We start from the raw sequence: 72089 nt of genomic DNA, 5'->3' as shown, positions 1-72089 counted from the left end.
TAGCTGTCGCCCATGCGCTACCAACGTAGCGTTGAAGCCTCACTGATGCTGAAATACGTAAAATTTTTGTGTCATTTCGCTGCGTATGGCGTATAGGCTGCTCTTGTGAAGGCGCAGTAAAAAACAGTTAATGAAGGGCATCTTCATAGTGTGTTTGTCTTTCCTTATTGTTTCGCGCGACTTTTGTTTCTTTTTGTCCGACCCACTGCTCACATGATGGCACTGAGTTCAATAGCAAATACAGAACGTCGACACAAGAAGGTAAGCATAGAGGTCGAGCGTCCGTCCTATTTGCTTTATGTCGTGTATCGTATCTTCTTCTGCGCTGCACTGCCCGCGTGAAATGAAATATCTTGACCATTTCTCTTTTTTTTTCAGTTTATAGGTTCCAAGAAGTTGATACAAGTACCTGTGTCTTAAGTTCGTACGTGAATAATGGTGCGCACCGCCTGTTTCACGCCTCTTTCATAGCGATGGCAGCAACCGCAGCAATATGCCGCGTTCCACGGTAGCCAGCGGCTTCCAGCGGTAGCACCACAGGGCAGGCCGAATCATAGAAGCACGGTTGCTTCGCCGACCAGCCGGGGCCTGTCGAGCAGCGACGTCAAGCCCTGCCGTCTCCGTTCAATTCGCTGATGCTGCTGCCCTCGGACGATAGGGTGAGCACCGTCACTCCGTGCAACCAGCGCTTTCAACACACACAGCCGCGGGAGCTTGAAGTTGTCGACATTTAAAGTTATTTCATTTGGGACAGTCTTCAGAATCACTCATCTTCGTTCACTGTGGAGGAACATTCTCCCTAAATGCGTGCTAAAACAGCGTCCTCAGTAGGCCTTCACATTTCACAGAAGTGCACTGCGCAGTGAAATAAAAGGCGAAATGCACCTTTAGCAGTATACGAGCGCCAACTATGATTGTACAGCGTTAGTAGATCAACAGTCAACGAAAATACACTTCTTCTCGCATCACAAGTATTGCGTGCTTTTCAATCAGAAAAATTGTTCGTTCAAATGAAGGGAAACGTAGTATTACCAGTTCATTCTTCGCTAAGGCAACGTTGTACAAAAGGACGCAGCCTCATAAATTGTTTTACCCATCTTGTATAACAATAATCTTCGGTCGACAGGACAATTATGGCTTCGCCTGCAAGCTGCAGGCCAACGTTACTAGAACAAACTAGTAACGTTGCTGCAGGCCGCAGTAGGCGGCGTTATCTCAAGTACTCACAGAGAGATGCACGTTTCGAATCTATGCGATCGGTATATCGCTCTTATGATGCCACGAAAGATAACTCCCAGGAAAGCTTATGAACAATACTTCTTTGAATCCTTTTAAAGAACAATTCAATGAACATTGATGACGCATACGGAAGGAGGGAACCGCAGCCATTGCTGTGACCTCTCACTCTTTCCACGGGACATGCGTCGTAGACACCGTGATCTGCGCGCGTTGCTGGGAGGTCTTCCCGAACACCAGATACCGCTGTGCGTTTGGCTGCAACATCGACGGCGCAACGTGGACATAACATCATGGTACCCCAGATACATTCTAAAGCAGAATGCCGGTGGTACTCTGACTTCCACAGATGGAGTGAGTGTTGTGCCTTTGTACAGCCTGGCGCAACATCGTGCATGTAATTACATCTCAAGCGATTATCTTTATTAGAGCTAAGATACATCAAGCATTTCATGGCTTCTTTTTCATTTGCGTACACATACCACACTTACTAAACATCGACAGCATCGTTTCAGCAGAATTTTGTTTTTGCTACGTAGGAACACTCTGCTCACTATCAAGACTCATGGAAGTGTTACAAGATGTTTAGATTCGGTTACTTCTCCGATCGAGACGTACAGTACGTGTGAGGTGGAGCAGGCAGTCGAACAGAAAACGTTCCTACGCTACCTTCAGGCATCAGCGTTGCACGGTACTTGACGTTTGTCCGCATTCACTCTCGAAATCGCACAAGACATTGCCAATACCCTGGTGACGTGAGATCGGTACTTAGCGAGCGAGAGAGATGTAAGAGAGGAAGTGTTGGGACAATAAACAATAGCACAGTTCTGTTTGATACCTCGTAGTGTATATCTCTAAATATTTCAATAGTAGCTGGAGAAGCACTCATCAGCGTAGCACAATAACTAAATCATTTCAGTCAGAATCTGTAACTTGTGGCTACCGCCGGCGGCGAGCGCTTGATGCCTTTAGTTCAGGTTGATTCGGTACACGATGTGAACCGCAGGGTTATCCAGCCCATAATTACGCCCGCTATGGCTAAAAAATGCTTACTTCAACCTCCTTCCCAGCTAACTTCATCTCCTAGCACTCGTGAGTATAGCCGTGTAGGGAAGAATAAAGGTACAATGCACCACAAGCGCATCGGCGTCAGCGCATTTTTACTGGGAATGCCACAGCCACGCGATATAACGCCTGACACACTCTGGGATTTCTGGCAGTGAAAAAGCGCTTTCAAAACTTTCATTGCTGCGAACGAACCAAGTTCTGCCCACAAGCAGCCGATAGTGAGGATGTTAAAGAATGTATTAGGCAGAGTTTGAGGCCATTTACTATGGTGTGCGCGCTGTTCATTTCCGTCTTCCTGTCACAGCGCTTGGCAGTCTGCAATGCTAAGCTCCAGTGGATGGTACGAATCGCATCTGGTAGCATTCGTTTAAGGTGAAGGGAGAAGCACACGCCAATGTAATATAGAAACATTGATAATAACAAACCCGCTCCACGATGTTTTATACGTACTTTCGCTTTTCACTGTGCAGTTAATTACGCCGCGAGTGGGAAGGGATGTAGTGCATTTCTGTGAATGTATTCAGCAATGTTTCGAGAGTAAAGCCTCGTAGACTGGGATCGTTTATGAGTTGATCGGAAGCATTCATGTCGCCCTCATCGGAGCGTTTTCTTTCAGCAATGACTTCACTTGTAGCGTTGAGATGTGCGGGCTGCGGAGCATATTTCCGAAATTAGGCAAGCAGCAGATGCGCATTACCTTGATAAACAGTTCGGTACTGCCGATCAAGCAACCGAAGCAGTCGGCAGGCATCTGTCCCTGTGTTATGCAGATGATGCAGCTATCAGAATTAGTACTGAACACTTTGTGATAGTTCCGACTCCCGAGCTAAACTTTATATTTGTTCTTATGTTACAAAACATTTCTTTGGAGTTCGAGCCACGCTACCTTTAAGAATATCTACACACTACAACTTATGAAATTCCACGATCCCCTCCCGTGTCATTAATGAAAGTGTTAATCTTAATTTCGAGAAAACCACCGCAATGTTTGTAATTGCGTGTGCAATAGATACGCTAAATGAGAGAATTGAATTAGTCACACGACGTGCAAACTTCGTGGACTAACTGATTACTTCTTCTATCGATGTATGCAGCTTGAGGCCCTTCCCGGTGACATTCGACCCGTTTCGCACTGGTCCCTGCCGCAAGCTCTGCATCAGCCTGTGCGCCATGGTAGCCCTTCTGTTGGCAATCTTCTTCGCCAGCACTCTGGCTGTGCGCACCCTGCAGCGCTACGACTTTCTGCGCCCCGATGCGGCCGGCAGGATGAAAGGCCCACTACCCGCACAAGCTACGAGTGCACACTCGGCGACGGAAGATGCAGAGTGTGTTGCAGGCCTGAACGTCAGCGATGTGGCTGCTTACGCGCCGGCCTTCCGCTAGGCGTCGTGTGGGCTCTATCTGGATTGGTTGAACGGTGCAGTAAACGGGCGCATGTTTTATTTCAAATATATTACACTAATGCTTCGTCTGGCTGCTCAAAGCGAAACGAATAAAGACTTTTTAAGGCGAAAGCCTTAGATGCCTCATCAACCGCGAAATTTGACCATCCGCATCGGCGTCCCGCGGCGTGGGGGACGAGTGATGCTACAAATCACGTGATGACGTCAATGAGACGTAACGTGCCTTACCGTGACGTAACATCACAAGATCACGTCATCACATGACAACGTAGCCTGGTCAAAGGTGGTCCAAGCACGGGATCAATGCAAAACCAGGTAAGGTGCCTCCGATCTTGGAGGCAGTGCAAATCCACGTTAGGGTGCAGAAACCTTTCGGATGGCGGCGCGGCAGGATAAATACATCGACTAAGAAAAAAGACGATGAATTTGCCTTCGACTCGTCTTAAGTGAATGGATAAGGGACCCTGCGAGTTTTTATTAGCGCGTCGATATTTACGAGGCGTATGTGTCTGTTGCAACATTAAGTTTTAACTTATACAGCCCACTACTACAGCACTCGTACTTGCCACTGAACCTATAAAGCATGTTATGCGGACCCCTGACTGCGTCATGAATCTACCTAATGATGGGAATGTGCGGGCAATCTGAGAATATACATAGTCTCCGAATGCAACAGCCCGATTCTGTGGTGTGCTTTATGTAAAATGAAACCGTATTTTACTAGTTTCAAAGGTCAAGAGGATACTTGCATGTAAAGTAAGCAATACGCCTGACATAGCCCCTTCAGGCACGAATAATGATGCACTGTCTGTGATTGTGTCAAATTCACATATCAGAATTCCGAGGCACTCAATATTACATTCCAATAAGGAAAATGAAGCAATGTGTTGTTTTGTGCGAGCGTCATTATTAAATGCGAAGCATTTGTTAGCGAACCTTTGGCATTTTGAGCGTTTCTATCTATCTATCTATCTATCTATCTATCTATCTATCTATCTATCTATCTATCTATCTATCTATCTATCTATCTATCTATCTATCTATCTATCTATCTATCTGTCTCGCCTATATCTGGGTGTTCTCATGACCACCCCCTTAGCTTGGTGTAGACCGAAATTGGCATGGGACGGTAAGAGGATTTGACGAATGACTGTCGTGTCATGACATGAATAACATGAAACTCCTGTCGCGTACGACGTCAAACCCTTTTCACCGGACACGTGTGGCACATACCCGTTTACCACGGGCCGCGGTGTACGGGTATGCGCCACAGGTGATTGACAGTTTATATCTAGCCAGAAACGGCGAGAACAGACATTGGTAATTTAAATGCGAGAGCGTTAAGAAAACCGACATCGGCAGCGTTGACCCGACAAACGGAAAGAATTAAAATTATTTCCTGCCCTGGTCCGTTCCGGGCCAGTTCCGGGCCCGGGCCCGGAACTCGGCTCACTGGCGCCTAGCGAAGAGAAAGAATAATGCACCCTCTCCCACACCCCACAGGAAGAGAAACGTTTATTGTTAGAAGAATGAGTTATCTCCCACGCAGGATGGAGCCCTTAGTTCTGGGCCCCATTGGCTCGCGCCTCTCCACGTGCCCGTTAGAGCACACGCGTTTACGGTAAAGTTGTGCGTTCGTTCACAAAACGAACAAGCGCCACCTCTCGACAACGTGCTGCAACTACGAAGCAGCAAGTCTTCTTTCACCGCTTTGCTGGATTTACCACCGTCTTCTGTTGCTCCAGCTCTCCTCTGCTTATTGTTGTTTTTTTTTTTGTTGCCATGAAAGCGCGACAGCGAACCCATATACGCGCTTTGGGGAAACAAAACTAACCTTCAATTGTAGAATGAAAATAAGCGTAGGTGCTGCGTGGTGACGTGCGACTGGGCAAAATGGCGTTGCAAGTGCTATCAACGTCATTAAGTCTTTCGTGGTCGTGGGAAATTGGGCACATTTTGTATGTTTTAATAATTATTTGTTGTTATGAGTAGTATGATAGATACAGTGTAGTATTATATATCAATATGAAGCTCAGTGATTGTACATTTTAATGGTTTTGCTTCTAAAAATTCATATTAAAGTATAAAATGCAAGAATATTATGAAAAACTAAAATTATTTTACATTGCATAGAACATTTTTAGTGTTATGCCCCCAACATGAAAAAAAGTAATCGAAGATATCGAAAATATTTGCTCAACAGCTTTCTATAAAAGAGGAAAGTTAGAATAATCTAGCTAAATAAATGTATGAGTTACAATTTTTTTGTCTGCCCAGTATTCCATCAGCTTACACGGTTATACATTTTCATTCAACATTTTCTTGAAACACCGCAATACAATCAACGTAGTTAAGAAGAGGAATAAATTTGCTGTTAAGCCATAGGAATTTTAGCAAATTATGCTAAATAGCAGCGCAGGGAATAATATCAGATATCAAAAGGTAGCACTGAACACGGCACCAAAACATCCTGAATCATGGCTTAACTGCACACAATAAAAATATTCTGAACTTGTAAGCTACAAAAAAGTCTCCACATTTCAATGTCTGATATTATTTAAATTGCTGGAAGCATGTCTGAAAGCTCTAAGGTGTAAAAAAATGTTTTTCTAAGACTGGTGTGCCACTGGGCAAAACAGGCGTCACAAGTGGCATTTGTCCTAATTGTCCAGTTTCATGTCTTCCTAGCAATTTTGTATTTTCTCCACTTCGTCAAGGGGTAGGACTTGGTCTGAATGTACTTGTTTTGGGGAGGCGTAGTCGTGGAAGCTCGGCGATGCCCGAATGAAATTCACCATCTCTGCCGCCGTGTCCATTTCGCAAGAACCATCATCTTTGGAATAAGACTGCTTCTACATGATTTGCAACCACGCACACTCATTTTTGCTAACACAAATCCTGTTTATTACCTCTGCTGTGAAAAAGATGCCCAAAACGACGATTTCTCTTTTGACATATCGCTCCACTGCGCAGCACTACTATGAGGTCACGACCGGGTAGCCTACTTGGGCTGAACATTACTCTATGCTGGTTGAAGGTTATGTCACCAAATTTTTAGCATAAACTGTTGAGACACTACAAATAAAAGATACAATAACGCGAACGTCCTCACGACACTTCAGCAGGAGTAAAAAATCAATGTGCCAGAAGGCGTTACTTACTGATCAACAGCTGACTACGATCCGGGCTCGTTCTATGTTTTTTATTTTGCATCATCCCCGGCGTCACTTGTGCTAGAAACAGCAGAAAAGTTGCTTGCGGAGGGAGCAGAATTGTCCAAGGAGCAACATTTCTGAGAGGGTCTCGCTACCGTTTCGCCTGCCATTTCGCAAGCAAACGATGCGGCGCATCTTTGAGTCGCTGGTAAAAATCGCTGCCGCTCGGAAAAGAAAGATAACTAGGCAAGAAACAAAACATTAGTGCTTGCAGAATATGCTAGATGGTGCAGCTAGCTCATGAGAGCGTTCGGGCCAGAGGTGACCCACGTTCTATAGGCGCGGTCACGAAAGAGTTAAGCAAACCACGTTTTGCTGATTCGCGTGGGTTGCACTATTCGCTCATTGTAGTGTTTTGCTTATTCTCCTTGGTAAATTGGCTAAAGCACTGTTAGGCATGACTTAGCAATTCGAATATAAAAAAAGGAATTTGAAGCCCTTCCACTATGTGAAAATGAAAGATTAGCGAAGCTGTTTGCTTTGCTCAATTAAATTGAGAACTTTCTTAGCCATTTCTCTAGCAACGTTATCAGTTATCGCTTACATAAAAAGAAGAATCCCTCAAGGTTGTGCTTAGTTTGCAATGCACACGGCAAGAAGGCCGAGAGTCGGTAGGAGTGCGAAAGATGTGAAGTTGGACTTCACATCTTCACATCACAGTTTTCAATAAACGAAAATCGCACTGACACAGTTGATGCAGTTAAGCATCGCCTTGCGCGATCGTGCGCTTCTGCCAGGTAACATTAAATGCGTTATGGAAACTACTTCCACTATATGGCATTTATGTACTGTTTTTATCCGAAGCAGTTGCAAGTAACATCGTGGCTTTGTGATGGGACACCTGCTTGTCACGCAAACGACCCGAGTTCGATCCTCAATGGGAACGAAGATTCCTATTGTTCATTTTATTTGAATCTTTCTCGATTTTTCCGTCAAGGACGATTTTTCGCTCACAACCAACGGCGGCGTCACCGACGCCGACACCGGAATTTCTGCGAAACGAGCTCTCTAACGCTATCGCGTTAATACTGGCCACTGCATTGGGTTAAGCGAGGTATACACACGAAAGGAGAGCGTGGTAACACGAGCCTTTCTTCGAGAATGCTTATTTTTGGGAAGTGCTGCGGTCAGGAGGGAGGGGGGAGGGAGGGGGGGGGGGCGTACAAGTAAATCTTGGTAGTAGAGAACCGGGGCAAACTTCCCTTGAGCGAGTGGTCGCGACAGGTCCCACACACCGGCACTTGCTCGGGGCAGTCAGATGACACGCACTGCCGGATCATCACCGCCGCACAGTCACGCTGCGGTCGGTCACGAACGCCGGAGATGAGGAAACCTGGCGAACCGCAGACGCCGCACGGGTGCCCAACCGTACTTCCGACCAACTCCCGTCGAAACTCTGCCGAGACTCCCACTACCGTAGCCTGGAGAGGTGGGCGAGGGAGGTTGGGGCGGAGAAGGAGCAGAATAGAAAAATTTCGGGGAACAAGGATCTGGGGTTCAGAGGCCCTCTTAAAATTTCAGTTTTGCAAGTGTATATATATATATATATATATATATATATATATATATATATATATATATATATATATATATATATATATATATATATATATATATATATATATATATATATATATATATAAATAAAAGAAGACACACGTCGAAAAACAGAATGGTTTCTTTACGTTTCGGCCGTGGTACCGGCCTTCGTCAGAATAACAGAAGTTCTTTTTATTCATACTATTTAGTGGCGTCCAAGAAGTTATTCCCTGCAATATATATATATATATAGAGTGTCTACGTTCTTCCTCCCGGGCTGCGCTGGTCTGGGTTGTAACCAACTCGCCCACGGGAATTTCCAGCTTAAAGATACTGAGCATCCTGGCGGGCGATAAGTTTGCGAAAAGCGTCGTTCGCCTGATCTTCGTCAGTCATTTTAGCCCGGTGGCGCCGATTGCACTCAAGTTGCTGTTGCCGCTGGCGCTTTAGACGGGCGCGCGTCATCGTCACGTGATCTCTCAGCGGCGGCGACAAACCCGCCCGCAGACGATGCGGCGCACGTCTCGCGCCGCCTCTGACAGATGCCATGACTAGGCCGCGAGTTTTTGTCAACATCTCGGACAAATTTTTGATGGAGCTTACCAATAGGCCGCTTCGCTGCAGTACTAGAGTGAGCTAGCGCGCATTGTGTACACTTTTCGTACAGAATTGCTGTAGCTTACTAAGGCAGGTGAAGCGCCATTGACGCGGATGGCGAAGAGACTGAGTCCGACAAAGTGCTCATTCAAACTGGCTTTACTGCGCAATAAAACACGTATTATGGGCGCTGACGTTTGAAGCCTCTGCGCACGTGTTAAAAAAAGTAAGCACCATTGATTGCTAAGACCACGTTTACGTCAGGTGACGCCGAGAACATACTCAAGACACGAAGACGCCCACAAATACAGCAAAAATAATGACATCGATGTAAAGCAGCACGTAATTACTAAATCTAAGCACAAAAGAACAAATGGAATTATATATTAAAAAAAAAGAGATCGTGAAACGATAAAATAACAGTGCGAAAATTGCGCGAAAACAATAACATTTGGGAACCGCTAAAAGCACTTATTCCTGAAGGCAGCGCTTGTATAAACACCACAGGACCAGGAAAGAAACAGGAGAAAATGGGAGAAGCAGGTGCACTGCATCACTTAGTCTAGCAGAAAATCGAGATCTTTCCTCGAGAGTGACATCGAAGGCGCGCTAACAAAACTATTGACACGTTAAATGCTGTGAATACTAATATAAGAGTTTTCTAGCGCAATAAATCCAGTTGGAAGGATCGCTTTGGCTCTGCCACTCTCTTCACCGTCCGTGTCCTCTGCGCTTCACCTATCTTAGTATGTCAGCGCACCAACTAGCTGGGATCCAGGACCTAGAACTGTAGCTCTGGTTAACCACCACGCCTTCTCGCTTTCGTTTTCCTCCTTCCCTCCAGTTCACCAAACAGGCCTGGACTATTGACCTCTGCGAGCGCAGGTCGGTGGAAAAGCTTCGATTCTAAGAAAGCGGGCACAGCCCCACAACCGCAAACGCAAGACAATTTGGCGAAGCTTGCACTAAGCCGCGCAAGGCTGCAAACAGCGAAACTGGACAATTCTGAAGACTCATCTGGTTGCATCTATGTTGTTCCTAGGCCTTAGCTAGGCGATCCAGGCTGTTTCTATGTCGTATGTTGCTTCTAAGTCGTAGGAAGGCTTTAGCTAGGTGATGCTAGGTTGTTTCTACGTTGATTCACAGCGCAGAGAGGTTCGGGTTAAACCACAGGCAGTGACAGACACGACACGGATGTCCAAACCCCAGAGACAGAACCTTGCGCTGAAACCAAGCGTTCGCTCTTCTCATAGATATACGGGCACGTCGTCTTTGGCGTAGGCTTTTCATCGCTTCGGGGTCTTCTCGCAACCACCGTTGTCCTTCCCGTTCCTTCGTATTCTCTCGTTCTACGTACTCCGGGTGTTCGGCTCGCCGCTGTCGCTTCGCAGCCATTCCTTGGCCTAGCTGTTGCCTTCTTCATTTTTAGCGGACCAGTGGAGAGTAGCGGGAGTTACCCAATTTCTGTGGCACATACCCGTTTGTGATAATGATAGCTTTCTGACAGGCCGCACAGTGGCACATACCAGTTTGTTGACGACAGTTTTCTTCATTTTTAGTGGACCAGTGGTGAGAAGCGGAATTTAACAAATTTCTGTAGCACGTACCCATTTACGATGATGGTAGCTTTCGCGTAGGCTGCTTGGCACATAGCCGTATGCCGCACAAATTACGGCTAGCATAAACTAATTGTGTTGCACAGCTGGAAATGAGGTCCGCCAGATGTGGTCGCACAGAGCTTGTGAATTACCTCAACTGTCCACTTGGTTCGGGCCTTTTAATGCGAGAAACGCTGTGATGGGGTCACCGGTTGGTGCCCTCATGATGCAAAGGGAAATCGTTTTTCTCGTTCTTTACATACATGTCACAGGTCATTGGGATCTCACTCTTTACGGCGAAGCTGTATACAACTAGGCGATTCGCAGCTCCGCGAACAGTCACCTTCTCAACAATTGCCAGAAAACGCCAAGCAGGTATGCGCCACACAAATGGGTCACACCCCACCACTCACTATTGGTCCTCCAAAAGTAAAGAGAAAAGACTTAATAAATGAGGAAATAAATAAATATATACAGAAATGTATATATAAAATAAGCTTATAAATTAACAGATGAATAAGGAAACGCTCGTGTAAATAAACAATTAAATAAATAAGTAGCCTGCGCTGAACTTCGGGCCCACGCAATTCGAGGTGTAAGTGTTCAAAGGAGCACAAGCTAAATTCAAAAATTCTGTGCGCTTCTGTACGATTCGTCCAAAATATTTGTCACCTCTGTGCCATGTCCTTCACAGCTTCACTGGTCATAGACTTTCTCGGAGTGGAATGGCTCACGATTTCTTTGTGTAAGCTAACAATTATGCTTTGACCAATACGCTTTCACTCTATTTCCGAATACGCTATCTGTATTCTATCTAAAGTAAGCGAGAACAATATGAACAGAAATATTTGGAATGTGGTATAGTGTCACAAATAAAGCTATTAAAATAACCTAACAAAAAGGAGCTCCTTCTGTCCCTTCCTTCTCATATCCGTACAGTTTTATTTGCGCCGCTGCCATACTTCAAGTACAAACCAGCTATCCAAGTATCGTGTTCCACTGAAAATTAGATGTCATCATGCAAAAAATATATATATAGATGGAACCACAGATGGTTTACCCTTTCAGGTGCCACTTTTGAAGAACTGTCAGTAGATTCGTCAAATCGATGCAATGCTATTTCAAGGCACTCGATATTATATTGCAGCAAAACTAATGTCGCAATACGTTAATTTGTGCGTGTTATAGTGATTGTTCCTAATTAAATTAAACTTAAATACCAATTTATTCTGACGCTATTCATGCTCTCTTTTTGCGTAAACAGAATGAAATCTCAGGCTAGAAATATAGTGCAAATTCGTTTTCGGTTAAGTCCATGGTTAGCGAAGAAAAATATTTTTCACATGGGTCGGGGGAAGCGCCACGTCGAACAATACGTGGAATTTCGTAGTGCCTTCAGCAAAGCGATCATATGGAGCAGTACGCTGCAAAAGGAAGTTAAATGAAGACAAATTTATTATGCAGGAGGTTTAATTCATCTGAAGTTCAATGTACCTTGCTGTTTCTCAGCCCCTAGTCGATGCAATTATCAAATACAACTGCTGTACACAATTGTGTACATAGCGTCTCGAAGGGTTAGAAGGTTACGTGAAACGTTTACGCAGCGCAGACACAGAACTCCAACAGATCTCGTATATCCAAAGTTGTTTTGCAAGCGCCACGAGAGAGGCTATTTTTCGCAACGTTCCATTTTCAGCAGCTGTGAAACATCCGCTCGACCCAGCAGCGTGCAGTCATCCCTCTGTGCTGTTTATCCCTCTGCGCTGCGCTGTTACGCTGCCAAGTCGCGATGAAGCATGTCCTGCGGCACCGCCAGCGGAGGATGCCATGAATGCACGCAAAGGCTGGCGCGAACCATATGCGATGCGGTATTGTTTTTCTGCGGACGACACGCACGCTTGTGGCGGGCGCGCGAGCGCATGTGACACTCATTGTTTTATTAAACTAAACAAGGTAAAAAAAAGTACAGACTTGCTTTGTAGCGCATATTGGTTGGCCGCGTACATGTCTCATACGGGCTACGGGAACACACCAGCTTTTACTACTACTTCGCGCTCCACCTTTTTAATAAAGCGAGATACAAAAAAAATATCGCCGATGATTAGAATACTGCCTAATGCGAATTCTGAGCGCAGCTTCGTGTTAGGGCAAGGCCAACTGTGCTTAAAGTTTTGGCTTTCCGCAAGGTATTGACTACGCCATAAATCATAATATTTGTGAAGTAGGAGAGCACACACTACGCCATTATTCGTCTTTCTGCGGATAAGCGAGGTACTCGCTACACATCTGTAAGGCGTTATGTGCACTTTGTTGATGCTGCATGTGGCTGATGATGATGAGGAATTATGGCTGAGTAGACTTGAACCATATGCTATGTGGTTGTGTATCGAGTAACACTTACGCGAAGAAAAAGGAAAAGTGGGACAAAGTGCTGATAAGTGCTTCACTAGAAGATCAACTTCGGGCTGTCCAGGAGGCCCGTGAGGCGGCGGAGAGCTTCGGGCTCTCTGTCCCGACGTTGGAGATGCCCTCTGCACCTGACACCTAACCAAGTGTCCTTCAGGACCCCTTTTTGGGCAATAACGTTTTGCCAAAACGGCTGCTTGGGCGAGTTGGTTCATGATTAAGATAGATTTACTAGCGCAAGGAAGACAGGACATTTAGGAAGCACACACACATAGCGCTGCACTCACGTGTCACGTGCTTCTCACCGTTTCTTTTCTTGATGTTATCTTTCTGTTGCTTCGACGCGTGCCTACAAAAAGGCCCTGCGTTCGAAGTAATAAATAAGTTGTGAGTGCAGCGCTACGTGTGTGTCCTTCCTAAATGTCCTGTCTTTTCTGCGCTGGTAAATCTATCTTAAAGTTTTGCCACCACCACCACCACTTTGCAGTGTGTGGAAAGCATTAAAACACGCACTCGTTGCGCAAGTACGATTGTGTGGCGACTGGTTGTTATTGTACTATTTTGCCACGCTATATTACATAGGTTAACATGATTCCTTGCCCGACATTACGCTTGTGGTGTTTTTGCATATGAGTTCCGGGCACCAGCGAAGCTCTGTTGTAGAATATTCGACTGTCAAAACCAATTCGATCCTGGGTATTTTTTTTCTGATTTCATTTTTTCGTGTGTTTCGGTTACTTTTCCACGTCTATCGGTTACGCCGCCGACGGCGACGCTGCTGAACGCCGGAACGGGCGCCTAAGAGCTGCGCTCTAAAGATTGCAGTTTGTTAGTGCGTATTGGGGCAGTGTGCACGTGTCGTTGCAGATTTGTTTTATTTACCAGCTGTAGCGCCACTGAATCAGCAGTCGTCACCAATCAAACTTATCACGCCATTTGGCTCCTGACGTCACATTGCTTCCATTTATATGCGACTTGCAAACAGGTAATAAACGTTATTGTTAGCTTAACTGCCCACATTGTGCAGCAACTAATTTTCGCAACGCCCCACAAACTGTAAAATAGTGTCGTTACAGCCTAAACGCTGAAGTATGCATACATGGTTCGGCACCATCAAATCTGTTATTCGTGAATGTTGAACGCAGCCAAATCCTCGCCGCCAGCCTTTTTCTGAAATTCACTTCCTCAGCAGTGTTAACATCAATTAAAGAAAACATTTATTGGAAACTACTAGCTAGGAGACACCCGCACAACTGCAGTCGTACAACTCCTGTTCAGGACTTGCCGTGCTCTTATGGGAATGAACCACAGCTCTGCAAGTTCCTTTTTTTTTCTGTTCTTTGCTATACGGCTGTGGCCAGGACAATAAAGGGACACTAAAGAGAAATTATGAATCGATTAAGATCGATAAAATGTGCTCTGAGAACTCTAATGGTGTTAATTGCATCATCATACTTTTATTAAGAGAGGGAGAAAATCAAGTTCAAAGTCTAATTTTTAAATTTCCCGCCGGAATCTCCACGGGTGACGTCACGGATTTCAAAGTGTACTTATCGTATTTTGGCGCCATTGGCTCTACAAAATTACCCCAAACATGGTATATTTGGTCTATGGCCCCCTCAGAGAACAATGTACTTAATTTTTACCGATTAGGAACTACGTAGACCCTAGTAGGCGCCGTCCAAACATGTGATGTCACGGCGAGTGGTGCAGAAACTTCAAGCTGGCGTCGCCACCCACATTTTGTTTCTGCGCGTTTTCTTGCTTATTAAGCGTCTTCTCGCCGCAGGCGTGGTGTTTTTGGTATCGTGAAAGAGTAGTTTAGTAATATGAGAAAATTCGTTTTGCTCTTTAGTGTCCCTTTAAAGGTTTAGGCACGGTCTGCTGTACTCATGTGTTCTGCAGCTGATTTATTCCCGCATACAAATCACACATGTTAGGCTACGTAAGACGTTTGCTCCATGTGGTGCTTCGTGGGACATGTCACCATTTATTTTTCTGACAAATGAATACGCCTATAAGAACTTACAGTTGGTGATGACGCTGTGAAACTCCCATTTCTGTCGATCTGATGTACGCATTTTCTCTTGATACTTGCTCATTTTATCCATAAGTATCTTTTTGTACATCCGACCTGTTACCACGCCTTTGTGGCACTGCAGGTAAAGTACACAAAATAATAAATAGATAATTAATAAAACGATGCGCGAATGGTGGTCATCAATTGAGAAAGGGAGCAATTTATTTGTACAAACACTTGTCCATTTCTAAGTTGAGCAGTACTTGAATTTTGAGATTACAATGCAGTGTTTCGTATGTCTTCAGAAGGGTATGAAGACATCGGCGGCTCTTCAAGCTGCCAAAGCAGTAGTGCAATGACAGGATGCTGTGTGCATCCGAATACTCGCGACATTCAACAGAAAGAGGCCAGCAGAGAAGAATGAAACAACAGTGACCTGCCAAAGATGTCAAAGAAGGTAATGGCTATAGCAACATTCGAAATTTATCATAAACTTCTTAGCACGTTTTTTTTTTATTCACTTACGCGGCTACAGTTCTCCGGCTGTTAGTTCGAAACTGTCGCACTCTTTACCGTTGTTTTTCATTGTTGCTCCTATTGTAAATTTGCCTGAGTGTAGCTCCTCACTGGAAACTGAAAAGCAATTCTCAGTATGTAGGCATCTGTATCCTGAATTTTCACGCAAGCAATGTAATCGGTGTGTTTGTGGCAGTGACAGATAATGAGGCCTAGATGGAGAACTGTTCGGCTTATATGAATACTGATTAAGCCTGGATGAGGCGACGTGTTTTCTGTTCAGGTGCATATGAAATCAATGGAGGCAGTGACTTTGAGTAACGATTGCAACTAGAGCCCTGCACAGGCCCGGGCTAAGCGAAAGCCCAGTTCCAGCTCTGAAGCCATATGCCCGCTCTGGTCCGCCTATGAGGGGGCCTAAGCCGGACCTTCGAGTACGCGCGAACGTTATGTAATGCATTGTATGGTCCAAGGCATTACGTGCTAAGTTGAAATTACACGGGCACAAAGCCTATTATTGCAAATTGTAAAGACATATAAATGAAGGTGAAGTCTTATTTCTATTCCTTAAAAAGAGAAAGAAAACGTCCGTTGTTTCCGCGTTAGATAAAATACAGTATTCGCAAACGGCTCTTCAGATCACGTTCCCGTTCTTAACATAACATCCATGAGCGCCGGTACAAACCGAACGCAATTTTAGTGCATCTGGGCATGCACTCCGAGAAGGTAGGGCCTGCTTACCTGAAGTCTAATGGCCTAGACAATCTCCTGTCTTTGCAAAAAAAAAATGCACATTTTGCCTTTTATTCCCCTTTGCAAAGTACTCTTCTTATGACATCGTTTACGGGTGTAGCGTTTGTATGACTGCGCCATGTTTTAAGCGTAGTATCTGCCTTTATAGTGCATGGGTATGGATGTCGCGTTCGGGGTAGCTTCGGTTTTAGTGTCGCAGTTGAACATCCAGTTTCACCTCTCCTCAAAAATTGCCAGATGACGCTTTTTGAAAATCGAAATGTGGCAATGGGTTCATCGCAGGAAAGACTTAGACACTGCCATTTGACCCTACCACCGGTTTCCTCTAACAAAACGAATTATAATAATTGATATAATACGATGCTAGCCGTACGTTTTTCGGTATGCGCTTGACCTCAAATGACGTCAGCAGGTCTGGGACCGTGCGTTTCCGGCCGTCGAAAAAGTCACGTCATGTCTCCCCCGCGCAGCTCGTGTAGGGAGCCAGTAGAGTTTCCTAAAATTAACTAGAGGGGACTCTGACGCTGCAATCGTCCAGCTACCATGGCAATGACGGGTAGCACACAAATTTGCCTAGTCTTCGTGCTTGCGGCTTCAAACGTACTTGTGGCTTTGTTTATTGCTGTATTTTGGTTTTCTTTCGGATAAAAGAATGGACGTTGTGACCTTCGTGACCAGATTTGAATTGCTGAGCCTAAAGAAGTTAAAGTGGCGAAGTGAAACTGCTGACTTTTGCTGAACTTCGTTTTTCGACAAAGCGGATACAGCCGACGCGGAGCCAAACGGAGCCGAAAAGTACGAAGTTTAGACAAATTTGTGTACTACCCATCATTCCCATGCTGACTGAAGCGTCACGCGTTGCAGCTCCCATAGACACTAGCGCCAGAGTTCCCTCTAGTAAGTATTCTAGGAAACTCTATGTAGGGAGCAATGCTGCTCGGCGGGCGAAAGGTGGAGAGGGAGAAGAAATCTAATGCTGCGCTTGGTGACACCCCAAAGTACACTGTGACTGCTACACGGGGTACGTACGTAGCTTTCACCTCTTACAACCACTTGGCCGACATCCCAGGTGCACCGCCGACAGAGTGGGGAGGGAAGATCTGTACGCCTCGCGTAATGACACTACGGTTACAGAAAGACAATTGACCTTTAAACGCTCCGACTTTCTCTTCGCGTTTGCTCGTGATGTCGATGAAAACCGACCAGCTTATGATAGGTAGCGATTTTCTCCACTACGAAGAGCTGTGTGAGTATTGTACAGTGCGCAATGCAAAAATAGTGTGTAATCCTAAAAAGGTGTCAGTCACCGCAAAAAGTGTCTGTGTGTGTGTAACCAAAACAAACATATTGCGTTGCATAAAATCGCCTAAAGTGTACTTATACAACGCATATTAAGGAAGGCTAGAGACGTAACGCCCGTTAAACAATAGTTAGAGATACCTACAATTTTTTATGATATAATGATGCCTCGGGTGGTATTACGATATGTCTGCCACCACAGAAAAAAAATCGGAGAGCTTCGCACTGATGGTGCTAAGCCTGAAGGAACAGCGGAGCTCCGTGGCCTTCATAAGCATAACAGCCAAGCCTAGCCTAGATATAGCCACATGAGCATAGAGAGTGTTAAGCCCAGGCATGCCAAGGTGGGACGCTTTCTCTCTCTCCATTTCTTTGTCTATCTTCCTCTCTCGCTATCTGTTTGTTTTTCTGTCTCTTCCTTTCTCTCTTTCTTTCTCTCTCTCTTTTTCTTTCCCTGCATCTTTTTCGTGTTCTCTCGCCCATAGCAACGCAATCGTAGGGCTCCCATAAATGCTTGTTCTGCAAGCGTGCCTGATTGGCGAGTTGTTACGACGCTCGCCTCGGGACCCTGGGCAGCCGGGATCGAATCCCGCCTCGACGCAAAATTTTATTTGTTTTTATTTTATGTCTTCTTCTCCTCTCCTCCTCATTTGCTTTTCCCAATGCGTTGCTAGTCGACGCATGGTGGTGTCATAGCCTCGACGAGGTTTGTCTGCGCACACCGAAAAGGCTCCAGCTTCAACAGCTGTGCTGTAAAAAGTAATCATGAACCAGTGCTGGGCAGTATCGAAGATACATGTATCTTAGATACTATCTTAGATACTTTTTGGGTATCTTGTATCTGTATCGCGATACGTCTCGAAAGACGAGTATCTGTATCTGTATTTTCGATACATTCGAAAATGTATCGTGTATCTTAAGATACAAGATACTTCTATCGCAACACAACCATGCGACACAATAATCACTGGCAGAGCTCCGCTTCTCAAGCTGGTACTGGTGCCACTAAGCCATCTGAATAAGTCTAAGGGCAGTGACGTTATTTTATTTACGCCAGAGTCATCCAGTGAGGGTAGAAGATCAGAAGACAAGCGCGCGAACGTCTACGCCCAGCCCACCTACCTTTCGTTTTCTCGATTTATTTTCTTTTTAGTTGCGCCAATGCCGCGACACTTGCTCTTAGCCACTGTCCTGCGCCACGTACTCCACTGCGTGCGGCGTCTGTCGCGCAAATTCTGATGTTGTTACAGTGTCGTCATTGAAGATTCTCTTGAGTCTTGCTCCGTAATGAAATGTGATGCGTGCGAGAATGGGGTTGCTTTGCGTCGCATGGATTTTACATATCAGCGATTAGAAGGGTCTCGTGCATGTAAGTTTGACTTGCATGCAATGAATTAACATATATGCAAATAAGATTCCAACAACTTTAGCACCACTGGTACTGATGCTAGATCTAATAGAGCAAGCGTTTACCTAACAGAAAATAACTTGGCGTACCATATTTTTCACTTCCACCTACATTTATTCAAAAATTTATGACATCATAATTTGATTATTAGCACAAGTGCTTCCTTAGCTGTTATTTTGCATCACATAGATTACCTAGGTCTCTGCACTGTTTTTCCGGTCTGGTCACTGCAGTATATGTCGTTTGTAACGCGCTCCCAAAATAAGATTTCTGCTTTATTCTTCTGTCTGCTTTATTTCTACTACTGTTTACACATTTACGCGTTGCCAAGGCGATCTTGTAAGCAATTATATAATTATGTAGGCGTGCCTTGTGTTTAGAGTACAAAATATTCTGCTTACCGCTTGAGAAAATAGCGAAATTGAGTTTGCATTATAATAATGGAAATCATTAGGAGCCATCTTAAAGATGTTAGGGGATTCGAGAAACGTTGTTTTACTGAATGCTCCGTTTTGCTCATCAGCGTCTCAACGAGCCGTTTCAGGCAATGTTCCATAGGCAATGAGTTTTCTACGGTCTCAACAGGTAAGCTGACAATACTTCATGCTCATAGCTATTAAGGGCGCCGTCTGTACTCATTCAATGTGAATGTTTGATACACAGCCACCTCTATATTTTACTTAAATTTATTTTCCTGTTTTAGGCCATAAATATTTTTCTTATTACTAATCGCCACGTAATGGGAGCTGTAAGTGGCAATAGCGCGAATAGCGGCGGTTTCCTGCGACGCTTTGTGCAACTATACAATACGTCTGAGACATTTCTGTGTTGCACATGTTCTCTCGTTGAAGAAAAATTGCTAAAAGATTGCACGTGAGTGAGTGTATAAACAAAGAATCCCTTACGCTAGCAGCTAAGTAGAACATGAAAATTCATTGCTGTTTTACGTCATCTACGTATACACCAGGCGTCTCAAACTCAGCCTATAGCCGGTGGGCCGCAGTCACGAAATTTATCTCCAAGGGCTGGGACAGTGAAGATGGTGGGGTCGGAGAGAGTTTGAACAAAATGACGTTGCCATTTGAAAGGAAGCCTCTCCCGTATCTCATATAAAGGTCATTTCTGAAGGGGATTTGGAGTCGGGATTCGAGAAACATCGATGCCGATGTATACAACGAGTGAAATCTGGACGCGGATGGAAACATAGAGCTTTTGCTTCATGGTTATGTTTCAGCACATGGTGAACACATGTTCCTCATTAAAGAAATCCTTATGTGTAGCTCACGGACATACTTATTTAGAAAATAAAAAAGTCAGTTTCGCCGCAAGGCCGAAGCAATGAATGCGATAGCAAGAAACTAATGCTATATGAAGTGAGGCTCGCCAATGGATACTCTCAGTTTGAACAGCGCTCCTGTTGCAAAGGCGGCCGAAGCAGCGAAGGAAACTAGCGTGCTTCAAGTGTCGAGCTGTGACGCTTGATAGTTCGCGCTCATCTTCTGTTTGTTCGTTTAGCGGCGTCCCTTGAGCTCGAGTGGCTTTCGTACGCTCCGTAACATGAGCGCGGACATCACGGTGAAAGCGTGAAACATCCCTCTTCCCCTCAGCACAAGAAAACCGCGCGAGCAGACAGCGGAAGGGCAAGGTTCTCCCTGCGCAAGTATAAGAAGCGAGCGAGCTCGCCGACGACTTTTAAATGCGCCTGTCGCGCTCCTAACGCCATCTCGCTGGTAATGAAGAAACGCTCATAAGCGCAGCCGTCTCTGAGTCCGTCCAGCGGTAAAGGGTGTGTATATAACGCTCGCCGTTACCTACGTGGAGGATCTGCGTTTCGTGGCGTAGTGGCTAGCGCCACTCGCTGCGGGGGAAGAGGTCCCTGGTTCGATTCCGCGCTTCGGAAGCATTTTTCTGAATTATTTTTTTTGGGGCTTTTATATATATATACATACTTATACATATACGGTGCATGACGGCGGCGACGGCGACGGCAAAATCCAGCCGAGACTGTCCATATAATTGCTATCGCAATAAAAAAATGGGACGGAGACGGTCATGTGTGCCGGCCGGGCCCCTAGCGTATGGTCTTAATCCCCGTATACGCCATGCGCCCCCCCCCCCCCAAAAAAAGTCTACCAGCGTTGTTGCTGCTGTACACCTGTCCGAATATACGGTATTGTGCAAACAAGGTAAAAGTCCACACCGGTATTTGCGCCGTCGTGCGAAGGCTTCTTATTGACGTTATTGTGATTATATGGCAACCCGCTAGCTGGGCGGCAAGTTGAGCAGCGACTTCCATCAATTGCAAAAATGATAAGCAAGAACCGCTAACAGCGAAGTGTATGAAAGAGTTGTGCTGAGAAGAAGCTAAAACAAGCCCCAATAAGTTGTTTTGGAAGGCAACTAATGCACTTCGAGCAAGAAGGGCAAAAGTTTTGAGATACTAACAGACATTTCATTCATGTGAAACAAAATAGGTCACAGTCAAGAAATTTACAACAAGACATTTTCGTGTATAGGCGTTTGCTGATACATTATATGGATCTATAATAACAAATTTGAGAATGTATCGAAGTATCTTAAGATACAATTGCCAAGTATCGTATCGGATACAATTATTGTGGCAGTATCTTGTATCTGTATCTCCAATACTTCTCGCCTGAGTATCTTGTATCGTATCGCGATACAATTTCAAAGTATCTTTGCCCAGCCCTGTCATGAACGAAGCGAACAAACAGGACATTTTGCTGATTTTCGAGAATTTTCCTATACATTCATTGAAACACGCTGTACGTAGATACATCTTATAATAGGTTATGCCCCCCTCCCCCCGTGCGTCACAGTGCCTGCATGCCGCAGCGGATTTTTTTACTGAACAACAGTACACAAGTCCAGTACATGAATCATTGCGCCATGAACGCATCCAGCCGATAACACAGCATACGGATGCCTGTCACATGGGATATGGTGCGCTCGTGCGATGACCCGTGCATCTGAACATGTGCGATGAAAAAAAAAAGCTCAAAATGACAGGCAGCCACATTTGCGGCCTCAATCGAAGGTAGGTATGTGAAGTTGTTTTGATGCTGAGAGTGTATTTTTGCATGCATTGTCAAGCGCAATAATAAGTTAGATAGGTCAGCTCCGAAAGTATTCGCGATTTTTAATTTTCAATCAGGCTAAGTATACTCGTTCATGCACCGTAGTATCGAAAGAATACTGATGCGCACACACATAAAAAATACGGACTCAGGAGACTCGGACGAGCGCAAATTTTTTTTTTTCGTCGTCAACAATGTGTGTGTCGTCAACAATGCTTGTTTATGTGTGTGCGCATCAGTATTATTTCCTTGCAAGTATGAACCAACTCGCCCAGCAGCAAGTTTTATTGCACCGTAGTATCACTTAAGACAGGTGTAAGTCTCATAATATGTTAGCAGTTCACAAGAAAGCGGAACAATGAAGCATTGCGGCGGATGTAATTGAATGCATGATTGGATGATTTCGAAGCATATTCTTTTGTTTCTACCAGGTACCGTACTGAGTGAGAGGTTCGGACACCTAAAAAATTATGGTGAGTCGTTAGTATTGTAGCTCAATCATTAATGGAACGGCCAGGCTCAAACTGGTATCGGCGGCGGTAGAAAGACATAGCTCATTCATTGTTCATACTGAATGACATCAGCGAGGGGCTGGAGCAGTTTCGTATTTTCAGGAGCACATCTTCCATACCTTTGTCATCGGGTAAATTAAAGAGGGTGCGATGAAAAACACGATCACCGGAAAAAGGCTTGAGCACAAGAAACAGTTGGGGAAGCATGATCGATGTACATGATAGATATTATACTTAAATTACCAGCGCGAGAACGTCGGAAACACACAGAAAAAGAAAAACCCATAAGCGCTGTCTAAGAAGTGATATTCACTGAACAGTAAGTCAAAAAGAAATGGGATAACAGGGCTTCTTGCGGTGTGCCTATAGTCCATGCATCGGTGAATATCGTAACGTTTTACCGAGCAGTTAAATAGGAATTTTTGCTGGAATTTGCCGTGAAGATGAAGTTTTGACTGAAAACCAGCGATGCGAACATGCGTCTGTATGGGAACAAATTTTGTGCAGGTGCACTCAACGTGAAAGCTGTAGGGAGTGCGGAGCAGCGATTCGCCTGCCCTTCGGCGACGCTGGCGTTCTAAAAATGCAGACTGTTCGGCGTCCATAGCGAGAAAAGAAACCTCCATTTGTGATGATGCGGCACCCTCTCCCCTCTTCCTTTGCCCTTCCTCTGTTCCTTCCTCCTCACCCTTATTTCCTTTACCCGCCACCTTGCTACACAACACTATACAGAGCTATGCTATGCCTTACCCACACCTTCGTTCTCACCCTCACATTCACTTCCCTTTGCCACCCCCTTTTCTATATATATATATATATATATATATATATATATATATATATATATATATATATATATATATATATATATATATATATATATATATATATATATATATATACATATATATATATATATTTATATATAGGTATAATACAACGGAGGCGTTGTCAACAGTGATATAAATATTTAATTCCCAACAGTTTCGGGAGGGGTCCTCCCTTCTTCGGGGGATGAGTTAAAACTGATGTCGAAGTTCGGTCTTGCTTCTTGCCGCGTCGCTCTCTCGCCTTCAAGGACATTTGAGAGAGTGGGGGAGATAGATTACGAGAAAAAGAAAGAAAAGGGAAAAAAAGAAAAAAACGAAAAAAGGAGAGAGAAGAACACCGACGAAGTCAGAAAACGGGACGAGGGAAAAAAAAACGCTAACTGCGTATGGCATGAAGTCGTGGAAGGTGTTTCTCGGTTCGCGTCGGGCGCAGGCCCACCCAAAATTGTTGTCGCGGAGGGCAGAATGAGGCTCCTGAGGGAAGCGTCCCCTTAATGGGTCGGCATACCGCCTTTCATCTTCGCCCTCTCCCTGTGAATAGGCTCCAAGTGGTGGAGGAGCGTAAGCACTTTACATTGTACAAGTAGTGAAAAAATGAACAAAAAATAAACAAAAAAAAACAAAGAAGGGGAGAAAAGAAAAGCAAGAAAGTAAACGACACTGCACTCGTACGAGCCAGTCAAGAAACAGGCATGGTCCCAATTATGATTCCGTGTTGCCAAATTCATTTTGGCTTATCTCTCGGAGGCAGGAGAGTCTTCCAGGGCCCTCATTGATGCCGGCTGTTAATGTTCTAAATTTAAAGATAAAATATGCCTCACGTTGTTCGCGCGCGCGCGTGTTTTGGAAACCGGACTGTAAAAGAGTTACGCTGATATTTTCAAAGCTGTGGTTTGGTAAGCGCAGATGTCTGGATAAGGGTAGCTTCGGCAGTGAAGTGGCGTGGTACCGGTGATTATTAAACCGCAGCCGAAATGGCGTGTCCGTTTGGCCGATGTATTCTTACCCGCAGACGTTACAATGTAACATGTATATCACATTGCTGGAGTCACAATTTAGGTTTTGGGTGATGTTGAATTTGAAATCTGAGAAGCTTGCCTTTGATTCACGCGTTGTGACCATGTGTGGGCATACCTTGCAACGAGCTTTTCCGCAGGGGCGGCACCCTGGCTCAATGTTGGCGGGGTTTGTTTTTGCTCTGACAAGAATGTCCTTCAGGTTTTTATCCCTGCGGTACACCACGCGAGGTGGCTCCGCGAAGATGGAAGTCAGTCGTTTGCTTTGCCTAATTATGTTGAAGTGGCGGGAAAGTATGTTGTTAACTCGTGGCACCGATGAGGAGTAAGTTAGTACAAGATTTGTTTGGGAAGTTGTTTTGGATACTGTTTTTCGCTCCTTAATTATGTCATTCCGGTTCACGTTGCGAGCACGTAGTATGGCATCGTCAATAATGTCTTCGGGATAATTTTGTTGTGATAGGGAATTCTTTAGGCGTTTTGCGTGTTTGTCAAATTCCTGTATATCGGCGCATATTCTTCGATACCGGTAGGCCTACCGGTATCGAAGAATATGCACCGATATACAGGCACAGTTGTATGACTTCCGCTACCGTTTGCGGGTCCTTAGCGATGAGCATCTGAAAGGCATCGTCAGAGACACCTTTCAAGATATGCTTGATCTTCTCCGCCTCCGCCATTGATTGGTTGATGCGCCTGCAAAGGGCGACCACATCTTCAATATAGCTGGTGTAACTTTCACCGCTTCGCTGAGCTCGACCTCGCAGACGCTGTTCAGCACGCAACTTGCGAAGTTCCGGGCGGCCGAAAAGTTCAACGAAGGCCGTTCTGAAGGCCGACCAGGTAGTAAGGTCAGGGCTGTGGTTACGGAACCACAGCCTGGCGACGTCAGTTAGGTAGAATATGACGTTGGTAAGCTTGTGCGCATCGTCCCATTTGTTGTGCTTGCTTACCAAGTCGTACTCATCAAGCCAGTCTTCCGCGTCCTTGTCGTCAGTACCACTGAAGAAAGGAGGGTCGCGTTGCCGAAGGGGGCCGGAGCAAACAACAGTTGGAGGGGTCGTTGCCGAGGGGTCAGGCTGTTGGTCGTCGTCCGTGGCCATGAAGTCAACTGGAGGCAATGTTCTGCTCCGAAGTTCCAGGACGGTACAATACCCAGCACCTCCACCAGTTAAAACAGGGCGTTTCGGCGCAGCACTTCTTTAATAAATAGTAGGAGCCGTCACGGCAGGCCAAGTAGCAACAGCCGAGCAGACGTGAGTGTCCCGATGCACCAAGCCGAACGTCGTCTTCTCTCTGCCTGAGAGTGGTACCCTCTACCTTTCGGAACAGCGCTGATCTTCTTCATTACACCGTCGAAGTCAGATTTCTCTTCGTTGGCCAGCAATAGGAGTGCCAACTGCGACGACCTGGCGTTGTTTGGGCGTTATCAGCAGTTCTCGTTGCGTAGCGAGGTGCTTTACGAAAACGTATGTGAGCAACAGCGTTAAGTGAAAAGGCCGACGGCTAGACTAGAGCTCCTCGGTCCCCCTGCTTCATGAGATCGTAGTGTTCATGAGTGGCCGACACTGTGATCGTCTTATTCAAAGTCAACGCGTCTCTGCATTTCACGCAATTCAATTTTTCAGGGTTCCGTACACTGCATATCATGCAACGTAGACCAGGACGGGAAGGAAGTCCTGCATCTGCGACAGTCTCGCTTCTTACAAGAACGTTGGAGCTGGGTTGGAGTGCCTCTCTCTGCTTGCGCACAGATTACCAGTGCTGGTCAGTGGAAGTAGTCGAAAAGATGCTCTTCAAGCTTACCCTCAAATTCCCTCATTTCCCTCTATTCCATTACCCTCCTTACCCTCTGTTCCCTTTCCCGTCCCCTTGCTATGTTCTACTATTCATGGCTATGCTACCTGCATATGCTGCCTTTTCACCCTCTTCTTGCACTCGCAATTGTTCCTTTATATCCGCCTAGGTAACTCACGAACAGGTCTTTAAATTAAAATAAATAAACAAATAAATAAAATACATAGCTATGCTTTACACCATTTTGCCTGTATAACGCCATGCGTGGCTACTCTGTGCTTTACTATCTCTCGTACTCCTTTCCATCCTCCTCACTGTCATTTCTCTTTCCCGCCCCTTTGCTGCATTATATGACTTATGCTATACATGCTTGTGCTGTACATGGCTATACTATACTTGGTTCTGCTAGCGTGACAAGCGGCGACATGAGACGACAGCTTAGAACAGCCGGGGCCCCTGAAGTGCTCCGCGCACAAAACACCTACTCGGAATATGCGAAAGGTGTCACGTCACACAAATGAGCAAATGCAATTGGTTTTTCCACCGGTGCAAACTTGCTTGGGTTGTGGGCGGAGGTTACATTTATTCTGAAGTTGCAACCGACTAAAGTTCCAGTTGAGTATTTCCAGAGTGTTCGGGCAGTGCTTGTGCGGACAACAATCAGAATTAGTGGAATAACTGAAATATCAATGTCTAAACATACAAATAAACTCATCACAAATGCCCGAATAGCTCGGGCGTTAGTGGCACAGCTGCTGCTCTTTCCTCCGTGTCGCCCTCGCTCCAAGTACAGGTAGCGGCTATTTCGGCCGCCCTCACGTCGCGCTCTTCCGTGCTACAACGCGAGAGAGTGCGAAGACGTGGGGAACGCTCCTGGCACATTATGTGGTGGAGTGCAGCTGCAAAGTAACGTGCATCTTCGCTGCCAGTCCACCTTCATAGAGTAAAATGGCTCATGATTTTTAGGGGCGTAGCTCCTCTTATTCTAACCTTGTCCCATGTCAGGCGTAACCGGCAGTATCTCCCGAACAGTATAATAGATGGCGCTGTCCCATAGAAGTGCATACAAACTGCAGTTGACTGATGATATTCTAGATGGCGCTGTACACTATCTCTGTTGGTCCAATAGAAGTGTCTGCAATAGTGCGCTTGTGTGAATCGCCACTAGATGGCGGTGGAAGTGCCGCTACTCTCCGATCGGCTGCTGCGCGGGCTGTGCCCGGGTTGCGGGGAATGAGTGCCTCTCTCAGTCTCCTGGATCGTCGCCGTACGTGTCGGATCGTTGGTGGGGCATGGACGAAGCGGAGCGGCGAGGGCCGCGGCGGCTCGTACTCGTCGCCAGGATCCCGCGGTGCGAGCCCCAGAAGCGGCGGCGAAGCGAGCGCGGCGCCTGGCAGACCTTGATGGTGCTCGTGCGCGGGAAGCGGCGCCAGCGGTATCACATTCAAGGAGCCGACGGGCGGTCGGAGCGGGAATTTCTCGCTCATTCGTTTGGCCACAGTTGCGACGTGTGTTATCGACTTTGGTTCGATAATAACCTCACCGCGGTGTTTCACACTCTTTATATGATGTACTGGGCGAATTTCACGGAAGAGTTTCACAGTTTACTGATGATTCCCTCCGGAGCTTCGCCGGACTCATCATCATTCACCCCGTGGATATGCTGTGAATTTTTTTTAACGGCGGAGTTTTTTAAGCCGGCCGTAAAAGCCGGCCGCAGAAAAGCACAGGCGGGTATACGCCACAGGAATCGGGCAAGCCCCACTGTATACCGACTGCAGCAGGAGGGAGCGTTAAAGAAAAACTCTGTTCGGCGAAGTGGAGAACAGGAAACGCGTGAGAGACCGTGAGAGAAAAAAAAAATGAGATAGAAACAAAGAGAAAATAGAGAGACAGAGGGGGAATAAAGACATAAAAAGATAGAGAGAGAGATACTCTTTATTAGAAAAACGGCGATTTTTACCGGCGTCTGTATACCGCTGGCATGCTACTCTGTGTAGGGATGGGTAACGGGATTGACAGATTAAAGAAGAGAGGGGAGAAATTAATAATAAAAAGAAAGAATATATAAAAGATGAAATGAGCAAGTGAACCTGATAGAAATATTTACAACGGGGGTGTGAGCTAAGTTAAGACTTCGGTATTGTAAAATATCCGACCATTAAAGCTTTCCGACTCGTTAGAAAGACAGCGAAATGCATAGAAAAAGAAACAGACACGAAAAGAGATAGAAAAAAAGGAAAAAATAAAGAGAAACAAAGAAAGAGAAAGAAGGAAAAATAGAAACACATAAAAAGAGAAAGAGGGAGAAAGAAAGAGGCACGAGAAAGAGATAGAAAAAATAGAGGGCAAGAGAGAAACAGAGAGAGAGAAATAAATAGGTACAAAGAAGAGGGACAAGAAGCAGAGAGAGAGAGGGGGAGAAAGAAAGGGAAGAAAGAGAAATAAAGATAGAAAGAGCGCAAGAAAAAATAACACACAGAAACAAGGAAGGCCACCCGGCTCTTCTCTTCCTTCAGGATTGAAACCACTAGTGGGAAGCCTGCATAATTTTTTTTATATGTTCGCGCCCCTTCCACATCGAGACCACTCATTGGTCATCGGCGTAAGTACCTTTTTGACACGCTTACTACAACTATACAGCCACGCTATGTACTTGCGTTTGTAACTAGTAGAATTAAAGAAAGAGTAGTGGTCATGGGAGCAGAATTGCTATACAGCTTTACCAATATGCACATCACGACAAAATGCAGCGGACGCCAACGGGAGAGAATAGAAAGCGTTATTCATTTTTTTAGCAACCAGCAGAAAATTCACGCGTTCCGAGTGGTATCATATTTAGAGTGCTTTTGGCTGCCCATGTTTTGCCCACCATGCACGGCAAGACTAATAGGTTATGTTAGGTTAGGTTAGCTTGGATTAGGAGAGAAAACATTTTTTTCTCGTAAATATATTTTACGATGGCAAATCGCGCACTAAAGTTATTGGCCGCATTTGTTTAGCAAAGAACCAGTGACAACTGAGCGCAGTATCTTGGACAGCTGGCGTGGGATGATCACTGTATGTAGGGTAAGTATTTTTTTTTTCCGCATACATACCACGTGACTTGGCATGCGCATATTTTTGTGGAATGTTTGAGTTCCACAGCTGCTTTAGGCCCGCAGGAAATTTAGACAATTTGCTAGGACTGCGAATCACTCATTTTATAATAAATAACTACCACATAAACAACCTAATTATGATTGTTCCGTCAGCAACGAATTAGTTTAAATATAAGAAAGTTTTAAATTACACGAACGTTGAGCTTTTTACTTTCAATAACAGGTGGCGATATAGCAAGCGAAGTCCTTCCTGTATAAAAACAGCTCACAACTATCGCAGCTGCTCACAACTGAACTGTTCATCGCGGAGAGACTGATCTAGTTCCCAGCAAACCGTCGCTTTTCTAGCACCTAACTGAACTCTGCCGCAATGCCGAATCTGCAAGGAAAGGTTGCATTCATCACTGGTATGTGGCTTTAGAAATGTATCTTCAGTATGAACTCCTGCTGTTTTATGATGGAATCCTCCCTGCTTGTGCTTGCGCGTGTACATTGCTAAGCAATATTCATAAAGGTTGCGAAAAAATTCATTCGTCGAGTGAACCCTGCTTTAAAATCTTAATAAGCGTAATTAGACAATGTACAAGGCTATCTGCACTCATAGCCCCGCCACGGTGGTCTAGTGGTTATGGCGCTCGACTGCTGACCCCCAGGTCGCGGGATCGAATCCCGGCCGCGGCGGCTGCATTTTCGATGGAGGCGAAAATGTTCGAGGCCCGTGTACTTAGATTTAGGTGCACGTTAAAGAACCCCAGGTAGTCGAAATTTCCGGAGCCCTCCACTACCGCGTCTCTCAATCATATCGTGGTTTTGGGACGTTAAACCCCAGATATTATTATATTATCTGCACTCATAGAAAACGATTTCATTACAAAATGCATTTTGTCTTTTTGCGTTTATCTACAGCTGCGTGTTAGCTGCACACACTACGTCACACACTGCGCCAAGGTCATGTAAAAGGTTGATTGTGTGGCTGTGTCCTGAAGCGCAATGCTTGCGAAATCTGACAATTTTTATTTTGTTGCACTCAAAAAAAAAAAGAAAGAGCATGTGTGACTCTTTTCGGTGAGTACTGACTTGCCACGTATACGAATCTCTACGAAGAGGCGCGGTGACTCTCTTGGTGGCTGAGAGTCGGCTCCAGGAGTGTACCTTGACTAGCTTTTGCCATGAGTGAGAGGACTCTTATCTGAAGAATCGCATAACCACTGCTGAGGGAGTAAGATGACACTTTCGAGTAACGCTCCTAAGTGGGTCAAATAGCATACACCGAAGTGTCAAGCGACTCTATAACTGCCTTATATAGTCAATTAACTCATGTTGTAGTGTCGCGCGAGTAATGTTCCAAACAGTGAAGTATACATTTAAAACAAGTCCAATAATACTCGCGCCCATTGCTGCGGAGAAAAAAAGAATGGTTCAATTTCAGCATTATTTTCATAAAACTCATCAAAATGACTCACACAGCTTTTCTAGCAGAGTAATGTAGGAAGCGCGCAAAGATGGTCTGTGATTTTCAATTAAGCAGTTGCGGTAGACCTCGTTTACATGCTTGTGTGAGTACAGCCAACTAAAATGTGCGACTGCGATGTGCATAGGGTTCATATGCTGCAAAAAGACACTGCAGAAATCGGCATCATATTTCCACATTTATTCCTTATGATTATGGATAAATCAAAAAGTAGTGATGGCTGGAGACATCAGACTTGTGACTTGCTATGTTGTCGTTCCTCTTCAGCGTGAGCAGCCATGAAAAGTGGTATCTGAAGAAAGTCATAGTTTCACCGCAAATGCGAAGCAATGAATGCGATACCAACAAATTGTAGTGTTACACGAAGTGAGGCTGGCAGCTAACTTTCTTGTATCCGATCTCGCGTAACTACAGAACGCTGGTGTAAGAGAATACGGGCGATCCAGGAAGACGCTCTCCTTATAGTCACTCCACGTTGAGAGCGCAGCACGTAGAAGGGTATACAAGCCGCCCGCTGTGATGGCTTTGGAGATACGAACGCAACAGCGATCGCGACCACGCCCTTAGATCCAAAGTTCAAAGTAGTGGCTGCTCGCGCGACAACACCCCCCCCCTCCCCGTCACCACCTCGCGTCTGTTTAGATGCGAAGTATCTTATGGCGGAGTTCAATCCGGTGGTGGTGGTGGTGTTTGTGCGCGGCGTGATCGCCCTTACTGCGCATGCGCATACCCTCTCCACTCACCTTCTCCCCTTCCCCTCTCCACAGCCCCTCTACACTTTCCCTCTTCCCTCCCCCTCTCCCATATCCCTCTCTCCACTTCTCCACTTCCCTCCCCCTTTCCTCTCTTCCTCTGAAACGCGGGCTAGACATGTCGAAATTCTCTCCTGCGCAACGCCGCGATGAGCACCAGCGCATGCGCGTCCCCTCCCCTCTCTCTCCTCTCCTACGCTGCCCCCCTCTCGCGCCCCTGCCGACTGCATTCCCCGCTCGCCCTGTGAGAATTAGCAGCCAGGCTAAGGGAAGACAAGACGCGCGTAGCGTTCCTCTTCGCGTTCCACGACGCGAGGTCGGTAGCATGCCCAAAGAAGGCCAAAGGAACGCGATCGTGCAAGTGCTCCGGCTTCGCATCGCCTCAAGGTCCCCTTTAGCGGGAAATGGTGTAATTTTTTTCATGGTCAAAGACGGCGTGGCGTTTCCTGTCTGCTTTGAAGGCAGGCCTCCCGAGCAGGGTGATGCTATCGCATGCACTGTCCGAGCGACGGAAACGGGTCGGCTCGTTTGATCTCTGCTTTCTTTCGTCGCCCCCGCTCGCGCGCTTTTACCCGCGGTAGAACAACAATGCGCGGGCGGATCTTATCAATTTGGACTTCATACCGGAAGTACATGACGGCTGCGGCAACGGCAAATGCAACGGCGGCGCCGAAACCCGTCGAGACTGTCCTTATAATTGCTATCGCAATAAAACAGGACGGGAAGGTACGAACACACTAGCGGCGCGGCACTCTCCCGCGCGCCGCACAGTGCTCGCTCGACGCCGCTTTTCTCTCTTTCTCCTGCTCAGTGGCAGACATTCTCTCCCGCCGAACCAATCGCTCCGGAACCTATTTTCGCCGGTGCCGCCGGCTGCCGCGCAAGCCAGACTCCAATCAGCGCCTGCCTTTTATCCTCTTCCTTCTAAGACGGGCTGTCGTCATAACAACCAGATACGGTTGTGTGACAAGAAAGCCAAGGAAAGTATAGGGGATGTTATTTGTAGCAATCATAATGTAAATTTGTAGTAATGATGATGTAAATGCGAATGAATAAAGTGGACGAATAGGTAACTTGCCGCCGGCGGGGACCAAACCTGCGACCTTCCAATAAAGTTTCCGATGCTCTACCGCTAATCTACGGCGGTGGTTATCCTCCCGTCTACTTTATGGAGTATATATGTGCATATTAAACCTAGGAATATTAGTCAGCCCCGCTAGCAGCCGTGACGGCGAGTATGGAACACTCTTTTTTTGCGCCTGCTGGCGTCACGAAGCACATGATCTTTTTACGGGCTGGCCAACTGCCAGCTCGTTCGAACATCTGCCTCAGTGATGATGCACATGCTATCCTGGTAATGTCTAGCTAAAATCTGTGTTGCCGAATGCTGCAGCGCATACGCATTGACGCCCATCATCATTAACAGGCGCAACGTCGATCATTGAGGCTGCGGCAATCGCTAAATGCAATTGCATCAGTAAACCTTCCGTCGCTCTAATTGATAAAGATTTAGATTAGCTGAGTTCTTCTGCGCTTGGTAGGCTAGAGATCAGTCCGGTTGGATTTTTAGGGGCGAAGCTCCTTAGGGTGTGGGTCGTTCCCTCCTCTGTAGTATGTATGTATGTAGCCAGCTCTCGTTTAATGAAGTACACACTAGGTGAGCAATTCACTAGATATCATAATTTACAAGACATCGTAGTGTTCCTTGATTTAATCACACTAAATGATATACTTTGCTGGCGATATACTCTAGTGAGCTTTCAACGTTTCGTCTTAATATACATGATAAAAAAATTATTTCTACGAAAAAGGCAAAGCACACCTTGAGCAAGATGTTTGGTTTTGGGACGCTCTATGTGCAGTAAACGCGGTGCATTGTTTGCGAAGCCGGAGCACTTGCACGATCACGTTCCGTTGGTTTTCCTGGGGCATGCTACCAACCTCGCGTCGTGGAACGCGAAGAGGAACGCTACGCGCGTCGTGTCTTCCCTCTGGCCTTGCCGTTAATTCTCACAGGGCGAGCGGGGAACGCGGTCGCTCTTGGCACGCTTCACTTTCCCTGCATTTCACCGATCACAAAGCGGTGATAATGAAGAGACTACGTAAACCAACAGTACAATAAACGCTTGATGTTTAATATATACACGGTGTTTTACACTCTTTACGTGATGTACTGGGCGAATTTCACGGAAGAGCTCCGCGGTTTACCGATGATTTCCTCCGGAGCTTCGCCCCACTCATCATCATTCACCCCGTGGATATGCTGTGATTATTTAGATGTGAAGCATCTTATAGCGGAGTTCAATCCGGTGGTGGTGGTGGTGGTGTGCGGCGTCACCACCCTTACTGCGCATGCGCAAGCCCTCTCCACACACCTCCTCTCGCTCTCCACTTCCCATATCCCCATCCCCTCTCCACTTCCCCTCTCTCATTCTCCATCCCCTCTCCTATTCCCCTCCCCCTCTTCTTACCCCTCTCCACTTCCTCTCTCCCCCTTCTCTCTCACCCCTCCCCTTTCCCTCTCCACTCCCCCTCTGAAACGCGGGCTCTACATGCCGAAACGCTGCTTCGCATCGCCTCATGGTCCCCTTTAGCGGGAGATGGTGTGGGTTTTTATGTTTTCTGCTGTTTTTTTTCTTGCTGTAATCTCAGTTCCTTTCTCACCTCCTGTCACAAGGGAATAAGGTGTGACGAGGTGTACTATTTCGTTTTCTCAATTCATGTATTGTGTTAATGAATGTCATTTCTATGTCAACGCTAGTCCTCGTCGGTACCACGCCTTTGTGCCTCTCCCGCGCTCATCACGCAGCTATGGAACACGAACTAGCCCCGTCACATGCCTTACTTCTGTTACTACAGGCAACAGCAACAGTCGTGCATGTAACAATAAAATGCGACCATGAAAGGCAACAACGAAATTTGACAATGCGAAATGACAGGTCACCTCCATTAAGGAGTCCGATTGTCATGCCAGAAATTACTGATTGTCGGCAAGCTCATGATCGAAAAAGAGTTATATGAACTTTATTTTTTGACAAGGCTTCATGTACTTCATGGGTTGCAGCGATGGCGTAGTGGATAGAGCATCAGCTTCGCATGCAAGAGGTCCGTGGTTCGAATCCCGGTGCCGGACAATTCCCAACCGGATTGAAAAAATCCGCGTGATGATGAAATTGTGTAAAAGGCCTGGGGAGCAGCCTAACTGGCGACCACAGCCAGCAATGCACTCCCTCACCAGAGCAGGATTGGCCACCCTGGTGTAGTACTTGGCCACTACCTTCCACATGAATATACCAATTAACCCTCGGCCCTCAGTCCCCAGCGGCTGCGAAGCAACTGACCAAGGCGGCGGTCAGACCTGCGACGCAGCAGAGGGTGCTAAGAATCTCTGGGTCCGGACAGGCCGCCATTGGAATGTGAACTTGGCTACATATAACGCTAGAACTTTATTTAGTGAGGCGAGTCTAGCTGTACTATTCAAGGCATTAGAGGGTGTTAAATGGGATGTAATAGGGCTCAGTGGGGTTAGGAGGCCACAGGAGGCTTATACAGCGCTGAACAACGGACACGTCCTATGCTATCGTAGCTTAGCTGACAAAAGAGAAGTAGGAGTGGGGTTCCTTATTCATAAAAATATAGCTGGCAATATAGAGGAATACTATAGCATTAATAAGAGGGCGTTATGTATCGTGATTAAGTTTAATAAGAGGTACAGGATGAAGGTGATACAGGCCTACGCGCCTACATCCAGCCATGATGATCAACTGGTTGAACACTTCTACAAAGACGTAGAATCAGCAATGAGTAAGGTAAAGACACGGTATACTGTACTGATGAGCGACTTTAATGCAAAAGTAGGCAAGAAGCAGGCTGGAGATCATGCAGTTGGGGAATATGGCATCGGCTCTAGAAATGCCAGAGGGGAGTTACTAGTAGAGTTCGCAGAACGCAATAATTTACGGATCTTGAATACCTTCTACAGAAAACGGACTACTCATAAGTGGACGTGGAGGAGTCCTAATGGCGAAACTAAAAATGAAATAGACTTCATAATGTGCGACCACCCGGGCATTACACAGGATGTGGAAGTAGTTTACAAGATCCGATGCAGTGACCATAGAATGGTAAGATCTAGAATTCAACTTGACGTGAGGAAGGAACGGCAGAAACTGATACGCAAGAAGCCGATTAATGAACTAGCTCTGCGAGGGAAAGTACAGGAATTCAGAGTTTCACTTCAAATGGACGTGGAGGAGTCCTAATGGCGAAACTAAAAATGAAATAGACTTCATAATGTGCGACCACCCGGGCATTATACAGGATGCGGAAGTAGTTAACAAGATCCGATGCAGTGACCATAGAATGGTAAGATCTAGAATTCAACTAGACGTGAGGAAGGAACGGCAGAAACTGATACGCAAGAAGCCGATTAATGAACTAGCTCTGCGAGGGAAAGTACAGGAATTCAGAGTTTCACTTCAAATGGACGTGGAGGAGTCCTAATGGCGAAACTAAAAATGAAACAGACTTCATAATGTGCGACCACCCGGGCATTATACAGGATGCGGAAGTAGTTAACAAGATCCGATGCAGTGACCATAGAATGGTAAGATCTAGAATTCAACTAGACGTGAGGAAGGAACGGCAGAAACTGATACGCAAGAAGCCGATTAATGAACTAGCTCTGCGAAGGAAAGTACAGGAATTCAGAGTTTCACTTCAGAATAGGTACGCGGCTTTAACCGAGGAAACCGACCTTAGCGTTGACGCAATGAATGATAATCTGGCTAGTATCATTAAGGAGTGTGCAGTGGAAGTCGGGGGTACAGTCGTTAGACAGGACACTGGTAAGCTATCCCAAGAGACGAAAAACCTCATTAAGAAACGACAAGCTATGAAAGCCTCAAATGCAACAGACAAAATAGAGCTGGCGGAGCTTTCGAAGTTGATCAATAGGCGTAAAGTAGCCGACATAAGAAAGTATAATATGGAGAGAATTGAGCATGCTCTATAGAAAGGAAGAAGCCTCAAAGCTACGAAGACAGAACTGTGCATAGGCAAAAATCAGATGTATGCATTAAGGGACAAGGATGGCAAGGTCACAACCAATATGGATAGAATAGTTGATGTAGCGGAAGAATTCTACAGAGATCTGTACAGCAGCCGAGACAGTCAGGATGATAACGTAAGAAGCAGTAATATCCCAGAGGAATCTGACATCCCACCAGTATTAACAGGAGAAGTAAAGAAAGCCCTAAAGGGAATGCAAAGAGGCAAAGCCGCTGGTGAGGATCAGGTAACATCAGACCTGTTGAAAGACGGTGGAGAGATTATGTTAGAGAAACTGGCCACCCTGTATACGAAGTGTCTCTCGACAGGGAGGATACCAGAATCTTGGAAGAATGCCAACATCATCTTGATCCATAAGAAAGGGGACGTCAAGGACCTGAAAAATTACAGGCCCATCAGCTTACTGTTCGTCGTCTACAAGCTATTCACAAAAGTAATTGCTAACAGAATTAATGCGACATTAGAGTTTAATCAACCAAGGGACCAGGCAGGATTTCGTACAGGCTTCTCAACAATAGACCATATTCATACTATCAATCAGGTGATAGAGAAATGCGCGGAATACAACCCACCCCTATACATAGCCTTCATAGATTACGAGAAGGCATTTGATTCGGTGGAGACATCAGCAGTCATGCAGGCACTGCGGAATCAGGGCATCGACGAAGCCTATATAAACAAATGGAATAAATCTACAGCGCATCCACAGCCACTATAGTCCTTCATAAAGAAAGCGACAGAATCCCAATAAAGAAGGGCGTACGACAGGGAGACACAATCTCTCCAATGCTATTCACCGCGTGTTTACAGGAGGTTTTCAGGGCCGTAGATTGGGAAGAATTAGGGATAAGAGTTAATAGAGAGTATCTCAGTAACCTGCGATTCGCTGATGACATTGCATTGATGACTAACGCGGGAAACGAATTACAGCTCATGATTTACTGAACTGGATACGGAAAGTAGAAGAGTAGGTCTGAAAAATAATATGCATAAAACTAAAGTAATGTGGAGCAATCATGACAGAGAACAGCGCTTTGCGATAGGTGGCGAGACACTGGAAGTTGTAAAGGAGTACGTATACTTAGGACAGGTAGTAACCGCGGAGCCGAACCATGAGAGTGAAATACCTAGAAGAATAAGGATGGGATGGGGCTCATTCGGCAAGCATTATCAAATCATGAATGGTAGTCTACCACTCTCTCTCAAGAGGAAGGTATATAACAGCTGCATCTTACCGGTACTTACCTACGGAGCAGAAACCTGGAGACTTACAAAGAGGGTTCAACTTAAATTGAGGACGACGCAGCGAGTGATGAAAAGGAAAATGATAGGTGTAACCTTAAGAGACAGGAAGAGAGCAGAGTGGGTCAGCGAACAAACGGGGGTGAAGGATATCATAGCTGAAATTAAGAAAAAATGGATATGGGCCGGGCACGTAGCACGTCGACAGGATAACCGGTGGTCATTAAGGGTAACTGACTGGATTCCAAGAGGTGGCAAACTTGTGAGGGGGAGACAGAAAATAAGGTGCGTAGATGAGATTAAGAAGCTTGTAGGTATAACGTGGCAACAGAAAGCACAGGACCGGGTTGATTGGCGGAACATGGGAGAGGCCTTTGCCCTGCAGTGGGCGTAGACAGGCTGATGACGATGTACTTCAGCCCTAAGGTGGGTACCCTCCTCAGTCCACGTAGCCATTGCTCGCTGCCGCCACCCGAGCCCTCTTCACTGACCGTAGCTGGTTTTCGTGGTCCTGCGTCACTATCAGAGCCTCCCACTTGTCTTCGAATTTTTCCTCTGGATCAGTTGCTTTCTCCTCGCTTTCGCTTGGAGATGATGACGATGGTACTTCCAGGGTGTTCGTGCACTCCAGCACCATGTGGGGCGAGGTGTCGCGCATGTCTGATGGCAGAACTTGCAGTCCCGTCCATAGTACCCCGAATACGTTACGTGCATCAATGTTCCAAGAGAGCATAATTGTTGGAAAACGGCGCATACAAATACGCGTTTCAATTACGCACCTTCAAAGGACGTATTCCTGTACTACAGTGTACAGGGGAGTGCTCGGAACCACCGCAGTACCAATGTACAGAAAGCGAAGCCCAATCAGGGTAAATCCGCCTGTGGCGCTGCGATCGGTAGCCTGCAATGTATCATCCTTTAAGAGTTGAGCACGGCTCTACCAAAGTGGCGCAGGGGTAGAATGCCCGCATTCCATTTAAAAGTCCCGGGTCCGAATCGCAGCTGTAGGTAGTGGGTTTTTATTATTGTGCCCCTGTTATAGCTGTATTGGTTTTCCTTTGTTTCTTAACCCATATATGGCCAGGGTCTGATATATAGGACGCCTCCTCGATGCACTCTAACATGACTATTTATTTAGCTGATGAAAAAGCACCACCTACAGCACATCAAGCTGGCCTCATTCTCAACGTGTGCAAGCCTAGGCACTGCTTACTTTTCATGCTGCCACATGCCGGCCGCTTTTTCCGGGCATACGCGTGCTTTGTATAAAAGACGTCATGGAGAGGAAGAAGTGCAATGTCGGTGTGCACGTGAAAAGTTTCATGGCTTACTACACGAGCACATAGCGCCCCTAATGCCCAGTGTCCTATATATGTATAGGACGGCTTGGAAAACAGTGTTGCGCTTGCCTGGCAGTAAATAAAGAACTTGTGCTTTCTCTTGAGGGTAGAAGTACACTTTTTGTGAAAAATAATATTTGTTTTGTCATTTCTTTCTGAGTTTGGGCATACATGGGTTAAAACTAGCTTCTGTTGATACGTATTCCTACAAAAAGAAACGTAAAATATGAAGGCTCGTTTCCAGTCTGGTATTCGCAAAAATCTTGAAGGCCATACTTCACGTTTTTGTTCAATCCCGGGCGGTGGCGCTGCAAATAACTACGCTGACTGTCATGTTGCTTCTGTTTTACTTCATATGTTGCGTTACGTTTTGAAGCAACTTGCAGAAACTGAAGCTACTTTAAGAAACAAAGGAAAACCAATACAGCTACAAAAGGTTAGAGCAACATTCAAAACCCACCAACTACAGCTGCGATTCGAAACCGCATCTTTTGAGTGCGAAGCGGGTATTCTACCCCTGCTCCACTTCGGCGGAGCCGCGCGCTGCTTTAAAAGCGGCTCATTGCAGACTACCGAGAGCAGCGCCACAAGCGAATTGACCCAGTTTGGGCTTCACTTTTCGAAGCTCGTTCCGACAACTTACCTGTTCTAGTAAACTCTACCTGTATTTTACACCCGCGTTTCCGGTTATTCGCCGGCGCTTGGATTTTCGCGTACGATGCCGCCGCCACCGAAACGTGAAACTCATAGAAGCTCCGCTAAAAAAAACAGGAAGCATCCTTCGTGCATGGCTCGTAACAATCCTAGGTACAAGAAACCGCACACGACTTGTCGATGTCGGGCAGTGTCACATGATCTGAGGCTGCCAACTGCGTGCAAAAGGAAGAAAAGTTAAATACGACTATAATAAACGTAGCCGAGAACGTAGCAGGTAAAACCGCATTACACAGCCCTGTGTAGCACGAGGTCACGGCACAACCCGGCGTACGCATGCGCGCGCACGAGAGACCATGCGTATCGGGGAGAAACGTTCCTCCACTTGCGTTTTCCGCAATAGGACGCCAAATGTAAAGCCTGCGCAAAGGCGGAAGTCGCTGCTGCGTGGCAAGCGTGGGAAAACAAACCCGCAGTTCAATTACTGAAGAGTGATGAACTTGCTGAGGTCTTTCGAAATACCTTCTCGAGAATGTCCACAAAGCTACGCCTCTAAATATAAAAGAAAGAATGCTTATTCGATGAGGTTTGGGTATGCTAAAATGAACTCGTCGCAGAATACTGCGCAAGTTCCTGAAAAAAAGACAGCAAATAAAATTACCTCGAATGTGCTTGGGTGGCGCCCGCAAAATTTCCGGCCTCACCACAGGACAACTATACCACAGCGAGTGACGGCTGCTTCGTTTTATCGCATTGCAGGTGCGTCTTCTGGCATCGGCGAAGCCACGGCTCTGCACTTCGCCACACTTGGGTGTTCGCTCTCCATCACAGCGAGGAGCACTGCTGCTTTGGAAAGGGTGGCTGCACAGTGCAAGGCGAACGGAGCTCCAGGAGTGGAAGTAAGTTGCAGGGGATATTCATTATGATGGTTTGTTGGTTAAGGGGTTAAGGTGCAACAATTATTCAATTGTTGAAGACCCCTGTCCCCGTACCTGGTCTTTGCACTGCGTTCTGATCGTAAGGGTCCTAAATGGGAGGAGGCATTGCACTTAAGCAACAGCGCGAAAGACGGGAATAAGGAACACGCACGACGCTGTTCTTGCAACCGAGTTCATTGGAAGAAAAATCTCGCTTTTTTTAGGCCAAACAACCAGCATGTGCGCATGCTCATAGTCAAAAACAACGCAGCTAAGCACACAGGAGCATAAAAAAAATGTTGCAGTGGCTTAGCTCGGCTATGCCACGATAACGTAGCGTTAGCAAAGGTTAAGCTAATTATTCTTAGCTTTCGTGATTGTATAAGATTAGCGTGATTATCATGCCTACTGCTGCTCCAATGAGACACGGTATACGTATTATGTGGCACTTGTATATTTATTTTGCCAAGCAACTACTTCGCGATCCGATGAGTCAAGCTTCTCCGCTCTTCTGCGCCGTTGAGCAGCATCTGCGCTTACCTTCTCCATCGTTATACCACATTGCAAACGCCAGTCAGAGGCGCTATCAAGCGGCTCCAGAGCAGTGTCAGACGGCGACTGCGTAGCGAAGGCGAATAGCTGCGCGCGCGCCAGCGCCAATACGTCTGCCAAGGCTACGACGTCACTCCTCTGGAAAGCGCAGCCCGACGGCGGCGGAGTGCGCGGGAGACGCCGGCTCCGGTGCGTGACATCACTGATCCTCGCGCATGCGCAGCACGGCTCTTGAGGATCCACGCGAAACTGCTCGACTAATCCAGTGTAGCTAACTCTACAACACTTTGTCTCATACACACACGTGCGAGAAATTACGACGTTAACCCGTATTAAGCAGGCTAATCTCTTTAGTAGACAAGGCAACAGGAGGCTGACTTACACATTTCATTCCATTTCTAGAGATGTGGAAAGCTTCCGCCACTTCTCTAGTAAATGCATCATTATGAACAAGCAGAATACTAGTGTCCACTAGGAACGGAGTTCAGCCACAGTCAAAGCAGCGTTTTGCCAATTTGGTTAATTTCTCCGGTAATGCATTCAGGTGCTCAAGCAGTCTCACATTAGCACATCTGTCGTCACCGTCAGTAAAGTGAAGGAAACCAGAGGGATGCACAGGTACACTTTTCGCTTCGGCTATTTACTTTTCGAACATACATAAAAAATAGAATACACGCAAAAGGTACGTCATCAATATTACATCGCTAATGGCTTATTCGATATTCAACATCGCTAAGTAAGAGTCCAAATCACAAACTAATTTCGCTTCTGCACGTAAAAGACAATAAAGTCCGAATTTACTTCTTTTGTGGCAGTTGGCGTCCGGTGTTGCACTTGACAGTTGCTGGAGCCCTCGTAGCATAGCCGGGGGAACGACTTAGAATCAGGGACCGGAGCGTAGCCGATGTTGGTTCTGTCCAGCTCGAGCCGCGTACGTCTTCCTTTCGCCCAAGCCAAGGTTCGACTGCCCCGAGCTCTAGGTCGTCTTCTTCGAAATCCCTCTCTCGAGATTCCTTGGGGTCAAATGTGGGAGAGGAGCCTTTCTTCCTGCCGCGCCGGTGCGCACGGTGTTTACATTGAACTTTGCGCGGCGCCGGGACCGTGGGGCCCGCGCAGGGGGCAACTTCACGTTCTGCTGTAAGATACGGGGGGCCCGCTCACGGGGGCGGCTTCGAATTCGCACTGTCTGGCGACGTCTTCTCTTGGCGCAAATTCACTTGGCATCTGATTATTCAACGATGTCCATTTGAATATGCACACTCATGGCAACATCTGCCGGTCAATCCTGTATATTCGCGGCCACAAGACGAAGCAATGTGGTATACTCCACCAGATTTACAGGGTTTACAGATTTACATAAGATGCGAAGCATCTTATGGCGGAGTTCAGTCCGGTGGTGTGCGTCAGGACCACATTTACTGCGCATGCGCAAACCCTCTCCACACACCTCCTCTCTACGCCCCCTCCCCATCTCCACTCATGGCTCCCTTTAGCGAGAGATGGTGCAACGCCGCGATGAGCGCCAGCGAATGCGCGTCCCCTCTCCCTCTCTCTCCTTTCCTACACTCCCCCCTCTCGCGCGCCTGTCGACCGCGTTCCCCGCTCGGCCTGTTAGAATTAACGGCCAGGCCAGAGGGAAGACACGACGCGCGTAGCGTTCCTCTTCGCGTTCCACGACGCCTTGAATGAATGGATGCAGCTTACGGCGCGGGACTTCGCCCCAGCTTAAAAACATGGCGAACCCGCTCATAAAAAAATTACACCATCTCCCGCTCAAGCGAACCGTCTCCCCGCTGCTTTGCATCCACAGATGGTTCTCTTTAGCGGGAGATGGTGTAGTTTTAATCTACAGCTTCCCCTCTTACCTATTCCTTTATGCATAGGCGTGCGCACAGTGGGGGGCAGGGGGGGGCGCCCCCCTATTCACCTGAGAGGGGGGCGCAAAGTCAGCCCCACACATTGATATAACAAGGAGGGGGCGCTGCGAATTGGGGGGGGGGCGCAATGTCAGCACCATACATTGTCATAATTGGGAGGGGGCTGTGACGAACCTTCGCCCCCCTCCCCCTGAAGGGGAACCCTGCGCACGCCTATGTATTTATGTTTTCTTTGAACCGCGGCTCCCACTTTGGCCAGTGTATTGGGGGCGAAAAAATGACAGTAACGCCAAACTGAGCCCCTACTTTCTTGAACCTGCGCGAGAGCCCATGGATATAGGGCGTCGCAGCTACAGTATTATGCCCATCTTGTGATCTAGTGCACTGTGTCACGTCATTCTTGGAACATTTTAACTTCTTGAGCATTTTGCCTGCACACGAAACAAGAACTGTGTCCTTGTAACCAACATCCCTGCAGCGGATAGCTTGAGCTTCGAGGCTCGGACGCATTTTGTGAAGGCATGATTTCTTGACTGCCATAGGCATACATTCGGTTGTTGTCCCGTTTTTTACTAGTTTTGAATGGCAAGAATTTTAGTTCAGCAGGGGCTTCTCGCTCCAAGGCGAGTATTGCCAAGAAAGGTGGCCCGTTTCAAAAGTAAGCTTCAAATCTAAGTACCGAAGGGTGTTATTCTGGGGAACGTCACTGGTAAATTTGAGGTCAGACCCGTTTTTTTCTGAAAAACAACCAGGACATGTGACATAGCGTTACGTTCGTGTGTCACGTGTACCTTCTCTTTTCCTTAGTCCCGTCTTTTGCGCTGTCCTTTAAGTACAATGCATCTAAATCAACTCGCCCAGTCTGCCATCCTACATCAGTTATGGGAGGAGGGTCGGGAAGAGGGAAAGGGGGCAAGTTGGAGGAGGTTCCATGGAACTTCAGCCACTTCGCTCCCCTAATAGAGAACATTGCGCATGTATATGGTCGCTGCATACGGCTAATGAAGAACAAGCCAGTACGTAGATTCATGTTGAAACTATGAAGTAGTACTTGGCTATTACGCTACCAATGCACGGGCATTAGATCATCTGTACATGATTTAAGCACACTTCATGCGTTAACGATGTTTCATAGCTATGTCTCCACCATGACCCCATTTATCGCAATAACTTTCCCTATTGCGAGCAAAGTGAAACTTTTCAGCACATTTAACATCAAATCACTGCTTCCGTAACAGGGAATATATATCTTGAAGTCGTCGTATAATTAAGTGTTCCTGACCTTTAGGAACGACCAGACGATAATAATAACTGGGGTTTAATGTCCCAAAACCATCATATGATTTGAGGGACGCCGTAGTGGAGGGCTCTGGAAATAGGGTTCTTTAACGTGCGCCGAAATCTAAGTACACGGGCCTCGAACAGTTTCGCCTCCATCGAAGATGCAGCCGCCGCGGCCGGGATTCAGAACGACCAGACAAGAACAGCACCTGTTGGCTGGCGTGCGCAGCGAAACCTCAGGCTTTCGTGGACATTTTCCTTACGTATTTATTGACATGATGACGCAAAACCTGAGAGGGTAGCGTTGCCACGCAAGAATAATTGCGGCTACAGCAGAGTGCTATAGCCTAATATATCTTTCTTTTCAGGTACTGGTGAAGACGGCTGACGTTAGGAATACAGAAAAAGTGTCCGCCATTATAAAAGAAACAGCCGACCACTTCGGCAAGATTGATATTGTGGTAAGCTGTGCTTTTTCAAGCGAACGTTCTTCCGAGTTACATATCTCTGGGGCTGCGTTGTGGTACGCTAAAAACCCGGCGCGCAATGCGGCCCTCGAATGTGCTCCAGTCACCTGCGTATCTAATAATAATAATAATAATATCTGGGGTTTTACGTCCCAAAACCACGATATGATTATGAGAGACGCCGTAGTGGAGGGCTCCGGAAATTTCGACCATCTGGTGTTCTTTAACGTGCACCTAAATCTAGGTACACGGGCCTCTACCATTTCACCTCCATCGAAATGCGACCGCCGCGGCCGGGATCGAACCCGCGACCTTCGGGTCAGCAGCCGAGCACCGTAACCGCTATACCACCGCGGCAGGCTCACCTGCGTATCTGTATGCACCGTTTTGCAGTAACTGATGCTCTCTGGATCGTGGGCTTCTTCTCAGCACTCACCCGTTTCTGATATGGCAGTGTGATATTTTATGGCGATCGCTTGTCATTGGGCGTTGCCATATTTCATTGTTGCCCGAATATGAACGCATGAGCTCACTTTCCAGCGGCGCTGGTGAGACCTAACGCCGCTCCTGCAACCAGTGCGAGGTGTTTCGCACCCGCCAGAGGGGAGGGCGAAGAAAGAAAGAAAGGAAGAAGGAAAAGTGCTAGGTCAGGTACGCATGCGCCAAGCTTAGCTTGTACGCATTTTCCGAAAAGGGAAAGGGCTCTTGAAGTGGAGAGGGCATCCTCAATAATACAGTAGTCTCTGCTTCTGGAAAGTGGCTGCAGAGAAGTGTAAAAAAACCATTATTAGACACATTAAAAGAGTTAGTATATCAGAATTCCTTGAATATGAATCGCATAACGAGTACAAACATAACAAAAGCAACAAAGGAGTTTGACTAGTAAAACCTGGTTCAACAAATTCTTATGCTCCCTGAACAATGAAAGTTTAATGGTGTTTTTTTGTGCGTGTGTTTGGCGGAAATACGTCGTGCCGCAAGACGTAAGAAGGTAGCCATTTCATGCCGGAATAATTTTCCGCGATGTTAGAGTGCTGCAACTTCAATTATGAATTCTGTTAACTGTGGTAACATTACCATTAATTAATTATTATCTGTGGTAATTGGTAACCTTTCAATTATTGCGGCATTAATCACTAAGGTTTAATTAACAAATCTTTATATAGTATAAAACTAAGCATACTCTTATTAGCGCCATCCTAATTAGTATGGCCTTAATGGGTAAGGTGCTCAATAGCGCGCCCCTAATTAGCGAAGTTTAAGCTAGTGCGGCCTTATCTTTACACGGATTCATTAGCATGGTCCTCGTGAAATGAGGCTTAATTAGCTCAGTCTCAGCTTGACTTTGCCTAATTACTTTGGTCATAGCGTGTTCTGACTTAATTACCTAGGCATACCGCCCAGCCATTTAGCTAATCAGATGGGCACACGTGCTTGGGGAACGAGCAGACGATGAATAAGAGGACGAAGAGGGCGCGCGCCGGCCGAGCAACGCGCTAGGATGTATACAGGGCGACCATGATGATTACACACGTGGCCTCGGCGGTTAGGTCTGGCCGTGGTGTTGTAAGGCGCTCGGCCGGAGCTAATCTCAGATGCCACAGTGCTTATTATTCTAAAGGAAACTTAGTTCAGACATTAAATGCTTCAAAATGAACTTAAAGGGCCCGTATCTCTAAAAGATATCGTTAGTAAAACTTTCTGGCAGTTCTAACACCACCCGACTTTGTCGACCGCCCTTGACGTGACGCAGCGTCCGATCGTAACCAATGGAACGCCGCGCGCGCTGAGGGATGGATTTGACATTTTGGTACTGTTAGCTCGTCCAAAAGAGGTTGTCACCAGAGCTCGGAAAGATTCCGAGTATGGCCAAACATAGAATGTCTGCTCCGTTTTGCTAAGGTTGAACAAAATCTTGTGTCATATCTGTTGTCTCGAGTATATTCTGCTAAAGATGCACTGCAGCGCGTGTAGATGTGAGGCAAGGTTTGCCACTATCACCATTCTCGGTAGAAGCAAGGAGGTCCTTGAACGAGAAATGCTAAAAACATACTACATACGAAGAAAAAAAAATCTGAATTAGCGATACGTCGGTTGTGCTGCTATCTACAGAGCTTGAATTTTTTGAAAAATATTTAACTAGCCCATGTATTGAGAGTGGCAGATTGTTGTGACGTGACACGTGGTATGTTGTTGCGCATGTGTGGTTCGGTGTATATGTTGCTATAATCTTTCAAGAATAAAGTTAGTAGCGAGTGACGCTCTGTTCTCTCGCGTGCTTTCCTTGGTGGGTTGCGTCGTCTAATTTCTTGTAATTAAGCGAGCTTCCAAAAGCATTGTTATTAGTGACGTGACCACGGTGAAAATAAACGAACACAAATTAATCTTGTAAAAAAATAGCATATGAATTTGGAGCACCAAATAGTGTGATAGTTGTAGCACTGAGAAAGTTCTTATTCCATAAACACCGAAGGGCGAGATCAGTACCACGAATACATGCTTGTTTGTCAGTGCACTTATGCAACTATTACACTAATCTACTGGTGGTTCTGCAAAGTCCATCACCAAGGAATAAAAGCATTGATTGCTTTTATTCTTGCTTTTAGGTCAAGCAAAAGGTCAACTGAAATCTAGCTGCTACAATGAAGGGCTTTGCTGCAGTACAGAACACACACACACACAAAAAAAAAAAACTCACACGGTCCCTTGTAGATTCAGCTAAGAGGACTGGGAGGCGAAAGCCATAGTGTTGTTCCTGTCAGCCGATGTTGTGATGCCGCCCCGCCACCCCTCGAAAAATCTCTGCACCTAACATTGTTTCGCACTACCTGCAAGATCGGAGGCAACTCACCTGGTTTTGCACTGCCTGCGTGGAGGACCACGTTTGACCAAGCTACGATGCGATGTGATGACGTCATGATGACGGCATAATAACGTCACAAATTCGAGCGATCTGTGACGTCATCGTGCGGTATTATGGTGACGTCATCTCGTGATGATGAAGGACGTTCTACGACGACGGTCGAATTTCGCGTTTGATGAGTCATCGAAGGCTTTCGCCTTAATGAACGAGTGTTTAGTCACGCCTGCGAAGCTTCTGACATGGTTATGCACGCCATACCTGAACTCTCAGCGGGAGACGACGGCAACAAAAATCGTATGCAGGTGATTTCTGTCGTGCGACTGAAATTTATCAATAGCTAAGCACAAAACGTAAATACGGCCGCACGCACATGCCATTCTTGAGCGCTTCACGGTATGTCACCGTCGTGCTCCGCGCTGATGCTAATAGGTGGATAGCAAATTGACATCTTCCGGTCCGATGCTCTTTGCTCTTTGCTGTTTAAAGGTGCATGCCGTTCAGTGTGATCGGGGAGAAAGCACGTACTTTCTGCGACGCGGTTGTTACCGGTTATCTTGCCTCCTCCCCGATTACACTGAACCGCACACAACTTGAAGCAGCGAAGAGCTGATCCTCGAAGGTTCCGTGAACCGGAAGTGCTGTAGCAGACGACGCGCCTTTTTGCTGTCCACCTATTGCGCGTTTATGTTAATAGCTCCACTCTCTACGTTGCAAATATTCAAGTTATTCTTAGTGTTCTTCCGTTTATTAATGTTACTGAATAAGTGCGACTGCTTAAAGCGTAACGCCGTTTCTTTTTCTCCCAGGTCAACTGCGCTGGGTCCGCACGAATGAGCTTCGTCGGCAAAGTTTCGCTCGAGGACTTCGACGACGAACTTAACATTAATCTGCGGGCCGTCTTTCACATAACGCAGGAAGTTTTGCCCTACCTCATAAAGACAAAAGGTTGGTGCGATAATGCCAGGCTTGACCTTTTTTAAAGGTTCTCTGCAGTAAGTTATAACTTAATAAAATGTAACAGGATATCGTACCGCACTCTAAGACCACTTGACGGTGAAAGCCATTATGTGTGCACTATTTTAACGGCTGTACTATTTTGAGGTCATTGTCAAGTACTTTTATTTACCCTAAACTATTTTGAATTATTCTGAATTAATTTTAATCACCTTCAACTACTGTTAGTCCCTCTGGGTTATCTTTTAACTACATCGAATGGCTTCGTGTATTTTTCAATTCTTCTCAATTACCTTCTAATTATTTCAATCACTTGTTGCTTCACTTTGTAGTGCATTAGTGGACGTTAGGTGTCTGGTGTGAAGTATGGAGCTGCGAGATGTGCCAGGTGCTTTCTCGCTGTCGCTTTTACAGCGAAAGCTGTTGCGAGACAACAACAGCCGATTTTGGTGCCGTAGTTTCCGCCGGTGTCCGTAACCGCTATTGCGCGAAATGAGAAAAATATATCCTGGATCGGATGGTATTTTAAACTGGGCCCTCGGCGTGAAGTCGAGTATTCTACCCCAGAGCCACGCCGGTGCTTGAAATTCCTTCGGAAATATACCCTGTACAGACGTCATATCGGGCAAGGAAGTTAACAAATGCAAGATAGCGTGGTAGAAGAGCAAAATAACAACCAGGCCTAACACAATGTGAATTGCGTAATGAGTGGGTCGCTTAAAGCTTCCAAACCATTACAAAGGGTCCAGCCATAATTCTTCATCGTCATCAGCCACAGCATCAACAAAGTGCACATAATGCCCGACATAAGTGTAGCGGGTACATCGCTTCTCTGCAAAACACAAAATAATGGCATAGTGGATGCTTCCCTAGTTCACAAAAATTATGGCGATTTATGGCGTAGTGCGTACCTTGGAAGTGTACTTGTAGTAGGTGCCCCGACAGAGCTTAGAACGGGCTCTATTAAAGCCGCTCTTGAAGTTTTCGCCGTGACTCTGCTGCGCGTTCTGCGAAGGCCTGGCTTTTTCTTTTCTTTTTTTTTTCAATAATTCGTGTCGACGCTGACAACCACTTTTCACACTTTATATTTGAGGCATTGGCCTTAAAAATATAAGCTCAACCGATAAAACAATACGCACATCTACTTCGCATAAGGAAGTCGTACTAGCCGCTTTGACTTCGACGAGCGAATACTTCCTATACGCTAATGCAGATGCTAAGTGCATTGCAACGTGAAATGCTCACCGTTTGTCACTAGAGTATTACGTCTGGCTGGGTACTCTTATTAAAATTTCTTATAAACTTTGTCAAGATGTTCGAGTTTTCTCCGCACAAAACATGCACACAAACGTGTATCTGTGCGATAATATTTTACTATATAGACACGTGTTTAATTAAGATCCCTCATTAAGAATAACGATATTAAAAAGGTATACCTTCTTCGGACTCCTTAGTACCTCTCTCAGACGGTAAGGCAGATAGTGGTATGATTCGCCTCTATTTTTGTAATAACGAGAACTAACGGACAATAATGCCAAGGAAAGTATACGGTATGATATTTGTATTAACTGGAATATAAATTTGAAGAAAGTAAAGTGCACAAAAAGATAACTTGCCGCCGGCAGGGACTGAACCTGCGACCTTCGAATAACGCGTCCGATATGCTCTACCACTGAGCTACGGCGGCGGTCATCCCCCCGTCCACATTATGGGGTATGTATGTGCATTTAAACCTAGGAGTATTAGTCAGCGCTGATCGCAGACATCGTGGCGAGTGTGGAACACTCTTTTTCTGCCTCATTTGGCGTCACGTAGCACGTGATCTGTTTACGAGCTGGCAGCTGACCTCGCATACTACCTGAAGGCATCAAGTCTGCCAGAACGAGACCCTCGTTCCCCTATACTTTCTTTGGCATAATTGTCCCCTTAGTTGTCGTTCATATTGTGTCTAGCGAAGAAAGACGAGCCCCTAAAAGTCATCATCTTTCCTCTATAAGTGTGACGAATCATTATGTTGCAGAATGAAGTGGATCGCTTCAAGCGGTATTTATCTTAAAACGAGTCTTGACATGATTTCCCATATTATCGCTTAGATAAAATACTGCATACGCAAAGGCAATAAGAAAATATTTTGAGCGAGTGAAATAACAATTTTCGCAAAGAAATGGTGCGCCTAATGACCACGTATGCCCGCGGCTGTAATTCATGCGTTGTCTATCGAGTACCAGTAACTTTTATTCGTTGCATACTGGCAATTACATTGTATCTTTAGTAACGATGGAAGACAGTAACTCAAGCTAAAGGCATTGGGCGGGTATTGAGTTCGTGACGCGGGAGTATAGGATGGTGTGCGAATGAAGTGCTGATTTTATGGCGTGAAATAGTGTAATACGGCACCACTATCGATGTGCTACATTCAGAAACGCATGTATAATTACCACCTGCTAGCTATGTTTCTATTGTTCTGCGACGTTGTTTTGTAGAGTACGTCCTCGCTTCACTTCGAATCAAGTCTTGTTAGTAAAGTCACTTGATATGAAAAAACCAGCCAGTGAGACTGGTGGTTTTTCCCGTAAATAATCAAGATAACGAAGGATCTGCTGCCTTTTGAAAAAGAGAAGTATTTTTTCATCCATATAAATCTCTCACTTTAATATCTTTCTTTGCTTCCTGCTTCCAGGAAATATAGTGAACGTCTCAAGCATCGGAACAATGAGGCCGGTATGTTCAAGTGTGCTTGTACATTTGTTGCCCTGTCCGCAAACTGACCAGGAGGCACAGCTACGGTCGATTTCAGTGCGCAACTGAACTACAATTATAATCACGGAACTGCCTCACAATCGTATCATGCTTTTGGCATGCCAAGTTCCAGCATATATTATTATTAATCACGTGAAAAGTCATCAATGATACGATACTCTCATGGTTGGGCAATTATACGTTCAATGCACACTATACGTGTAAAAAGCACGTTGCGATCTACTTTCGCCAAATCAATAACGCGTACGAGAGCACCTTAAAATAAACTGAAAGTAATCAGTAGTATATAAAAAGCGATCGTGTTATCTAACATTAACCTTATTAATACACAACTTCAGATGGATACTTTTCTCCGACACAAAAAGTTATTCTCTCAGACGCACACTTCACTATGTTGATGCATCCTGAGTCCTTGGACTTCTAAAACTTCCTCTATTTACAGTAGGCCATTGCGCCTTTGGGTCAAATGTTGTAATCATTAATGGAATATTCGTCAACGTTACGTCGCCAAGAATTTTTTCGCGGTTTGTCATTTACGCAACAGCCCTTTATGCAGCTCGAGAATTCGCTTTGTCATTGCGATGGATAAGAGCGCGAGTGTCGTGTGTGGTGTCGCATCAAGCACATGACCAGATCGGACGCAGCAGTCACTAAGAAGGGCAATGGCGGGACCTGTGCAAGGATAAAGACGACAATGGCCTCTGGCACGTGACCCAGAGCAAAAATGAAAAATCTTGAAGTGGGTGCGAGAGGTGGGCGCGTGAAGAGCCACGCAGTGACCACGATGGCGTTCCATCGCGGTTCATAACTGTGGGAGTTTACCGGTCAGCAGCACGGTCGGGCGGAGACCCGAGTGCCTGGCGAAGGTCATGAGTCGGAGTGGACTGCTTCGCTTGACCTCAAGTCTCCAAATCAATTCCATAGAGCGCTCTCGGGAAGCTGCCGCCTCTACCAGCAACACCATCTGGTGCAGGCCCGAGTGTTCCCTGTCTTGCGAGAGCCATGGGACGGCTTCGCGTGGCCTCATTGCTCAACATCCTTTTCGGAAGCCCTGGAAGATCCCCGCTGTTAGTGACGCCATCGGGTGTAGTTTCGAGCGTTCCTTTCCGGAGGCCACGGAAAATTGTCGGAGTCGGAAGCACGGTCGGGTGTAGTCCCGAGTGTCTGGTGGCTGCGAAGGGTCGAAGTGCACTGCTTCGCTTGACTTCAGGTGTTGACGTCAGCTCTATGGAACTCTCAATAAGCTACAGCGCCCACCCGCAACACCGTCGGGTGTAGGCCCGAGTATTACTACGCATTACTAGACCAGCAAGTCGGGACACAAGGTTCTGTTTGACGTCAGAATCAGCTGTCCCCGTCATCGCTCGACCCTATGGTAGCATCCATTCATGCGCTTCGCCTTAGCTTGCTTAGCAACGGCGACAGCTGCGTTCTCGTGCCGACGCGCCATCCATGAAGGTGTATCCCGCATCAGCTGTTCGTTTTGCCCGGTGAGACTATCTCGCCGTAAAGACTAAGCACATACGGTTCTTTTCGAGTTCTTTTCCGTGTGTTGTAAAGCGTCGTGTTCCCGTATAGCTTCCATTGCTGTGCGCCTTATGTTCATGTGTTTCTTCATAAAGCAAAGAAGATAAAACAACCTCGCCATTTTCTCAGAAATGTTGCTGTCATCGCCGCAACATATTCTTATCTGTTTGCTTATTCCCAAGAATCTCATCATAATGGCGCCCAACGTTGAGCAAGGCTGATTTGTGTTTTTTTTTTTTCCAAAAAAAAAAAAAACATAGCGATCACAACATGGATCTGCCAGAATTTAGACTCGATGAGAAAATTGGTGAACTTGGTTTTCGGGAGACCTGCTTGGCATATGAATAGAAGCAAATGTGCACACGAAAGAGGTACCCGGGTTGGGGAACGCGATGCTTGGCGCGAGCAGGCTGAGCGCGGGTACCGTACCGACGCGAGAAGGCCGAGCGCGAGGATCGCGTCGCGGTGGCAGAGCTGATGTTAGTTCAGCAAAAAGCTGCTCTTCAAGAAACAAACTTGCAGCTTCTAACAGTCTTGTTAGACGCACAAAATGCTGCAAATGCTCGCGCGCCCCTACGCGCTGGAAGTGACGTTACGAACCGACTGGCCCCGCAGCAGCCGAAACGCTATCGCTACTTTCAGCCTCTGCTATACAAGAAAAGAGGTGACCTCGGTTCATGACTTCACCGATTTAGAGTCTCAGCAAGAGGACCAGAACTGTCTTCAGTGCAAATGGGGGCGTACCGGCTTCTTCAATCGTCTGGCATTGGCCAGAGACACGCTTCACATCGCCTGGCGTTGGCCAGGCAAGATCGGCGTCACCCACCTCAACACCAGTCTACGGCTGGCGAACACCGACAGGGTGTCCGGCCTTCTTGCCCAATGCTTCCGTCCCTCCGAGTGAGCGTCTCTACCCCATCTCAAGCCATCGCCATCTTCGTCTGCCTCTGCAAGCGAGAGCTTCACTGCGCGACCTACGAGAGCTTGACTGAATGGCCTGGCGACATTTATTCATGAACCACAGCATTACATGAAAATCCTCGCGCAAAGAAAAACGTCGCCTTCTTTTTAGGGTGATCGGTGAGACAGCTGCTAGTTCACATAATATTGCACTGCTACCGAATGCCTGACTCCAGGGATAATTCAGCAGAGTTCATGTCCCACATCAATACGTTCTGCGGTCGGAAGGCTAAATATCCCCGTATATATATATATATATATATATATATATATATATATATATATATATGTATGTATGTATATATATATTGTATAGCAACAGAGTCATAATAAGGCGTGGAGCAGAAAGGAGCCTCGCCGCATGAAAAAGGCAGCTTTGGCAAACGAAAATTTCAGATCTTTTCAGCACTTTATATTCAGCTACATACAGTTGATCAAGAAAATATGTTGTTGCACTGAGATAGCAGTGCAGTTACATGAAAAACTTGCAAGCAAGCACCCTTTAAAATATAAGCAGCAATTTCTAAGTGACAAAACCGCACATTCTTCGATGTTTTATGCAAGGTGCCTGCCGTTTCACTGTCTGGCATCAGCAAAGCCGGTGTGGACAAACTGACAAAGATTTCCGCGCTGGGTAAGTGTCCTGCTTAAAGAACAGATCAAGCCAGAAAATATTGCCCGTTATGATGTTATTACCGATACACTATAATACTATATGAGTTACTGTGTATTGACTCACATAAAAACACAGTGAAATGATTTTCTTCACCTCGCTTAGGAAGTGCAAGTAAAAAGGACTTGTTTATCATGAGTAGGAGCTAATATAAGATATGTGTATTTTTTTCGTTTGCGGCTCTGCAAAGTGAAAATTTAGTGCAGTGTGTGTCACAATATGATCTGTGTTCTGTTTAGATGTAAAATAATAAAATATAGATCAGGTGAACAGGGCACATAAAAATACCGAGGTTGCAGATGAAGGCAGAAAGTCCCAATGTTTTATAAAAGAGAAAACACATAACATTATTGGTATTTATACAACAAGTAGGCAGAGTTTATTGCTTCACTATTATAAACCATTATAAACCATATTATAAAACATTGCCAACGCGCAAAAAGCACTGATACCATGTTATACATGCAGTCCAAAGGGACAAATGGTCTAATCAAAAGGGTTAATGGTTCATTTGGAGGCTAAGGATGATCCTGTAGCCCATAATCCCAACAAGAATTAATAGCACCTGGTCTGACAGTTGGTCCAAATTCAGTTATACTTCAACATAATAACAAAAATTCCGCACTCGCACCTGAACAACAGCATTTATTCCGTATATATACTCCTTACCAGGGCAGCTGCCAGTCTCTACAGTCGCACTTCACCAGGCTACGTTAACCCAGCAAGATACCCCGTGATAATCCTGGGTTCAAATGTAGTGGTAATGAAAATGACCACGGATCACAGTCGCAGCAAAAAGTTGCGAAGTGCACCAAAAAAATGTGGAACAGTGGTGTTACGTTTGAGAAAAAAATTTGCAGTGGCTTAGCTGGGCAATGCCAGGATATACGTAGCGTTAGCAAAGATTGAGCTGATTATTCTTAGCTTTCCAGATCGTCTAGGATTATTAGCCTTCTTCTGTTCATTCTTCGTACGCTGAACCGCTAATTGCCAGACAACTACTTCGGGATCCGATGCGATAAGCTTCTCGGCTCTTCTGCGCCGTTGAGCAGCATTCGCGCTCTCCTTCTCCAAGGCGTTACCCACCTGCAAACGCCAATCAGAGGCGCTATCAAGCGGCTCCAGCACAGTGTCAGACGGCGACTGCACAGCGAAGGCGAATAGCTGCTCGCGCGCTGGCGCCAATACGTCTGCCAAGGCTGCGACATCACTCCTCTGGAAAGCGCAGACCGGCGACCGTGAGTCGCGCGCGGCGGTGGCGGAGTCTGCGCGCGCCGGCGCCAGTTTGTCTGTCGCGGCTACGACGCCACTCCCCCCGAACGCGCAGACAAGCAGCGGCGAGCTGCGAGCGGTGGTGGCGGAGAGCGCGTGAGATGCTGGCTCCGGTGAGCCAGCTGTGTGACATCACTGGTCCTCGCACATGCGCAGCACGGCTCATAACGATCCACGCGAAATCGCCTCCGGCTAGGCAAGTGTAGCTAACGCTACAAAAGAGGAATCTTTGCCGATCGACTGAAGATGAATATGTATTTAAACTGTTCTCGGGAGAGGGTGACCGTTTTAAGATGACGGGGGAATGATGTCATAGCGGTAGAATACAGCGAGGATGGATGCAGTTATGACGGGCAGAATTGAGCAAGAAACCGTTAAAGTATCTGTAGAAAGAAATCCGTAAAATAACTGTGAGGTATTCTGATATAGGTTTTAATGAAGACAGCAACAGATGACAATAAACGTGATGCTACCTTGCAATAGATCTAATAAATACTCTTTCCGCAGTGGAGGGTGGTAAGTCCAGCGCGGCCGAAAGTCTGAGTTAGTTGATGATTAGTCATCGTATATGAAGTGTGCTTAAATCAGCGCGCGGAACAGGATGAAGCGGGTAAAACAATAAAACCCCGCATTTCCCCGAAGGGGAGTATGAGGAAGTGCGAAGCACGGGGTGATGCTATGAGGGGGCGCGCGCGACTAAACTGCAGAGCTGAGCGAAGGAGACGGCAGCGAGAGAGCACGCGCCAGCCGACCCACGGAGGTCTGGCCGTTTTTAAGTGCAAATCACTTTTACTGATGATGATGATCTGTCTTCCGAACTCGTTCCAAAGAACCCGCAACGCGTTCAACTTGTTGGCGGCGTTGCGCACGCCCGAGATGGGGCTCAGGTTGTTGTCGAACCACAGTCGATCGCACACCGCGCAGCTATATCCGAAGCTGCGGTCCAGGAAGTCTCGCTTGAAGCGCGCGTCCGGCCGATCGAATTCGAGGGCCCGCGCTCGCTCACGCATCGCGCCAGATCGGCTTCGGGGTGCTCGGCTCGCTTCGCACGCTTTCGTTCGGCGTCTCGCCGCCGGCCTTCATCACCACAGGCAATGCGCGGGGCGCGCGCAGCCACGGAGCGGAGGGCGGAGCGCGCGCAGTCACGTGGGGCGTGACGTCGCTGCGCCGTTGCTACAGACGCTCCTCTCCGCTCCTCGCGCCGTTGCTATGGGACGGCGGATTCAGGGTCGCTTATAAAGTGCATTCGCACTTAAAATGTGTGAATGCCTAGCCTTCTTATGATTTCCCCGCTCTGTCCTCTTCGTCGCGACGCTTCACACACACGCTATGCTAAGAGGATAGCGAAACAGAATCACTTGGTTTAGCCATATGTACCTGGTTAACCCTGCTTGCCCTGCCTTTCCATTGCCTTTTTTTTCTGCGTTATTAGATCTTACTGAATAAGTGCATGTGTTTGTTACCAAACCGTTGGAATTGGGACACCATTAAAATTACCACGATTATTGTCAAGCGAGGATGGATGATCCCCCACGTTTATGATCCTCCCACGTTTTTCCCATAACGCACTTGCACGAAACGTCTTCATCGTCTCGCGAAGGTGCTAATTTAGAACAATGTTACCGTTAGCACGTCACGTGATGAAGTTGTATCCATCGCTTTAGTGACAATAACGGCACGGGTGAAGTTCCAGCATTTGTGACACTACTATGACAGCACTACTATGACAGCATTGCTATAAAAGCAACACTGTAAAAAACGATAGCACTGCTGAAGATTATGCGAGTTTACCAGAATGATGTTTTTTTGTCTCTTTGTGTCTATTCACTGCAGAATATGCACCGTATGGCATTCGTGTCAACGCTATCAAGTGAGTACGCATCTATAATTTCATTCTTTCTCGGCACTCCGCTGAATGTCCGCGTGTAATATGTACGGTGCCGAGCGCCCCACTTTCTTGTCTCCTCTCTAATCGTTCACTTGATCGTGCATTCATCTTAACTACTAAGGAGAACTACTCTGTCATGTTATCATCTGCAGTATCCTGAAACATCTTTTTTTCCATCGCGGTTTACTTAATACAATCGGCGCTAAAATGAGATCGAGCTAAAATGAGAAGCTACCGATAGAGAGCGACAGGTGAGCAAGCTCATCATGTTGCAATTTCTTGACGAGAGGAGTTGTCTTTTTGGGGTGATTAATTTGTTTGGATTTTCGTCTACACGTACGTAAGTCTTAACCCAGCAGCAAGGAGTCTACGGAGGTGCGAGATACTAACCTTCGTATTTCGACATAATGCACGAATTGAAGCCCTTCTTACGCTTCGCCGGCTTTCGGACAGCGCCGCACGTTCACCGAAGAGGATTCAGCGCTTTTCAAGAATTGCCGCACACTGTGAACAAAGTCAGTGTACCACTTCTGCATGTGAACGGCGGCGCTTCCATTTACTCTCCTTATGCTTCTGGCCCCATCGATGTTCAGGCGCCGTGGTCAGCAATCAAATCCGCATCCTCGAACGTAGCAGCGCGGCTCCTTAATTCAAATATACCCACTTGCGCGAAGTTCACCTAGAGTTTATGGTCCGTAGTAAAGGTTATAAATGGCTAGCCCAGAAATTTGAACGAAAGTTGACCGCTTACTTCCCTGGCTCTTGAGCATTCTTCGCCGCAACGACTTCCTCTTCGTCGAAGTTCACAGAACGTCAGTCAGCTTTATTCACTGTAGTGGTGCCGCGCGCTCTCAAAGCAACGCAGAACCATCCAGTATGTTTCACAAATGCATGAAAGGGGAGGGAGGGCATTGTGTCTGTTCAACGAACTGGTAGAGTGGGACAAAGGACTCCGGACGAGGAAGAACGACACAATACAGCGCTAAACACGTGATTCTACCTTGTCCGTCGACGTTGGTCCCACAGTCCCAGTTCTTTCAACGAATATAAATTACCCATTTGAATTACACCATACATATGAATTAACCACCTATCCATCCTTCTGCGCCATTATATCATGGGCCTTTAAAATTCGAGCGTGCCCTCTCTCATTCCCGCTTGATTGCCATCCCCACGACTTTGCTCTCTTTGACCTTGAAGTGTATGCGGCTTTATCGCTATTCACAGCTTTCTTACAAGATATCATGTATTTACCGCGGTGACGAATACTGCAGCCACTTCGGTAATGAATAAGCTTTTATTAGCTGAAGCTCTGCCGAGAAAAACAAAACGCTCACCACACAAAGATAGCTGTGAGCACGGCCGTGGGTCGTCGGCCGTCAGAAAACAGCCCTCCACGAAACGCGGCACCTTCTCTTCATGTGTCAATGCACTACAACATTCCAGCGTCGTCGGGGTGAATCAAGCAAGCTCTAAGATGTAATGAACCTCTCGCGCCGTTCACGCAGTCGGTGGCCGCGTACTGAGACGACAATGTTTAGAGACATCGCTTTCACTGCGCGCTGATTGGCTGGTTGAGGAAAGCAGGCGAGCAAGTAGTCGTTACTCTCTATGGTCCCGCGAGAATCTACGCGACGCAGAGCAACACTGTCGTAGAAAGTGACCGTATCAGAATGCTGTTCTTGAGTAAGTTATTAGAAAAAATGGTCTGCGCCGAGCGTAGGTGCGTTTAACAGTCCTACATAGCCGGTGAAACACAGTCACAATGAAAAATAAAGGTCATGCCAGTACAATTTTCTTTTTTTGTGGAGTTGATGCTAAAAATATTATTGCTTCTAATTACCGAGTGTTCAATATATCGCAGTCTTTTATTTACCATTGTGTGTGCTCAAAGACAAGCTTAGAGGTACTCATATCTGAAATAGTCGAGACGAGAATAGTCGAAATTCAGGTAACTGCTTCGTCAAACACACAAGCAAAAGGTGCAATATTTCTGATTTATCCTTTCTTTTTAAGGCGAAATTCTTATATTTCTTACAAGGGGGGCACTTCGCGAAAAACGTCGTGAGCACAAAAAAGCCAAGAGCAGAAAAAGCAAATGAGCGCGATAGCGACGAAATGGAATCTCATATGATGAAAGGGCTAGCAGCTCACTCCTTCAAGCAAACACGGCCACTGCAGCGAGCGAAGTTACCTTAGTGAGGTCTATGGCTACAACGCAAACTTTGCGATGAAAGCACAACACGTAGCAAGCAATGAGCCACCTCTTGATCACACTTAAGAGATAAGCGTGCGAGCACATGCGACCACGCCCAAGTCCTGTAGGTCTAAGTACAGACCCTGATGTTTCACCCCCTGGCTACGCCAATGCACCGACAGTACATGATGTATATAAATAGCTCGCCGTTAGTATGCTGGAAAATGCGCTGTCTTGAAACTTTGAACTTTGAACAGAAACTTTGAACTTTGATTCTCAGGGCGCGGTCGTGATCGCTGGCGCGTGCGCTATCTCGGAAGCCAGCAGCAGGTGGCTCGTATACCCTCCTACATGCTGCGCTCTGAACGCAAAGAGGCTGGCTATGCCGAAAGAGTATCTCTCCCTGGAGCGGCCATATTCTTTTAACACCAGCGTTTTGTAGATTTACGTGAGATTGGATCCAAAAGAAGTTACTGCCAGCCTCACTTCGTGTAACATTACAATTTGTTGCTATCGCATTCATTGTCTCGCCCTTGCGGTGAAACTGTGACTTCTACAGTGAAAGCTGTTATGAGATCACAACACAGGCCGTTTTCGGCACCGTACTAGTCCGCCGCCGCAGCTGGTGTCCGTAACCACTATAGCGAGAAATAAAAAAAAGGAAATAAGAAAAAAAATTACAGCACATCCACGGGTGAATGATGAAGAGCTTGGGCGAAGCTCCTGAAGCAATCATGGTCTCGGGATTCGCTTCTCGTTGAGCCCGTTTCGCAGCGGCGTCCTTGGCGAGCACCGTGCCGGGGTCCACCTGGCTGCCGCGAAGCGAGCGCCCGCCGCTGCGCATCGTCCATGCTCCACCAACGATCCGACACGTACGGCGACGATCCAGGAGAATGAGAGAGGCGCTCGCAGGCGCTCGCTCCCCGCGCATCCCTGCGCAGCAGCTAATCGGAGAGGATGGATGGATGGATGCTATGAGCGTCCCCTTTATAACGGGTCGGTGACATGTCTGCCACCATGCTCGAAGAAAAAAAGAATGTGGCGATATTCACCTGGGTAAATATCGCCACATTGAACAGAAACTTTGAACTTTGATATTCACCTAGGTGAATATCGCCACATTCAATCACTACATGTTCCACCGTTTCCTTAGTTCCTCCGCAGCATGTACATTGTTCTTCTTCATTACGGAATCTCGCTTTATAACTACGCGTTCTAAGGCAGCCCGACCTTGCTTCAAACAGTAAAGCGCTTCCCTTCAATTATCATAAATCCTTTCCCTCCTTATTTCGTTTTTTCCCTTTCGGTAGTTACTCAGAGCCGGCTTCTTTTCCATCGCTGTCCATCCAATAAGTCCTCTCCGCCTCTCTGACCTTCCGCTTAATGCTCCTTGTTGTCATATCGCCCGCACTGCCAGCCGTATATTTACTGGTGAGCCTCCTAGTTCTTTTTCTCCACTGCGTGTCAACGCTTTTTCTATACAAATACCTGAAAACCCTCTCTGCCCATATACTCTTCTTCGTTTTCCTCAACCTCTCTTCGAATCTCATTTTGCTCTGAGCTTCCCGCACTTCAGAGCCTGTCCATCCCATATCACCCTTTACAGCCTCATTTGTCGTCTTCCCGTGAGCGCCCAACGCGAGGCGGCCCACCGTCCTTTGATTTACATCCATTCCTTATTGTACCTCTGACTTCATGCACACCACTGAGTTCCCAAATGTAAGCCCCGGGACCATCACACCCTTCCACAACCCTCGAAGCACCTCGTACCCATTGTATCCGCATAAAGCTCTGTGCTTCATAATTGCAGCATTCCTCTTTCCCTTTGCTACCGATCCTTCCTCTTGTACCTCCATATATCTATCCCCCTCATTTACCCATACTCCGAGGTACATTGTACTCGCTTACCCTCGGTATTTTTTTGGCCCTGTACTATGACCGCCTGGTCTTCGTAATCATTGAATACCATCAATCCACATTTTGTTGCACTAAATCCCAGTCCTAGAACCTCACATTCCCTTCCGCGTATATCTGCCAGTCGCTGTATATCATCTTGACTGTCCGCAAATAAGACAATATCATCAGCATAAAAAAGACCTGGAAGCTTCTGCTCAACCATCGTGCCGACCTGTTTGTGTGACAAATTAAATACAATGTTGCTACCCTCTAGCGCTTTTTCCATCCTCACCATGTACAGCATGAATAACAGCGGGGACAAAGGACATCCCTGTCTCAGCCCCTTGCTAATTTCAACGCTGTCCTTGCTACTTATTCCTTCCCATTCTATACAAACTGTATTTTCCCGTTATATATATGGAAGTGCCGCTGCTCGGAGAGGATGGATGGATGGATGCTATGAGCATCCCCTTTATAACGGAGTGGTGACAAGTGTGCCACCAGGCTCGAAAAAAAAAAAAAAACCTTTACTCCTTTTTGCTTAGCGCTGGCCTAGTGTCTTTACTTCAATTAAAACCTATTTTACTCCAGAAAAAAAAAAAAGAACTTAAGTTTTCAGCTCCGTTCTGTGCCCTTTATGGCAGAACGTCCTTTTTTATTCAATATTTATTTTTGTCCTTTCTCTCTAGTTTTCTGCCACCAATACTCTAACGGTCTCTTACTTATTTCAATCGCGGGTGTGTTCAGCCTTCCATTGTCTCTAAAACCCAAGGCGTCATGTAGGCTCGTGCCCAAACGTACACCTGGGTGGATGTCTCCACATTCAATCAGAACATGCTCCGCCATTTCCTGATCTTCCCCGCAGCACGTGCATTGTTCTTCTTCTTTACTGAATCTCGCTTTATAACTACCCGTTCTAAGGCAACCCGATCTCGCTTCAAACAGTAAAGCGCTTCCCGTTGATGTGTCGTAAAATGCCTCCCTCCTTATTTCATCTTTGCCCTTTCGGTAGTTACTCAAAGCCGGTTTTTTCTCCATAGCTGCCATCCAGTAAATCCTCTCCGCCTCTCTGACTTTTCGCTTAACGCTCTTTGTTCACATACTGCTTACACTACCAGCCGTATATTTACTAGTGAGCCTCCTAGTTCTTTTTCTCCACTGTGTGTCCACGCCCTTTCTATACAAGTAACGGAACACCTTCTCTGCCCACCTACTCTCCTTCATATTACTTAGCCTTTCTTCGAACCTTATTTTGCTCTGAGCCTCCCTCGCCTCAAAACCTGCCCATCCCATATCGCCCTTTACAGCCTCATTTGTTGTCTTCCCGTGCGGCACTTCCAGCGCCATCTAGGGTCGATTCAAACAAGCGCCATATTGCACACAATTCTATTGGACCAACGCCATCTAGGAAATGAGACGAGAAATGGTGATGACACAGATTGTGTATAGCGCCATCTAGAATATCGTTCATGAACTGCAGTTTGTATGTATTTCTATGAGACAGCGTCATCTATTATACTGTTCGGGAGATAATGCCACTGCCGTTTACGCCTGACATGGGACAAGGTTAGACTAAGAGGAGCTACGCCCCTAAAAATGTCCAGGATGGAACGAGGTTCGAACCTGGGCCTGCCAGGCCCACGAAATTCCTGATAGTTACAGCCTTTGTTCAGCATACCGCCTCGCACCTTCATCGTGAGGATAATGTACCTGCATTTTTCAAAGAGCACTTTTCGTCGTTGCTCTCATAATTCCAATATATAAAATTAAAAAACAAAAAAGAACCTCCACATTAACGTGGCATTCGAACGGTCATCTTAACAGCTACGTGATTACAAGAGACGTTCCTTGCGGGAGAACGTCCCTCCAAGTTTGTTCCTTTATTCTTTTACATTGTTTTTTTTTTTTCAGCCCTGGCCCAATTGAAACCAAGATGGTATTCAAGGACGAAATGGGCCCAGAGATGAAGAAAATGGTAAGGCCGGTAGTAGCTGCCGCGTAAATTTACTATTGTACTCTGATAACATCATGTTCACCATACACTTAAAAGCTCATCATGTTCACCAAACACTTAAAGAATGCTTCTGCTTCAGCGCGTGCATTTCGTTTACAGCAGATATGCTCGCCCTGTGTCGTGGCTAGAAAATTATGATCATCAAGAACCGGCACGTGCTCTATTTGTCCTCTTCTTACCCTTCTACTTCGCTCACAGAGCACGTGCGCCGATTGGTCCAGCGTGGGATGTAATAACTCTGATTGGCGAGAGAATGAGCACAATAAGAAAGAAATTCTTGGCGTAAAAATTTTTTGGGGAGATTCGAACCCGCGTCCCCTCGATCCGAAGGCGAGCGTCGAAACCACACGGCTATCCTGGTGCGCTAGCAGAGCATAGCATAGCCTGGTGTAGTAGACCATAGCAAGAGAGTGGGAAAAAGAAGTGATGGTGAGGAGGAGGTATTGAGAGTGAGGAGGAGGGTAAAGCAATAACAGTGAGAGAGAAAGAAAGAGATTGAAAGAAAGGAAAGAACGAGAGAAAAAGATAGAAGGAGAAAGAGTGACTAAACAGAGAGAGAGAGAGAAAGAGAGAAAAAAGATAGAAAGACAGAGAAAGAAATGGACAGAGAGAGAGGGCGAGATAGAAAGAAACAGACACAAAAAAAGATTTTAAAAAACTTAGCAATCATAGCCCTGTATAGTGTAGTATAGCGAGGGGTGCGAAAGAGAGAGGTGAGAAAGTAAAAGCCAAGCCAAGCCAGAACTAGATAGGTGCCACCAACTCTGCTGTTACCCAGCCTTGCTCGACTTAGTGCAAGATGCGCTATTTTTTTATACTTCGGGCTAGTTACAACCTTCAGGTACGCGATCGTTTTCATCTAAGGGCCGAGCCCACTTGACATTTCCGGAATTAATCACGGTGTATTTGCGCTCATTCAATGTCACCCTACGTAGAAAATGGTTAGTTGGTTTGTGGCGTTGAATGTTACGCAGCTAGTCAGGCTATGAGAGACGCCGTAGTGGAGGGCTCCGGATAATTTCAACCACCTAAGGTTTCTTAGCGTCCATTGACATCAATTAATAGACAGGCCTCTAGCATTCAACCTCCATTGACATGCGACCGCCGCGGCCGCGATCGATCCCACGTCGCTCGGTTCAGCAGCCGAACACCGTAACCAATGGGCCATCGCGGCGGCTACTGGCAGCAAGGGAATCGTTCGTTTTTTGTGGTAATGCAAAGCGACTTTATTTTTTATTTCCCTAAAACCATCTGCTTTTCGGGAACTTCCCCAGAGTAGTGACTGCATGCAATGAGTTATCTGTGCAACAGGTAAAATAAACACGGAGGTTAAATTCAAGAGTCAGAATTGTTTGAAGTTGAGGAATACGCTAGTTGGTAATCAAGTATTGGTATTTCTTAGTTACACTATTGATGATAAAGTTCGCTTGTTTTTTTTTTTTTGTGCGTTTATCCTAAATGTACAGTCGAGCTCAATAAGACTTGCAACACGGGAGCGTGTCTCCTCATGAGTTTAAAGATTTCGCATTCCTTCCACTAGTTCTTATGTCTACTAATAAACGCTGTGCCACGCGCCTCAGTGTTGCAAGTCATATTCAGCGCGACTGCACACTTGCAATAACCACGCAGTTTCGTTCTTTAGAAAGTAAGCACTGCCCTTTTTGGGCGTGTTGGTTAACTGGATTTCGAAAACACACTCAGCGCTAGCAGAAAAGCACCTAAGATAGCCGGTACCTCGATGCGCTAACTTCAACATCTTTATTTCTAGGAAACGTTAACCTATTTATCCATGCACAGTGGCGTCACATCACACCAATCATTTGCCAACCAGAAAGGCAGTCTCCTTATCTAACAGGTCAGTTGGTGGGGCAGTAACACACTTGTCAGTATTGCGAGAGAGAGCTTGGGCTACAGTAATCTGCACGCATTTATCGTTGTGCTTCGCCAGTACAGTGCACGAATCATACATTGGTGCGCTACCGCACTCCAAACAATGCGCAGACAAATGGCCTTAATTGTTCTTGTTTGTTACGTTTGTCGATAGTAAATGCATCTTCCCGTCTGACCTCTGTACTTATTTCTACAGGTAAGCGGGACCTTCTGAACCACCCCTTGTACAGAATCCACAGGAGGGTTACGATGGTTCTTGGAGCATCCGACAGATGACTTACGGTGCGGGTCTGTTAAGCGACATGCCCTGCCCAGTTTTTTCGGCGCTCAAAACACCACTCTTATGTTCGCACGACTAGCCATTTTCTTTAGATTATGAGCCGTTCTATGCAGATAGGGCCCTGCTGCTACTCCACTACTGTTTTTCGCCTGTTGGATGGCCGTATCCAGAGGATTACTGTCCAACCGGCATCCCTTTAGCAGAGCATCAACAACAGACTCCTGTACCGACTCCGGATACCCTACTGCTGATCACCTTTCCGACGGATCCATAAGGCATTTACGGATCTTATGGTGGCAGGATTTGTTCAAAGCGTTCCCAAAACACAGATTGGCAATGCTGCTCCTAACGAGTTCGGAGTGAGCGGATTGATACGGCAGCAGTTGCTTATTGGCTCTAGGTTTATATTCTGAACATATGGGCTGTTTCGTGAATGCTCAACATCTAGAAACAGCAGCGCTTCATCAGACGGCTCTTCAGCCGTTAGGGTAAGTGGGCTAAGGCTAGCAGAAAAACCTTTTCGAGCTCAACTACTGATACGTGTGCATCCGGTTCGAACAGGACGATGTAGTCGTCCTCCTGAATATGTTCTAGTTAACACAAACTCACAACTTTGACAAACGTGTCCTCCGACAAGGATACTTGCCAGATTCTTTTTATGGTGAGCTAGAAAAATGTCAGTTCAGGCGCCAAACAAGAACGGATACAGACGCCCTGCTTTTGAAAGAAAAGTTTTCCATTCCATGTCGCACATGTCGAGCAAAGATAACAGCGGAGATAAAGCAGGAGTAGAGTAGCAGTAGTGGTCTACCTGCATAGAACGGCTCATGATCTAAAGAAAATGGCTAGTCGTGCACACATAAGAGTGGTGTTTTCAGCGCCGAAAAAACTGGGCAGGGTATGTCGCTTAACAGACCCGCGCCGTATGTCGGATGTCGGATGCTTCAAGAACCATCGTAACTCTCCTGTGGATTGGGTAGAGGAGGTGCTTTATGAGGTCCTGATAACCTGTGGAAATAAAGGTCAGATGGGAAGATGTCTTTACGATAGGCTTCGTGAACGCAGGTTAAACGTTACAAACAAGGATAATTACGGTCATTTGTCAGCGCACTGTTTGGAGTGTGATTGCTCACCAATGAATGAATCATGCACTGTTCTGGCGAAGCACAAAGATAAAGGCGTGCGAAGCCCGAGCATTCTCTCGCAATAGCCACACGCGTGCTAGAACCCCATCAATTGACCATTTATGTAAGAAGACAGCCTTTCTGGTTGACAAGTGATAGGCCTGATGTGGCGCCACTGTGCATGAATAAAGAGGTTGACATTTCCTCGAAATAATGTTGTTGAAGTTAGCGCATTGTGGTGTCGTCTCTCTTAGGTCCTTGTCTACTAGCGCTCAATATGTTCTACTGTTAACACAAAGTTTCGCGGACTCCTTTTCGGTCTTGTGGGAATATTGTGCGCAAATGTTGAGTTTTCGCTCATGTTGAGTGGTCGAAATATAAAGGTTAGTATGCAGTCAATCAAAGAAAAGTTACGGTATTCATGTGGGAACACGGGCTCTAAGTAAAACGGGAGTCCGTATGTACTCCTGATGTGCTGATAATGCCGACCAAGACAGAATGCATAGCTTCGCACGGGCTATGGCGTAACATTGCTAAGCGTGAGGGCGCGTTTCGATTCCTGGGTACGCAGCTGCAGTTTTCTAAAGTGAATGATGCTAGGCATGCCGCTTATTTACAATTAAGCGACGTTAAAGGGACCGATACCCAATTTTCATAGTACGGTACTATCTTCTTCAGCGCAGCGGAAAGGTCACCGGTCAGAGTGCCTAATCACGGAATGGCAATGTGGAAAACGCCGCGAAACGTTTGTAATCAGAATTTTTCCACCTGCGGCGAATATGAAGTCATTATACACCCGAGGCAACATATGCTGCAAACAGTGAGCGCGAGAGCGGTTCGTGTTCGAGAGCGGTGAGTTACTGCGCATGCGTGCAGCATGTGCCGCGGCTCGACATGGTCCACTGGGGGCCGCGAAGGCAGCGCCGCTTCTCTCCGTGCAGCTCCTTTTACCTCGTAAGGAACACAGAATTGAGTGGGGCTGGATAATAATATACATACTCTAACTTTGAGGACTAATTAATGCACTCATGACAGCATCAGACTGCGCACAGCAAAGTGACCGACTTCATAATCCCGCTTCAAGGCTCTTCCGCTAGGCTGCGCGACATTCCAGTTTTTGTTGCTTTTACACACGATTTAAAAATATAAATTCTACTCGCAACGCGAAAAGGATGCTGGAATCGGTTACTATATATTACGGTCTTTGCATTTATACAAGGACCTAATCCCACGTTCTGGCCAGTTGTCGGTCCCTTTAAAGACTCCCGGACTCGTAAGTTTTGCGCAGGTCCAACAAGCGCATGCCTAATGATTGTATCTGCAATTTGGCGCGTAAAACATCAGTATTTTGTACTTATTTTCCAAATTAGTTCAGCGGAATGCCGTTAGCTGGCGAAACCGTTAGGAAAAGCAAGGTTGTCCGCTCAATCGTAGCACAAAGCCAAGGAAATTGATGTCGATTCCTCGGAAAGAAAAAGCCATCCAGCTGACGAACCAATATTTCTTTCCTGGATTTGGTACAGCTTAATGGCAGTTTTCCACATTTTTATATTTAGAATACAATGAACCATGCAAAAGTTAAACATATATCAGCTATTTCTGCTTAAGTCGGCCGGAAGAGCTTGGATAACGGTCACAGGCAAGAGTGTATAACTGCCTTCCACCCAGCATGATGTTTCCGTTACGTGCAGATCCGGCATATGATGGAAGCATCGAACGTGATGGGTCGTCTTGGAACCGTCGAGGAAGCGGCCCGTGCCATCGCTTTTCTGGCTTCAGACGACGCCTCCTTCATCACAGGTCACTGTCTACCGGTGGACGGCGGCAGTCTCTTAATCGGAACGCTGAAGGGCAACATATTCACGCAGGCTGGTATGAAGCAAATGCCTCCCCAGTGATATCCACAGTTGAACAGCTGAGTTGTCTGACTGGCATTTATGTGCATAGTAATAAAACTTACTCCAAGTCGTGCACCTCTCGGAATTGTCCATATAATGTGGATGCCGTATAGCGTAGCTTAAATATGTTTCTATTAGGCGTACTAGCCTGTGTTAAGCGCATGTATGAAGCGCCTGTAATGCCTTGATTAAGTGTTGTGCGATTGATGTCGTCCTGCGGTAATGATTCCAGGCATTATTGGTGGCCAGGCCCACCCCTGGAAAAAGCTGGCGTCACAGTTGGCTCGACGTGCTATGAGGGATCACGTGGTCACAACGGCTGCGTCGTCTGCTTCCGATGCGACTAAGCGAGCTCAAAACGAACTTTTAGAATTGCCCCTGCACTGTAATTCTGCTAGGAGGTTTTCCCGCTTCTAGTGTGTGCTTGACAACGCTTGAAAGCACTAGGATATATCTGAAGGCATCTGTTATGGTATGCCACTGCTAAGTGCTACACTGCAGGATGTACGCAATGGGTCCCGGTGTCAGACTTCACACGTGTCTACAGGGTAAGAAGCTGCGTGACGCTTGGATTGCGAATCTTATAACCGACAAGTAACCATCGGCTACATCTCGGACGTGCAAGCAGTACTTCCGCGAGGAACATTTCTGCTGTGGCGTCGCCACAGCGGAAACGTTCACAATAGAGAACCCAAGCTAAAGTTTGCGGCGCGACGACAGCGCCGCGCTGCGGCTCTGGAGAGAAGCTCTGGTGTAACTGGGTGCATGCGCGGCCGGCTGAGCCTATTTGTCAGCAGCGGGGAGACGCGCACGCGCGCGTTCTCAGTCGGTGCGGGGAACTGGGGCGCTGTGCCGACAGCTTGCCACGCTGAACCGAGAGGCTTGCAGTTCGAAGCTGCATTTCCACGTTGGCAGAAGCGACCCCGCGGAAGCGCAAGCGAGGTCCGAAGTATCGCTGTGTCGTGGCCTGCCACAACAGTGCAGACAACACCAAGGCACGCGATTCACGTGTGAAACTGTATCAGTTCTCGGGCATGTCGCACGAGAAATAACGCCGACAAGCGTGGATAGCTGACAGCGCAGTCTCGCCTTCTATTTTGGCTATCTGAGTTCATCGCTTTCATTCGTTCTGACTACATGAATCAGTACGTAACTCGGCGCATGCATGCAGCGACTACAGTAATGATTACTCGCTGCCTTCTCGCATTGTGAAAGTCCAGTTACGGTTGTAGGTGAAACAACATTGTGTTTTGACTCCCCGTGTTCTTGAGAGCTACCCGTCGTTGTTGAACGTTCATAGTCACGTTATACCAAGCGCTGCGCAGTTGCTTGAATTCAATTGAACTCAGCAGATTGTCCGAATTTCGGCGCCTCCAATTGACGCGTCGGGAAGCCTGCTTTATCACACCTGAACGGACGTCCGTGCACTTTCAGCAAGCTTTGACATCGTTGTGATATTTAGTCCGCTAAATATAATTGGCACTTATTACATGCTTTGCAATTGCAACCTTGAAGTAACCACCTTCTGACTTTGTGTGATTTTCTAGCCGCGTTCGCGCAGCAGGTTTTATACGCCTGCCAAGTCGATATCCTCATAAAAAGAGAGTGCAAGCATGACGCGAGAGCCGAAAGAACGAGACAAGCAGTTCATCTAGCTTCACAGTGGTTAAAGCTCAGCTAGCTGCCTCGCGTCTTGATCGGCGGGTGATTCTCAAGCGGCACGGAGTACTTGACACTAACCTTCTCAGGAAACAGTGCTTTGGCCGTATAATTTCTTTTTTTTTTTCGCACGCCGCAAACGTTTGTTCACGAAAGTGCACGGGTTCTACTGTAAGCATGCCATATAAAAACAACAATCATATGATTCGTAGTCCGCACCGCAGAACATCGCCAGCGTGCACGGCTTCATTTCGGAGTGCACTTGGACCATTACGCATCTTTAACATGACAGAATGAGACTTACCTCGAGGTATACGTCCTAACTGTGTAATCGCGACTTGGGAAATGCCTTTCGCTTTCAGTCGGGCGTCGTTGTCGTCGATCGTCTGCTCTTCACCGTAAATGTGATTGACGAGCCTTTCTCCTTTTTATCAAGTTCACTTTTCGGAAGTGCCAGTCAAGATTGAAGATCCTTTTGAAGCCGCAATACAAGCGGTACATTGTGAGACGCCGCAAGTGCACCGCGAGAGCTCTCTACGGTCGCGGAAGCAAGCGGCAGCGCATTGTGAGAGAAGGGAAAACGCGCGTTGCTGGCACCCAGTTTGTATTTTTATACCAGAGATTGCGCTGCCTGTCAAGAGCAGCAGCGCCTCTAAGCGTTGCTTGGAAAGCCTATAGGTCATCGCCCGTCCACGTTGCACGGCTAGTGATGGTCTTCGCGCGCAAGCTCGCCCGTATGCTCTCCAGCCACATGTCACCCCTGAAAATATGTTGATTGCTTCCCAAATTCAAGTTGGCCCACGCCAACCCAATTTCTTTTCTATGGAGCTGTATGAATTCTTTTTCGAAAGCTGCGACGCCTCTTGCGTTATAGACATCATTTTGCCACCAAAAATGCCGCGGAGTATACGCCAAATGAAGTTTCGCGTTAAAAATTTGCATTGTGGTGTTTCGCTTTGTTTTTAAGCGGCTTTGAAGCGCTGCAAGCTAGTTGCAATGATTTATCTGTATTTCACTGTGAATCCTAGCTCATGTGGGTACTTGTTTACTGGCCGTGTTTGGAGAACTACAGCGAACGTTACTTATGTATTATTTGTTGCCCTCCTCTTTGCACAATACCACATGCTTCGCCTCGTAGGCTGCATTTCCTTCCAAGGGCAATCGCGAAGTCCGCGGTCATGAAGCTGTGGTCTGTGAAC

General features: G+C 46.5%; 1 protein-coding gene across 1 annotated transcript; it reads left to right on the top strand.

Moving 5' to 3' along the window:
• The first annotated feature begins 29709 nt into the window (after positions 1 to 29709).
• On the top strand, positions 29710 to 69271 carry LOC119389109 (3-oxoacyl-[acyl-carrier-protein] reductase FabG-like). The gene is made up of 9 exons (XM_037656360.2): positions 29710 to 29819; positions 40701 to 40840; positions 44937 to 45029; positions 48705 to 48843; positions 51533 to 51573; positions 54664 to 54733; positions 57878 to 57914; positions 63937 to 64000; positions 69025 to 69271. The coding sequence occupies exons 1-9, from the start codon at positions 29783 to 29785 to the stop codon at positions 69229 to 69231; spliced, it is 828 nt and encodes a 275-aa protein (XP_037512288.1). The 5' UTR covers positions 29710 to 29782; the 3' UTR covers positions 69232 to 69271.
• Positions 69272 to 72089: the final 2818 nt, after the last annotated feature.

This window comes from Rhipicephalus sanguineus, chromosome 4 (genome assembly GCF_013339695.2).
Source record: "Rhipicephalus sanguineus isolate Rsan-2018 chromosome 4, BIME_Rsan_1.4, whole genome shotgun sequence".
NCBI lineage: Eukaryota > Metazoa > Arthropoda > Arachnida > Ixodida > Ixodidae > Rhipicephalus > Rhipicephalus sanguineus.
This window is presented reverse-complemented; position numbering and strand designations above follow the sequence as displayed.

What these genes read in the sequence shown, in the direction of transcription:
- LOC119389109 (XM_037656360.2), top strand. Translation starts at nt 29,783, where the DNA reads ATGCCGAATCTGCAAGGAAAGGTTGCATTCATCACTG. An exon ending in CTACCTCATAAAGACAAAAG is followed by an intron (nt 48,844 to 51,532) that starts GTTGGTGCGATA and finishes TCCTGCTTCCAG; the next exon opens with GAAATATAGTGAACGTCTCA. An exon ending in GCATCGGAACAATGAGGCCG is followed by an intron (nt 51,574 to 54,663) that starts GTATGTTCAAGT and finishes GTTTTATGCAAG; the next exon opens with GTGCCTGCCGTTTCACTGTC.